The sequence below is a fragment of the Grammomys surdaster genome, unplaced genomic scaffold (genome assembly GCF_004785775.1).
Source record: "Grammomys surdaster isolate TR1022 unplaced genomic scaffold, NIH_TR_1.0 141, whole genome shotgun sequence".
NCBI classification, from domain to species: Eukaryota; Metazoa; Chordata; class Mammalia; order Rodentia; family Muridae; genus Grammomys; species Grammomys surdaster.
In genome coordinates this window covers 3,505,473-3,570,472 of record NW_021604599.1, presented here as the reverse complement: position 1 = coordinate 3,570,472, position 65,000 = coordinate 3,505,473, and the positions used below count along the sequence as shown (strand labels likewise).

At 44.0% G+C, this 65,000-nt stretch overlaps 1 protein-coding gene and 1 pseudogene across 2 annotated transcripts; one reads left to right on the top strand and one right to left on the bottom strand.

Moving 5' to 3' along the window:
- The first annotated feature begins 6,859 nt into the window (after positions 1–6,859).
- On the top strand, positions 6,860–48,374 carry Rcl1 (RNA terminal phosphate cyclase like 1). Of its 2 annotated transcripts, none has more exons than XM_028764026.1 (9): positions 6,860–7,112; positions 22,647–22,718; positions 25,018–25,193; positions 28,263–28,337; positions 28,755–28,879; positions 34,527–34,652; positions 36,858–37,014; positions 40,595–40,698; positions 47,663–48,374. In XM_028764026.1, exons 1-9 carry the CDS (start codon positions 6,977–6,979, stop codon positions 47,811–47,813), a joined length of 1,122 nt encoding a protein of 373 aa, XP_028619859.1. In that variant the 5' UTR covers positions 6,860–6,976; the 3' UTR covers positions 47,814–48,374. The 2 variants fall into 2 exon arrangements, with proteins under 2 accessions (XP_028619859.1, XP_028619860.1); XM_028764027.1 differs by lacking the exon at positions 6,860–7,112 and adding an exon at positions 20,354–20,413.
- Positions 45,362–45,692, bottom strand: LOC114618322 (annotated as a pseudogene).
- Positions 48,375–65,000: the final 16,626 nt, after the last annotated feature.

Below are 65,000 nucleotides of genomic sequence, written 5' to 3'. Positions count from 1 at the left end.
TTATTGCCGTGAAGAGACATCATGACTACCACATTTAATTGAGTCCAGCTTATAGTTCAGATAGTTAGTCCATTATCATCATGACAGGAAGCATGGCAGTGCACAGGAAGACATGGTGCTGGAGGAGCTGAGAGTTCTACATCTGAATCTGCAGGCAGCAGGAAGAGCGACAGTGGGCATGGTGTGAGCATTTGGAACCATAAAGCCTACTCCTGGTGACACACTTCCTCCAACAAGGCCACACCTACTAATAGTGCCACTCCCTATGAGACTGTGAGGGCCAGCCTCATTCAAACTACCATCAGAAAAGATACTTTGTGTGTATGTGACTTCTTTATTTTTTACATTATTGAAAATTGCTCATTGCCCCATAGCAGGTTTGTCTTGGAGAATATTCCAGGTATTAAGAGGAATACACACACACACACACACACACACACACACACACACACACACAAACACACACACACATTATATATATGTTGTAAATGCATTTTCCCCATAGGATAAAAACCAGGGCTTGCTCAGTGCTCTATCCCTGGACGATTCCACCAGCCCTATTCCATCACAGTTGTGTGAGACATTCTACATTCACATGCACCTGTTGGTTCTGCTTGGTTTAGTGTATTCTTCAAGTCTATATTTTTATTTCTTTGACATAGAGTCCATGTAGCCCAGGCCAGCCTCAAATTCACTGTGTAGCTCAAGCTGACCTTGAACTCATGGTGATCCTCTTGTCTCTGCCTCCTGAGTGTTGGAATTATAGGTAAGAATTACCAAATCAACTTCCATTTTCTTATTTGGTATAGAGAATAGAAGCTTCTGGATACAAAAGTCTCTTTGTTTTTCTAATGCTGTACCCTTTTGTTTCATACATTTTGGAGTTCTGTGATATATATGTATATGTATATGTATATGTATATGTATATGTATATGTATATGTATATGTATATGTATTGGTTTTTCGAGACAGGGTTTCTCTGTGTAGCCCTGGCTGTCCTGGAACTCACTCTGTAGACCAGGCTGGCCTCGAACTCAGAAATCTGCCTGCCTCTGCCTCCTTTAAGTGCTGGGATTAAAGGCGTGCGCCATCACTGCCCGGCTAATTATAATTGTTATATCTTTTTGATGTGTTGATCTTTTATCTTTACATATCTAATCTAATCATGGAATCCTAGCCGTGAGTAGATTGCTTGTCTTATTCTGTAAGTTTCTATGTTTAAGTAGAGAGTTCTATGAATTTGTGTAAGTGTAGACAAGTGCATGCCACAACATGTGTATGGAGGTCAGAGGTCAACCATGAGTATCAATCTTTGCCTTCTACCTTGCTTGAGACAGGATCTTTTTGTTGCTTGCCATTCTGCATTTGTGAGCTTCTGGGGAATTGCCTATCTCCACTGTAGGAGTTCTGGAAAACAGACACATGCTATTGTGCCCAGCTTAATGTATGCTCTGGGGATTGGAACTCAGATCCTCACCTTACACCACAAGAGCTTTTCCCACTGAGCCATCTTTATCAGTGCATTTTGGCTTAGCACAATTACTCAATAGAAAGCCACATGTGTCCTTTGGTTATTTATTATCTGTATATCTCTTAGTCTCCCCCTCAATTCTTACGTTAATATCTAATTGTGTTACACGGATATACATACATTCTATCATTTTAATTCTTTTGGCATTTATCTTACTGTACATTTTTTGAGTTATTTTCTTAGTGGTTGCACTTGAAATCAACATGAACATATAGCAATCTATTTCAAATTAATTATAACCTAATTTCACGAGTATGGTTTATCAGTCAGAGTTCTAGAGAATAACCAAGCTTATAGAATAAATCTTTCTTTATGTAGAAAGGGTTTTGTTTTGTTTTGTTCATGATTTACAGGCTGTAGTACAGCTAACCCAGCAATGGCAGGCTATGAATGGAAAGTCCAAGATCCAGTAGTTGCTCAGTCCGTGAGACTGGATATTGCAGCTGGTCTTCAGTATACTCTGGGATCCTGAAGACGTAGGCTCTAATGCTGGTGAAGGAACGGGCTTGCTAGCATAGTTAGAGCAAGCAGGCAAAGAGCAAAATCTTCCTCCTTTCATGCCCTTATATTAGACTTCCAGGAGAAGGTGTAGTCCAGATTATATACAGATTAAAAATCTGGATTAAAGAAGTGTCTTTCTACTTTAAAGATCCCTTTTAGAAGGAGATCGGCTCACTGCAAACTAAGCTGAAGTCCATTACAGCTGTGCACTCTGTTTTGGAGTTTTAGTTCATTACAGTCAAGTTGACAACCATCACATAAAGCTTTACTTCTACCATTTTCTTCTTCCTCTTCTCTCTGCTGTTGTTATTATTATAAACCACAGCTTTATTCATTGTATGTATATCAGTGGAGATTCATAACTATTGTTTTTTCAGTTGTCTTTTGAATATGATTACGAATAAAACCAAAATTGCAAGCAAAAATACACGAATGCCATTGGCATCACATATGCTTTTCTGTCATCTGGTTTGAAGTATCATCTACCATTCTCTCATTTCAGCCTGAAGGACTCTGCTTTCAGGTAGTGTGGCTCTCCTGGTGACAAGCTTTCTTGGCTACTTTGTTTTGTGGTAATTTTGTTGGATATAATTTTTTCCATTTAGTTTTATTTTGTGTATGGGTGTTTTGTCTGCATGTGTGTCTACTGTGTCTATGCGTCACTTGCATGCCTGATGCTCCCTGAAGTCAGAAGAGGGTGTCAGATCCCCAGGAACTGGAGTTACATACAGACGGTTATGAGCCACCATGCGGGTGTTGGGAATCAAACCTGGATCCTCCAGAAGAGCAGTCAGTGCTCTTAACCAGTGAGCATGTCTCCAGCCCTGAATACAAATTTTATTGACAGATTTTTCCCTCTTGTCACTTTTGGAAGTTTTCCAGTTTGTGTTTGGTCTTGATGGCTCCTCATGAGACACCAGCTGTTTGCTTTGGCCATAAGCTTCCTCTCTCTTGCCACTTATAAGGTTCTTTGTCTTTTCATAGTTTGATAATGTTGCATCTTGATACATATAGCTCTGAGGATGTTCTACTTAGGATTGGTTGAGCTTCTTAGAGTCACGTATTTAATCAAAATTGTAAGCTGTTGCCCACTGTTCAAATATCTGTTCTTCCCTTTTTTCTCGACTTACTCTCACAACCTCAGTTAAGTGTAGGTTATAAAATTTTAAGATAACTAATTGGTCCTTTTTGTCTTTTATCACTTCTAAAAGCATAGTACATAGGCCAGAAACATCACTATCTCCTGGGAAATTATTAGACATATAAAATTTCAGGCATCACCCAAACATACTGAAGAAACTTTGGATATGAGTCAGCCTGGGTTTTTTGCTTTGATTTATTTATTTATTTATTTATTTATTTATTTATTTATTTATTTATTTAATAAACTGTTCAGGCAAATTTTAAAGTTTGTGTGTGTGTGTGTGTGTGTGTGTGTTTGTGTGTGTGTGTTCAACATGCATGTGGAAGTCAGAGGACAGTATTGTGGAGCTCGTTCTCCCCCTCCACCTCTGTATGGGTTCCAGGGATTAAACTCAGGCTGCCAGACTTCCCTGCCCAGCTCCTGCACTTGCTGAGCCATCTTACCAGCTCTCCCTTCAAGGGGATTTGATGTATGCTGATGTTTGAGTCAATGATTTTGAAGCTTTTGGTTTTACTGATTCATCTTTCTTTTATACTTCTCGCTCTCTCTCTCTTTTTTTTTCTCGAGACAGGGTTTCTCTGTATACTCCTGGCTGTCCTGGAACTCACTCCGTAGACCAGGCTGGCCTTGAACTCAGAAATCCGCCTGCCTCTGCCTCCCAAGTGCTGGGATTAAAGGTGTGTGCCACCACCGCCCGGCTCTTTTGTACTTCTCAATTAATTGATTAAGTAATAATTCTAGTCAAGTTGTATTTTTATTAACTTGCTATGCTTTTGAGAATACAGTAAAATGTTTCTCTTCTTATTGTCATGGAAATCTGTCTTATCATCAGAAACTTCTTTGGATGCAAAGTGTCACACTCTGGGCCTGCCTTCATTGAGCACAAGGTCACTTACTCAGAAGTGATAAAAGGCTATACAGAATCAGCCCAAACATAGTTATGAGTAGTCATTGTAAGGGCTTGAGGTCATAGAAACTCACGCTAAAACTCGAGCAGAATAGTTTCAAACTGAGGCAGAAAAAAAAAAAAAAAAAGAGCTCTGGGATCCCTGAAGCCTCGAGGAGAGAAGATGAGAAATGGCAGGCTGTGTGTGGAAGTGTGGTTTTTAAGCAGCTTTGTCCATGTAGTAGTAAAAATTATTTCTATTCTGGCTCCTAAACCCAGTGGTGGCTTAGTCAAGTAGACTGTTTGTCCTTACAAGCATAGAAGTGTTCCAGAAGAGATCGCAGAATGAGGTATATTCCATTTACCATTTAGTTAGGCAGAAGACTCCAGGAACAAATTAATAAATTGTACAGAATGTAAACATGGGTGGAATTCTACAGAGCTGTGCTGTTGTAAGCTTCTATTTACTTACAGGCCAACTTGAGATCTATCTTGGTGTGAAGAGAAAATAAGATCCCATAGGCCAGGCTCTCAGTGTGGAAACTGCTGGCACTCACTCTGTAATATCATGCGAACATTCGTCGTGGCTTGCTGATTCGTTACTGCTCAGGGATGTGTAGTTATGGCTTATCTAAACTGAAACGGCATGTCTGTACCACAGTAAATGATTTTCAGTTATTTATTCTTGTGTAACAAATCACCCAACCCCGTAGCTTAAAACATTGGCACTAATCAATCTGTGGCTCTGCAATGTGGGTAGGACTTGGTGGAACAGCTCATCTGTGCCTCAGATGGCATTAGTGAAGGTGTCTCCAAAGACCAGTCAGAGGGTAGGTGATGAGTGAAATTATCTGCAGGCTTACTTGATACCCTCTTTGGCATTTGATTCTGGCTGCTGGGCCAACTAGCTCTCTTCTTTCTATGTGGATTTTGCTGCATTCCAGCTATACTGAAGATGGTCTCCCCTGACCCCCTGAAAGTTCAGAGGTCTAAAAGAATAGACAGCTAAATGGATTTTTCATTGCGATTCTGCCATTTACTGTGTTGCTTACAGCAAATTTCCCCTTCCCCTTCTAAACCTCAGTTCTCGAATTTTATAAGTCAGGACTTATTCTCAATTGCCCAGAAGATGCTGAGGCAAAAATTAGAGTGGACATAATTTATTTGAAAGCTATTTCCAGCACATATCAGAAAGAAGCTGGGAAGAGATACAGGGAAAGGAGCCAGGAAATGGTGCTTAACCAAGAGGATACCACAGTCGGAAACTGGAGCTTAAAGGACACTCCAGAGTTACCTCCCAGGATGCGTAAAGAGAGCCTGGGTATTTCCATATCAGCTCCAGTCAGTCATTGCTTGAAGACTAGGAGGATACCCCAGTACTATTGGCCTGCAAATTCTAGGTGGGCTTGAAAAACCTAGAAGCAGAGGTGAGACACTGCCGGAATAAAACTCAGCAGGTTTGCATTCAAAACAGTGAGCTCTGAATGGATGTGAGCATTCTTTATTGAATAATATTTTTTCTAAAGATTATCGGGTAATTAAACGAGATAGCATTAAAAAAGAAAATGAAAAATCCATTCCTGATGTAAAAGTATTCCTGGTGCTTCAGTATTCTTCACAACAGCACTTAGAGGAGACTCTTAAGGGTCTTGGAGCTTTTCCAATGCTGCCTGTCAGACCGCGCTTAGCTGTGTAAAGGCAGTCTGACAGAACAGCATTGTGGTAAGTGGGTTAGCCACCTCAGTGGATTTCAGGGCTGGTCCATAGTCTCGGTGCTTCCTCATTCACTGCCACCTTTTAGATGTTCCTCCGGGGTTTCCTTGTCACTCTCACCCGCTTAGGATGGCCCCTCTTTATCTTTCTCCAGCTTCCACTCCATTCTCCACTGTGCTTTCTGGGACTTAAGGTCTGATATTACAGCCCGTGAACGGCTGCAAACCTAACACTAAGATACTGCGTTCCTAAGTTGGTAGCCATTTGAGTTTTTTAATGGAGGAGTGAAACAATACAATATTTAGGAAGATTTTGGAGTGCAAGTTAGGATGACAGGAAAGGTGAAAAAGCAAGACACCCCCACCTATCCATACCCTGTGTATGCCCGAGCATGTATGTCTTGAAGTTATTGCAACTGTCCATTTTGAGTCTTGCGAGGTGACAGATCTGTCTTGACACCTAACTCAAAGAATATAAACGAAGGGGCAGACGAGAAAGGGACCAAAGCGAGGCCCCTCATTACAAAATAAACAGTGGCCTCTAGTTCAGGCAGCCTCTGACAGCTTGGCAATTTCCCAGGAGTGAAAGACGGTAGGCTACAGCTCAGAGGATTTCGGCTCAGACCCAGACCCCGCGCCAACAGGGTAAGCGCGCCAATCTTGTTCTCTTCGGTAACAGGAAAACGCGGGAGAGGCTAGCATCCTCGCCCGAGGCTGCCGTGGGTACGATGCTAAGTACCAGCCAGCTGCGGACACCCAGGCGGAGCCATTGCCTCCTTTAGCGCATAGGCCGTGAAAGTCGTGCACAGACAGACCCCCACCGTGTCTGGGCGCCAGGGTTTCCCCGCAGCGCTACGCCTTCTCTCCTGCCGCGCGCTGTTGCTGGGGCCCGGGCACCGCCCTATTTCTCTACCGGCCAATAGCGACGCGGCAGGAGCACCGCCCAGCTACAGCGCAGACCAATGGAGACGCAGAAAGGGCAACGCCCAGCTCCCCCGTGGGCCAATGGTAGTGTGTCCCGGCTCCCGGGCCGCCCCAGCCAGGCGAGGAGGCGGGCGGGCGGCCGCTGGCTCCGCCCCGCTCCCCTCTGACCCGGTGTCTAGTCGCTCTGTCTTCCTGTTCTAAACCACGTGGACGCGCCGGGGGCTGCTGTGGCCCGGGTCGCGCTCCCCGCTCCCCGGCCTCTGCGGACGGCACGCACATGGCGACCCAGGCGCACTCCCTCAGCTACGCGGGATGTAACTTCTTGCGCCAGAGGCTAGTCCTGTCCACCCTGAGCGGGCGCCCGGTCAAGATCCGCAGGATTCGGGCCAGGGACGACAACCCGGGCCTCCGAGGTGACTTGGGAGGGTGCGCGAGGAGGGGGCGAGGGTCCGGGGTCGCAGCCCGGAGTGGCCACTGGGCGCGTGGGAGGGATGGTGGTCGGGCGGCGCGGGAGACAGATCCGTCTGCGAGCTGCGCCACGCGTGGAAGGATGCCCTGCGGCTCCTGGGCACGGATAGTAAACAGCTACACGTTTTCCTGGCTAGCTTGTTGCTATGAATCGTAGGCATCGCCCACTCGCTTCCCTCTCTTGAGTCTCTTGCTTTCGCCATAAACCTCCCAGGAGAAAAAAACAGTTTATTGGACTAACAAGTAATGATTGAGTGAATGGACAGACAGACATTGGATAGAAAAGTAGTTTCCCAATCTGATCCAAATCAGGTCTCTGAAACCGCTGCCCCACTTGGACACCAGTTCTTGACGCCATTATTTATCGACAGCCCCCCCCCATCTCTTCGGGAGTGTTTTATAAAATTTTATTTTTAAATGATGCGCTATTTCTACTAGTCACCGATGTGCGCAATAGAGAAGCTTTGAAATGGGGTTTTGTTTTGGTTTTTGAACCGGGGTCTCATGTTGCCCAGGCTGGCCTCAAACTAGGTATGCAACTGAGGATGCCCTTCAACTCTTGTTCCTTCTTCCTTTACCTCCCGAGTGCTGGGATTACAGGCCTGCTACAGAACGCTCAGCCAAGATAGTTTTTATGTCGTAGACCTAGTTGTCTTGACTTAAGGAAAAGGAAGGCCAAACAATAAACTGCAGGCTTTAAAGCTCTTACTGATTGATTTATCTGTCTCATAAGGGTTGAACCGATCATTTGAACCCACGTCTCATTAAATGGCTTTGCCGCTGTTCCCCTAGAATTTAGATACATGTTCAAAAGTGTCTCCTAGATCACTCCAGATTGAGACAGTTGAATCAATTAAAACCAAAAAGGGAAAACCTGTCTGTAGCCTGAAGGTGGAGCTGGGCTGTAGTTGGCTCAGGAGACCTCCTAGTCAGTACGTTTATTTTTGCAGAGGGTTTTGTACTAGACTACTAGACCATTTCATCATCTGTCTGAATGTTTGTTTTTTATAATTTCATTGCTACCACTCTTAAAGTTTTGTCCATGGTGATGGAAATAGAAAGGTAGGAAAGAAAAAGCTAGAAGGCTTAGTAAGGTGATGAGTAAAGTGTCTTCCCGGAACTGCTGGGCTTGGCGACACAGACTTGTATTCCCAGCACTCAGTAGGCTGAGGCAGGAGGATCCCAAGTTCAAGGCCAGCTTGGACTACACAGTGAGTTTTTGTCTTAAAACAAACAAACAAACAAACAAACAAACAAAAAAAAAAACCTAGGAAGCAGAGGCAAGTGTGTGTCTCTGAGTTAGAGGTTCGCCTGGTCTACACATATGAGTTCCCACCTAGCCAAAGCTACATAATCAGACTCTGTTTCAAAAATAAAAAATAAAATCATTTAACAGAAACAAAAACTGAAAGCAAACAATCAAAAAAACCTCAGACGTTGAGGAGAGACTACTAAATAGGTTGTATTCTTTTCCCTCAAATCTCTTACCTCCACCGCCTCTGCACCCCCAGTTTTAAATCTGGTCCGTGGGAGAAGCTATTGATTGGGCTGCTTGGTTGTGTTTTCAACTCCAGATTAGCCTGGAGACTTAGCTTCTGCTATGGCCACTGCGAAAGGTTTGTGAGGTTTTTTTCCCAAATTAATTAATTAGTCAATTTTGATCAAAAGTGCTTTAACCTGGAGACCTGGGCTTTCTTTCACAAATATGTTGCCTATAAGATAGAATTCAGAGTTGGCTTGATAGGTGCCTTCCAATACAGTATTTCAATGTTTCCAGGAGCTCGCATGTGAGTTCCTGTTTCTTTCAAAAGCAGGACTTTGCCCCTGGCTTTTTTTTCCTGAAAGACTGAGGGATTATGGTACCTGGGGAGGCAGTACTAGCTGGTATTTATGGGGTGCACCACTGTAAAATGTAATTTGCTTTACCCCATGTCTCAGGGTTCTTTTGGTGTGGCACAGAACACTCTGACCAAAAGCCATCTGGGGAGGAAAGGGTTTATTTCAACTTCCAGTTTTAGTTGATCAGGACAGGAAGTCAGGGTAAGAGCTCAAACCAGAGACCAAGAAAGAAAGCTGCTTATGGGCTTGCCCTGTTTGTTTTACATACCGCGGGACTACCTGCCCAGGGAACATCATCACAGTGGGCAAGGAAATGTACTACAGGCTTGCTGTGCTATAGGCCAATCTGATGTGGATATTTTCTGAATTGAAATTTCCTCTTTTCAACTGACTCTAGTTTGTGTCAAGTTAACAGTAAAACCTAACTAACACACCTTCTCAAGGTACTTATGTAACAGAGACTGCCGTTTGAGGTTTTATGCTGGCTTAAGGGTTTACTGTTTGGTTACTTACAGAGGGACCTAGTTCCACATCTCAGCTTTAATTTACAGACTTAACATGCCTGTGAATACATAAATAGGTCAAATATGCAAAATATACACATATACATAAACACATGTATGTGGCCTTGGACGCATGATTTGGGTTCATAATTCAATCTTTGTGTGATGCTTTGTATTTGCTTGGCCCAGGGGTGTGGCCTTATTGGAGTAGGTGTGGCCTTGTTGGAGTAGGTGTGTCACTGTGGGAGTGGGCTTTAAGACCCTAGTCCTAGCTGCCTGGAAGCCAGTCTTCCACTAGGAACCATCAGATGAAGATGTAGAACTCTCAGTGCTGCCTGCCCTGTGTCTACCTAGATGCTGTCATGCTCCCTCCTTGATGATAATGGACTGAACCTCTGAACCTGTAAGCCAGCCCTACTTGAATGTTGTCCTTTATAAGACTTGCCTTGGTCATGGTGTCTGTCCACAGCAGCAAAATGCTAAGACATCTTGGTAGCATCGTCCATCTCTGTCTGCCTCTTCCTGACTCAGATTATGGAACTTGGAAAAAACTCATAGAGAATACCCAGTACAGTCTCCAGCTGGAATGCAAGGACCAGTCCCATACCCCCAATGGTGTTTCCTTAAACCTCTCAAAGGGAATGAATGTGGAGGGGGCTGCCTCAGGACCTTCAGAAGTTTATTGAGCCTCATATTGTGCAAGGCTTTGGGGAGGGGAGTCTAGATAGACATTGGTTGCATTTACACTCTGGGAACTTGTCCTCTAAACAGGAAGAACTTGAGTGGAATAACATGGTGAGTGCGATATCAAGAATATAGTGTGGTGAGCAACTCAGTGGACCCAGAGTAGAGAATAACCTGGCAGTTGTAAGGACCCATACATGCATTTGGTTGTATATACGCACCCACCCTTACACAGAAAAGAAATGTCAAAACAAAACTCATTTCTGAGCATCAGGTTTTTCTGTTGCCAAAGAGGGGTCATGGAGTACTACCTGCGCTATGGGATTTCTGTGAGGACTAATCCTTAGTGAGCAGGAGGAACAGACACAAGCTGGTTCATTAAGATTCTACTGAGCACTGGGTAAAGTTGTGCTGTCTGGTGGCCCAAGTCTTTCCCTGCTGTCATTGGAAATGTTTAAATATTTAAATTATGTTGTCCTTTGAAGTTTGCCTTTTAAGTGCTGATTTCTACATATTTGCATATTATTGGCAGTTTTGTCCCCTGGTATGTTGACTGTATTTAGAGACATTGTTTTAGATGCCAGTGGGGGAGTTGTCAAGTAAGGAGAGCCCAAGAAACTGTTAATACCCCATAATACACAGGATGGACCCCACTGTCAAGAACTTTATTCTGTATATTAGCAATAATTCTCTTCAAGTGTCAGTACTGGTGCTGAACAACTCTGTTCTAGTAGACTTGAATAACTAAAGCTTTTTTAATATAATTTTTTATTGACTCTTTGGGAATTTCACATCATTTTCCCCTATCACCCTCATTTCCCAGTCCTTCCAGATCCGCTCTCTACCCTTGTTAACCCCCCCCCAGCAAAAGACAATGAAAAAGACAAACAAAAACGTCTTACTGACCCCACTGAGCCCCTCTGTCGTTGCAGCACAGCCTTCTCTAACATACAGTGGTCCCGTCTCAAGTTCTGCTGTGCATGAATCCACTGTTTCCTGCCTCTCCGTCACCTATGTGTTCCTTGTAGTGGCATTGGAAGCTGCAGTGTGTCTGTCACACAGTGCACCCTTTTTCCCAGACAGCTTTACTTGCAAATGCACATTACAGTGAGTTGTTGATCTAGTTCAAGCCCTCTGGCATCTGCTACATCATCAATACTGGACCCTCACCAAGACTCCTCTGAGATACCTTACTGTTGCCCTGTGTCATGGAGGTCCTGTAGGTTTGGTTCTGCAGGATCAGCCCCTTCATGTGTTCCAGCAGTTCATAGATGGGGTAGATGTTGGGGTGGGCCGACTCAAAGCCTTGGATCTGGGTCTGGGTGGTAACTGAGTTAGTTGGTCATCCCACCAGCTCTCCCATGCCCACACCATTGGGGCCAGATCTTCTGTACTGCCCCTGCAAAGGGTAGGTAAAGCTTTTCTTTATACTCCAGATACTTAAGAGTAGCAGCAGGTATTATTAGAACAGCCCAAGGAGCTAGACATGGTAGTATCGTTATACTACCATGGAGAAGCCAGTCTGGGCTGCAAAGGAAGACCCTCCTTGGTTTCAGAAGTGAATGAAGACTCAGGCCATGCCCAAGTCCTGGGACTTCAGGCAAAGAAATGAATCTGTTAAATAAAACTTCCATCTTCTGTGCAGAGAGGTTTAAATAACGGGAAGGAATTGGACTCAAAAGAAAGATGATCCTGGGATGGTTCCAGTTAACTCCGTAGAGACATCTGGTATAGTGGCATGCACCTGCTATAACCCCAGCACCCAAAGTGGAGGCAGGAGGTTAGCTCAAAGGCCAGCCTGGCTTACTTAGTGAATTCTATGTCAGCTAGGCAAAGTAGTCTTAACTTGTGTCAAAACACTAAACAAAACATAAGCAACAAAAATACAATCACATGCAATTTATATTTCACTCTTGAACACAACAGCCAATTATACTGCCTCATTATATTCTCCATGTCAGAGGAAATAATATTCTGTTGTTGTTTCTGCCATTTTACTGAAGGTAAAATAGCCAGGGTAGCTGAGTGATGAAAGTCGGTGGGTTAGAGTTTATGTCATGAGGGCTCCAGCCTGAAGGGCTCATTTTTCTGTTACAGACGTTGGGTGTTCTATGTTAGCATTATAAAGCACCTGTCCCAGGTATCTCTGTCCTCTCTCCCTACCCTCCCTCCTGTGGGGTGTCTCTGTGTATCCTTGGCTGTCTTGGAACTCACTCTGTAGATCAAGCTGGCCTCAAACCCCTGATAGAGATCCAGAGCTCCACCTGTCTCTACCTCTGAGGCGATGGGATTAAGGGCGTGCAATCACCTCGCCTGGCTTATCCTGAATATCTTTACCTCTGGATTTCACCAGGGCCTAAGGAGTTCACTAGGTCTAATGTAATGTGAGTGCTAAGAGGTCTGAGTCCTAGCTGCTGTGGCAATACCTGGGAATATAGATTCTGTGACCACCCAGTCAGATCTCTGCCTCCCTGGCCCTGCAGCACTTATAAGGAAGGTGATTCAGAGTCAGCAGTGGACTGGCACCATTCTCCTTGGGACTTGAGTGACGTGAAGCCCATTGAGAAGATCTCTCTGCCTTGCTCTGAAGGCAGAGACAACTCCTTCAGTTTCTTAACAAAGAATATTTTCCTGCCTTAAACGACAGCCCCCATCCCTCCTTGTGACTCCAGTCCCTCTTCTTACCTACCTTCCTGCTGTGCACACCTCCTCCAGGAAACTAACAAATCAAAGGGAAAAGGGGAAAGTTGCTCATCCGGGCCCTCAGTACATCACCCCATTGTCTTCCTTCTCATTCTTCCTAGTCTGTCTCTGGTTCCAGTTTTGTCATTAAGAAATGTAGATGATTGAAAATACTGAGTGTAGAACATTTATATGACATTCAGCAAGGATCCCTCATGAGTGGCTAACTTTTGATACAACAGTATTTGTTGTTCATACCTTAGTCAAAAAACATGGTAATTTAAGAAAGTTTAAGAGTTTGTTGGGCTGCATTCATAATTATCCTTGGCAGCATATAACTTGTTGTAGAGTGAACAATATTTTAAGTTTTTTTTTTTTAATTTTAAAATTTAAAAAAAATTCCTGAATATGAAAATGAAATGAAAATACCACTTTTTGATCTCTTTTTAAATTTACTTTTGAAGAACATCTGGCTCATTTCTAATTTTGAACTATTCTTCTGCACAGTTGCTCGACTCCTTTGTTCTAATGTGTATGGGTGTTTTGTCTACATGAATGTCTGTATTACTTGGGTGTCTGGTCCCTCAGAGGTCAGAAGACACAGGAGACCTTCTGGAACTGGAGTTACAAATGGTTTTGGATCTTTATGTGGCTTCTGGGAATGGAACCCGTGTCCTCTGGAAGAGCAGCCAGTATTGTTAACCACTGAGCCAGCTCTCCAGCTCACTGGGCTGGTTTTTAAGAGGACCACAGTCTTCCTTTCTTTGGTTGTAAATGCTGGGTTGCATGGTAGTTGCCTCTTTCATTCTTTTGGATGGTGCCAACTCTCTCCGTGTGGGTATGAACCACTTTATGTTCTCACCAGCAGTGCACCAGTGCTTCAGTTTCTCCCCATCCCTGACAACATTTGAAATGCTTTTCATTTTAGTCATTCTGGCCCATGTTTACTATGCAGCCATTTTTCACTTTATTAATTTGCATATACCACCATATATCTAATGTTTTCTGTGAAATGTCTTCATGTCATTGCCCATTTTAAAATATGACTGCATTTATTCTTGTGATTTTTGGATGTAGCTTACAGGTAGAGCCCAGAATATTTGAGGCTCTGTTCTTTGCACTCCCTCCTTCCTCCCCCTCCCATGGTCACAGAGGGGGGGAGGGTTAGGATAGGTCTCTGTCTCAGTGAGTTTCTCTTATTCATTAATTTGACTTTTGCTTATATCTGTTATTTCATTCTCTAGTTTTGGATTTATTTTGTTTTTTTTTTTCTAGATTCTTCAGGTGTTTAGATGATGACGTCTCTTTTCTAATAACAGCCAGTGCCACACTAACCTGCCCCATTCAGTAATGCTTTAGCTGTATCCCACACATTTTGATATATTGCATTTTGGTTTTCTTTCAGTTTGATGTGATTTAAAATGTTTCCTTTGGGACTTTCTTGTTGACCCATGGATTGGTTATTCACTAGTATGTTTGACTTCCTAGTGTTTAGATTATTTCTTGCTTTCTTTGTGGTGCTGATTTTAACTTTATTATAGTATGAGGACATCACTATGATTTTAACTCTTTTAAATTTGTTTAATTTTTAAGTCTATTTTGGTATAAATTTGTGGTCACTTAGAAGAACTGTCTATTCTGCTTTTTTGTTGGTTAGAGCCTTGCCAATGATAGGTCAGTGCTAGTTGGGACACACCTTGACCAGGAATGCCTAGATGTGCAGATCCTTGGCCCTTGCTTTAAATGGCCATCTCGCTTAGAATCCTGAAGCCTTGGGTTTGCTGAATTCTTTACCTCTCTTCCCAATGTAAGTATGTGACTAGATCTCTGCTTTCCACTTTTAATTTGGCTCTTTTAAGCAGCTTATTAAGGATGGGTGACTGGATTTGACTTGGGGCACAAGTTGTAACTCCGCCCTCAAGTCCAGTAACAAAGGTATCTCAGTACTTAGAATCACAGTGCAGTGCTTACCTTACCTCATGCCAAGGGAGCTCTGGTCTGTGAGAAATGCAAAGATGGTACAGGGAGGACAGAAGGCGTTTTGAGAGACAGCATATTCCCAAAACTTGCAGTATTTTCTTGAAGTCATTCTGTTTTATGAGGACTTATTGTTGGTCTCTTACTGACTTTTCAAATTAAACACAGGTACATTCTGTATATAGAAAAAAAATTATATTTGGAGCGCAGCACCTCCTGGGTGTTTTAGCAGGGATTTCCCCTTGTCTAAGGAAGATTTCTCCATTCTTGAACTAAGGCCTCTATTTTAAAAACAAACCCTTTGTTAAATTTAGTAAATGCACCATATCTTTCAAAACAGAACGTACAGATCTGAGTTTTATCAGATGCTCTTTCACTAGTAGACTCTGTGATTTCCCCCTTTATTTAAGTGCTTAGTGCTGTAGTTAGTAGTAGTGTAGTTATTCTTTTTTAATAATTTATTTTTATTTTATGTGCATGTTATTTTGCCTGCATGTATGTCTGAGTGTCTCAGATCTTGCGGTGAACCTGTGTCCTCTAGAACATTTAACTGCTGAGCTATCTCTCTAGCCTATAACATAGATATTCTTTCTTTTTTTTTTTAATGATTTATTTTATATATATGAGTACACTGTTGCTGTCTTCAGACACCCCAGAAGAGGGCATCAGACCTCATTACAGATGGCTGTGAGCCACCATGTGGTTGCTGGGAATTGAACTCAGGACCTCTGGAAGAGCAATCAGTGCTCTTAACCACTGAGCCATCTCTCCAGCCCAACATAGATATTCTTATGTTTCATCTTCAAGGGTTTTTTGTTTGTTTGTTTGTTTTCTGTTTTTATTAGAAAAGAGACAATGACCCAATCTGACTAAGGAGCATTCTTACTGGAGTGGGTAGTTGAAAAATCCATGATGATGATGATGGTGATGGTGATGATGATGATGATGATGATGTGTATCTGTTTTCTTAGGTATTATTTGGGGGTTTTGATCTGTTTTGCTAAATTAGTTTGTACTTGAGGTTATTTTGAAAATTAATGTTCACTATTGACTTGCAGGAGCCCTCTTGTATTCTTTTTTTGTACTTTGGAATATGCAATTTGCCAATAATTGTATTTTTCTCTGAATGTTGAAAAAGTTTCCAAGGACTTCGCCACTGCTCTTCAGTATTGATCCATTTTCTTACTCTTTGGGTCTTTTTGTGTCTTTGTTTTGTGTTTTGTGTACTTTCTTAATTATAAATGTAGTAATAGAGGCTAGTGTGTTACAAAAGCTCTTACCCCTGGAGGAGGGTGGAGCCAGCGGAGTTGGTGAAGTTCTTGCAAGCGTGAGAACGTGGGTTTGGATCCTCAGCATCAGGGTTGTTGATTTCATTTCTTTCAGTTTCATATGAGAAAACCAAATTACACAGAAAATTTGCATGTATGAGCAAAATTGTAGTTTCATATTTATGTTATAAAAGTAATACTTCTTTGGGGAAACTTCTTATGATTCAGAATTTAAGCTAATTGGTGTAGATTGCACACTTAATTCCTAGACCATAACATTTCCATTTCCCAGAGGCAGTCTTCCAGACTTTCCCATAAGCACTCAGTTCATCCGTGACTTGCTTTTTTTTTCGAGTGGTAACTTTTGATTTAGGGAACCCTCCATACACTTTCATGGTTTCTGTTTCTGTTTAAGGTATTTTACTACAATCTGTAGCTTTTCCTTTCTCCTCAAGAATGTCCTGTCTCCTTAAGAATTATGCAGGTCAAGAACTTATAAAGTGTTACATAATCTCATATAAAGGATATATTTTTTCTTAGTGACTGGACGTCTCTTAACTGAGAACTGGGAGTGTTTGTAATGTCTGTCTTTAGGACTTAATGAGGAAAAGGACAGCGATGATTTACTTAATCATCTATTGTCTTGCTTTCCGGTTATTTTCTAAAGAACTCGAAACCACATTGAATATGTTCCTTTTAATCCTTCTCTTAATATACTATGAATATTCCTTTCAACTGTTATTGTTTTCTTTTCCAGTTTTTGAGGCATAATTTTACTCTGTAGCCCATGCTGGCTTAGAAGTCATTTCTTCCTGCCTCAGCCTCTTTGAGTTCTGAGATTACAGTCATATCCTGCAGTTCAGGCTTTAAAACATTCTTTTTGTTGTTGTTTTTGTTTTTGTTGTTGTTGTTGTCATCGTTGTTTTTTTGTTTTTTTTTGTGGTTTTTTTTGTTTTTTTCGAGACAGGATTTCTCTGTGTAGTCCTGGCTGTCCTGGAACTCACTCTGTAGACCAGGCTGGCCTCAAACTCAGAAATCCGCCTGCCTCTGCCTCCCAAGTGCTGGGATTAAAGGCGTGTGCCACCACTGCCCGGCGCTTTAAAACATTCTTAATGACTGAATAGTATCACAAAATTTGATATTTTGTGAATGACGTGAATTAAAGAATGATTGTGTGAAAAAGTAGTTGCATTTCATGTGATGTTTTATGCACTTAAAAACATATACACATGGTTTGTTAAGGGACAAACCTCTGACTTCATTTTGGTTCAGTTTAGAAAGGAGAAGGAATTTAGAGTCTGTTTTCTAGGTTCAACTCTCTGAAAAGCCAGTGTTACTAACGTTTGTCTTTTTCCAGGCTCTGTTTTTATCATAGCCCCCCCTTACACACACACACACACACACACACACACACACACACACACACACTCATGTTTTCTTTACATAGTCATCTCTTATTGTACCCTGGAGGTGACTCATTCTGGTTGAGCACACTGCTGTGGATATGCTAGTCCAAGTGCTATTTGTAGACATTTGAGTTAGAATAACTTGAAATTGGAGCTGTTAAGTATAGTTCATTGAAATGTACTCTTTTCAGGTGAATCTCTGAGTTTGAGGCCAGCCTGGTCTACATAGTGAATTCCATGGCATATATACAATATTATAAATATTATGATATATAATATATTATATATATAAATATATTATACATATTTATAAATCAATGTTAAATATATATGATATAAATAGATATTTTACATACATATATACATACATGCGTGTATGCATACATATACAGTGAGACCCTAAAAAAGCAAACAGGATCTGTAAATTAGCTCCTTTTTATTTTGTATTTATTTTGCTTTTTGAGACAAAGGTTGTCTGTCTAGCCCAGATTGGCTTTAAAGTCGGGTCCTCCTGGCTCAGATGGGAGGGCTGATGAGCCTCGTGTTAAAGCATAAATAGGAGCCTTCAGGATGATTCGGGAGTACTTAATACAAGCCTCAAAGGATTGACGGGCAGTACTGTAAGACGTAAACAGTGCTTAGAAGATTGTACCATGAACCTGTGTGACCTCATCATCCAGGACAAGAAATAGACTGTGTCCATGTCCATGTCCTTCCAACTTTTCAGTTGTCTGCTGTGTCTCTGGTGGCAGCCACATCTTGCCCTGAGTTACACTGTGTATTCCCAGACAATGTAGCAACACTGTGCTTGGTTTTGAAATCTTACCCCTACGTTTTTCAGCCCTCTGAAATTTTCGTCCCCAAGGAGTTCCAGGTGTGGTAGGTGAGTGGGCAAGAATCTTGTGTATCTTGGCTGAGGGTAGGGAACTGCTCTGTTGTTAGGACACTTGATCTTTTACACCAGGTGATGGAGCTGTGCCTTCACTGCTGGGAGCACTCTGGAACTGCTCTGAGGCTGGCTTTCCGTGCCAGCCTGCCATGACCCAGGATGATCCTGCCTGGAGCTTTTTTAAGGTGCCATTCTCTTCCTACTCATGTTCCTGCCAAGCAATGGCTTCTAACTGAGGTCAAGATTAAGAGCACCCGAGGATTGCAAAACAAAATGATTTTAAATTCACTCCCTCCCTTTCTCCCTCCCTCCCTTTCTCCTTCCTTCCCTCTCCTTGTGCTCTTCCTTCTCGTCCTTCCTTTTTGTAATCTATAAGACCTATGGGACTTTAGTTCTAGGCTTTATTCGTAAACGCTTCTTTGCTCCTTTAAGTAACTAGAAAGCTTGAACAAACCAAAAGTTTGCTTTTTTTTCAGAGTACTTTGCATTTACTACAAACCTAATTAGAAAGTGGCATTATAATACAAATTGTGCCTGGTTTTAGAAATAGAATGTTCTATAGAAGTAGCTAATTCTGTCCTCCAATTACTTTCAAATTTTTGTGATGTTTCCTATAGATGAACCGTGTGTGTGTGTGTGTGTGTGTGTGTGTGTGTGTGTGTGTGTGTAAAACTGAAGCTACAGATTCGTGAATAGCTGTGCTATGTATAGTTTAGCCACTCGGATGTGTACTAATAGCCTTTGTCCCACCACACCCACACCCTTCACCGCATCTCCCATCTCTCATCACACCCCTCCCCCATCCCAGTTGATTCCTGAACTGCACATATAATTGAATTCCAATTGTGCAAATGCTTTGTTTTATTCTCTACAGGGTCTCACTATGTAGTTTAGGGTGGCCTGGTGTTTGCTGTGTATTCTACACTGAACTCGAACTCTTGATCCTCCTGCCCCAATCTCCCTGGTGCTAGGATCGGTAAACATTTTTCCCATATACAAAAATACATACTGTATATAGTATGCATGTGCTTTTAAGCATGACCACATTGCTGGCTTCATCACCGTTGTGCTTTAGAGTCATCATTGGGTAAGATAAAGAAGCCTTGAACAAAGTGCTGTGCATCTGATTGATAGCTGGGATGACTTAAGCTACCAGTGGGCAGGAAGAATATATGACCTTAATATGTTGAATAAAGGTAAGATTCATATTCTGGCAGAACAGAAGAAAATTGTTTATTTCTAGAATTTTCCATTTAAAATTTTTAGACTGTCACTGACTGGTAGTAATTTTTAAAAAATGTTTTACTTATTTATTCTGTGTGTTTGCATGCGAAGGTCATGACTCCTTGTCTTCCCTCCAGCCTGTGGGCTCCAGGAGTCAGACTCAGCTCGTCAGTCTTGGTGGCAGGTGCCCTGTCTTCTGAGATATCACAGGCCTGACTGGTATAATTAAAACTGGAAAGTTAAGTTGGCATGGTGACACTCTTTTAATCCTAGCATTTGGGAGGCAGAGGCAGAAATATTTCTTGAGTTTGAGTTCAAGGTCAGCCTGGTCTACAGAACAAGTTCCAGGACAGCTAGGGCTACAAAAACAAACAAAAAAACCCAAAACTGGAAAATTAAATCACTGACCGATTGGGGTCTACTGTAGTCTACTCTGTTCTTATTGAAAAGGCGTGTTGATTGGAGACCACCCAACTGTTTGCAGAACCCTTCGTTTTGTAGATAAGTTGGGTTTTCCTACCGTAAGGGCTTGGTTTTGAGGCGGTAAATGGAGGAGAGGCAAACTGCCATGGTGCAGTTAAGGACATGGACCTTGGAAGAGAGGCAGGCTCAAATCCTGGCTCCACAATTGCTGTCATTTGAACAGGTTAGGCGAGTTGGCAGACTCTGGTTTTAGCTTTTGTTCTGTGCAGTGGGAACGGTGCCATTCATTGCCTTGTGATTATAAAGATTAAATGACAATGTATGGCTGAAAGGAAGCCTCCGGTAATGACTGTAAGTTATGTTCACCATTTTTGTCTAAGATTTAATGGTATTTTTCTGACTTTTGGGCGAATGCTCTTCGAACAGCTTGCAGAATCTGCTATGAGAGGAGTTGTGGGCCACATGAGGCAATGAGAGGTAGGCGGGAGCTGCTCAGGTGACTGGCTCTCCCTTTAGGGGTCAGTTTATGTGACTTCTGTGGTGCTAATGTATTACAGGGGTGGGACCTGTCTAGGCAGGAGAGTTGGTCTTCCTATTGTTCTTAAAGAATAGAACGTTGAAGTTAGAGGAGAGGCAGGGAGAAAGGCTCGAGGACATAGTCTTCTGTCACACTTAAGTTTCCTTCTGCCTTCTACTCTTCCCTTCATACCTACCTCTTTTAAAGGATTGCTAGTGTTTTTGAATGTTTGATCTCTTGTCTGGAACTCACTGTGTATCTAGGCTGGCTCTAGTCTCATAACAGTCCTCCTGCCTCAGCCTTCCAGATGCTGGGATTACAGGCATGAACCCACTGTGCCTAACTTTTGACAAGTTATTGCATTTTAGGTAATATCTATTTAAGCAAATTTGAGAGGATAGACCGACTGGTCAGCAGTTACATGGTGGCCCACAACTGTCTTTAGCTTTAGTTTCAAGGAATCTGACACCCTTACACCAATGCACATGAAATAAAATTAAAGAAACTATTAAAAATATTTAGTTTTTTCCTATGTGTGGGTATGTATTTGTGTGCATGTGAAGGCCAAAGGTTGACATTAAGAATTTTTCTAGATCATCTTTCACTTTATACATAGTTAGAAACAGTCTTTGTTGTAGCTTGCTTGCTCTGGTGATGATCTCCACCTTCCACACTCTGGGATTACAGGTGAGTTGTCAGCATGTATACAGATAGAATCTGAACTTCAGTACTTGCTACACCAAGTACTGCACCTCCTCAGCCACCTCCCCAGAACCTCAGGTACTCTTTTAATGAAAAACAAAACAGATAATAACAAAACCACCAAACTGAGCTAGTCAGATAGTAATAGATCAGACAGGGAGAGGGAGAAAGGGGACCCGTCATCTGTGAAACGGAAGGTAGGGTCTACTTAATATCCTCGTAGACACTCTGGAGAGAGGACAACTTCGATTTTTAAAAACTCACTGTACTTTGCGCTGTTTCTCCCTTGTTGGGCATTCTAATTACTTCTCCGTCTTAAAATACCATGACTAAAGCAACTAGAGTATTCTGGGCTTAATAGTTTCAAAGTGAAGAGTCTGTTCATGGGTGGCATGGCAACATGCATCAGACATGGCTGCTGGAGCAGAAAGCTGAGAGCTCACACTTTGGAACAAACTGGAAGCAGAGAGGGTGAACTAGAAATGGTGCAAGTCTTTAAGCCTGTAAAGCCCTTCTCCAGTGACATATTTCCTCCAACAAAGCCACACATCCTAAACCTCACCAAACTGAGCCATAGGTGTTCAAATGCTGAGAGTGTCATTCAAACTACCATGCCCTTTTATAGGTTGGTATCTTAGGGTTTTACTGCTGTGAACAGAAACCATGACCAAGGCAACTCTTACAAGGACAACATTTAATTGGGGCTGGCTTACAGGTTCAGAGGTTCAGTCCATTATCATCAAGGCAGGAACTTGGCAGCATCCAGGCAGGCATGGTGCAGGAGTAGCTGAGAGATCTACATTTTCATCTGAAGACTGCTAGCAGAATACTAACTTCCAGGCAGCTAGGGCCTAGGGTATTAAAGTCCACACTCACAGTGACACGCCTATTCCAACAAGGCCACACCTCCTAATAGTGCTACTCCCTGGGCCAAGCATATTCAAACCACAGTTGGTTAGATTTACTTGTTTGTTTTAGGACAGGGTCTCACTGTACTGCCTTGGCTAATTGGGGCTCACTGTGAAAATCAGACAGGCCTTAAAGTCAGAGATTTCCCTGTTTAGCCTCTCCAGTGCAGGGGTTAAAGCTGTGTGCTACCATGTCAAGCTTTTTGACAGATTCTATGCAGGTGAAGTTAGCATCCTATCAGATGGCTAGAGTACCATGTATATTTGTTTTTGTTGTTGGATGTGAGAGGTGAACTATTCTCATCAATGCTTTTCCACTGCTCAGAGCCTTTAGCCCATGATTGAACTGTCAGCCAGTTCCAAAGGGAACCCCAGATGTGAGACCACAAGTAAAAGTCTTCTCAGTACCAATTTAGAAATAGTGCCTTATGGAAGATGTTGTGTTTTCCCCTCACAGATTTTGAAGCAAGCTTTATAAGGCTATTGGACAAAATAACTAATGGTTCTCGAATTGAAATCAACCAAACAGGTAAGCTACTCCTCTCTGTTCCTAAAAGCATCTACATGTACTACTTAGACATTCTGCTTCTCATTTGCGTGGTATAAATACTATATTGTGTTTTTTTTTTAAAAAAAAAAAACAAAAACCACTTTACTATTTTGTGTTTATATAAGCCATCTTCATATGAATGTTCAGAGAAGACTTTCTGAAGTTAACCCAAGGCAGTGCTAAGTGGAGACTGTAATAAAAGTTTATTGTGCTGGATCATTAATATATTAGTTTCAAAAAATAAATTAAAAAAATATATTAGTTTCACACGGAAGGACCCAGTGTGTTTATGGTATGATTATATATGAACACACACACAGAGTGTGTGCCTAGCTTGCTCAAGGCCCTAGGCTTAATTCTTAGTGCTAGAAGAAAACAAATAAGGGAAATCCACTTGATTTAGAGAAGTAGATAAGTGGCTGTTTCAGACAGAAGTGAGCGCCCCACTCTGACATACTTAGCATATGCATAACTGTCTAAAGTCTGTTTCCCTGTTCAGTGTCGTTGGATTCTTACCGCAAACTTCCAGATGTCCTACATTATTGTAGGTACTGAAATCTGTTCTTTTAAAAATGTGTTTTAAGCTTATACAAATATATTCAAGAAATATATTGGCCCTTTCCTCTTCTAGACTCTTCCTTGAGCCGTGTCAGCCCAGTGGGACTGTGCTTTTGATGTCCTGCTGCAGGTTGCTTTTTGCTGTCCTGTGCTGAGCTCTCTGTATTCTGCGGGTCACAGTTTAGTACTTTATTGTGTACGTGGGTACTCCCTACATTGAATAGGATGTAGGACAGACGTCATTTGGTTGACCCCACAAACTGTATACCTGTATTCCAGAAAGGATTCTTTAGCCTTTCCTATGAGTTGACTCTCTTATGAAAGAAGGCAAATTTGGATTTATAGGTGGTACTGGACCAGGTCGATATGCTAGTCTTCTGCCTGCATTCAGCCACACCTACTGCAGAGCAGGTAGAGGGATGAAGTGCTCCTATGTCCCTTTCCAGTTGCCTTAGTGTTGTGTTAGGGTTTCAGGTGGCAGAGAGGGTGTGCCCAGCTCAGCAGTTCATGAACGGGCAGGCTTGGGGTAAGAGAAAGAATGTTAGTACACTCTTCTTCATCCTTTCATTCAGTCCAGGCTCTTGGCCTTCACAGTGAGGCTGCTCCCTCAGAGTGGGTCTCCTGAAGCTAATCCTCTGTGAACTCCTTCACAGGCACAGGCAGAGGTGTCACCATTCTTATGGTAGTTGGAAATACGATCAGTTGACAGTGATGTTTAACCATCACATGCCCCTTGTGTATGCCATTCCTTGTCCTCCTCAGGATAATGATCAAGTCACTTTCTTGTCTGGTTAATTTGTAGATGTAAGCAGAATGATAGACCCCTTTTTAGCTTCTTGACCTAAAGTTTGTTGTTGTGACTTAATACTGTTTAGAATAATAATCCATTTTCTCTTTCTGAGGAATGTTAGTAACTTTGATCAGAGTGTGATCCCGGCTGGAGTTGTTTGGATTTGGTATTTAATATAGTAAAACCTATTTATTTTATAAAATTTCTGAGAGACATTTTTCATTTGTATGTCTGAGTGTATTTCCTTCCTCTAATGGTTTCATTTCTGGTAAGTATTCCAGAGAGGGCATAAAAGACTGACCAATAGAAACACGCGTTAATCCATTTACTCTGAAGCCATCTAGGATATTTTACTTGGTTTCCTTACTATATGTAAATGCAGTGAGAATTTTTTGTTTGGATTATATGAATATGTGAAAAACTGAACTAGGATAATGATGAGTGCCCACGAACATAAAATCAGTTGAGGTATTTCGCTAATATCAAATTAAAATAGCTACCACCGATCATATAGGATATCACAAGAACCCGCGCCGTGTGGTATTGTGTTTAGAAAGTGGAGTGTGTGAGAGCCCCCATTTGAGGGGAGTGTACAGGATGCAAGCTACCGGTATGCTGAGATCGTGGTGTGCTGGGAGCCTTGTGTCTGTCTGGTGCCTCTGTGCTCCACTGTGACTGGCAGCTTAGCCAGCTTAGAGAGGAGTGTATTCGTTACTGGTATTAAATTGTACCCACCGTTTATTATTTTCCAGAGGCGTGGTGGCAGTGAGTCAGCTTTTGAGATGAATTGTAGACTCTGAGGAATGGCATTCTGTGCTCCCTGGACGCCTTGGCCAGGTTCCCCTTGGAACTCACTCCATTCCTTGTTGTCTCCACATTTTGTTCCTGCTCCATCATTTGTTGTTTTGTCTGTTTTCCTCTTGGTTTAAGGAACAACGTTATACTACCAGCCCGGCCTCCTGTATGGTGGATCTGTGGAGCATGACTGTAGTGTCCTCCGTAGCATTGGCTATTACCTGGAGGCTCTGCTTTGCCTGGCTCCGTTTATGAAACACCCATTAAAAATCGTTCTGCGAGGAGTGACCAATGATCAAGTTGACCCTTCGGTGAGTACTGAGGTCAGACCATGGTATGATTTTTCTTTTGTCTGTTGTCATAGCCCAAGTTCTTAGAAAGAAGTTTCTTATCAGCACAGTTCTGTTTTCATGTGTGTTTCTTTTTCTGTTTACCTTGAAGCTTAGAGGTTAGTTAATTCACTCCAAGACACAGATGAATCAAGTCTCGTAATCATCAACTTGGAGGTGGTGGTTAATGTCCATCAGAGTGCCTTTCTTCGTTGTGTCTATGAACCTTCAGAATAGACGCTTGCTGCCTCATCATACTTGACATGAAATCTGCCTCTGCTAGCTGCAGTGTGGGTGGAGTTACTATAAGGTCACGTGAACACCAAGGCTAGAGGGCAGCAGATGAAAGTTTTAGGAAATGATATCTCTGGGTATTGCCACAGTATAGTCTTGCCCTATCCTGGCCTTGGCCATTAATTCAAGGACTTTTCACCTAAGAGGTTTCAGACACAGTGGGCTTGAGGGCAGGGAAGGAATCTCTGAGAGTTGGTGGCTGTGGGAGACAGCAAGCTTCTCACTAAGCAGGCCACCTTTCTGTAGATTGGAGGAAAATGGTTTAATAGCCAACATGAGTTTTAATTTTGTTCACCATGGTTGTCATGTCCATGTTAACATCCTGTGGGGAGGGAAGCAGTTCCCATTTTAGGATACTTTATTGACTAGTAGAGGCTTTGTGGCCATGAAGTCCTCACTGAAGGGGCCCCCTGTCTTCTCTATAGACACAAGCCACAAAAGCTTCCCAGGGTAGCTGCAAGGTGTTGTTGCAAGTTTTTGGACTGACAAGGAGCAGTTAATGGTGACTGCTCATGCTTACCAATGGTCCCATATGGTTAATGTGTTCCTGGGTAGTCAAGAACTTATTTCTCAGATCTGGGAAACTTAGCCACATGGACTCTTCGTAGAATGCTCAGGATTTGCAGCCTTTTGCTACAGGTGAAAGATTGCTATGCAACCTGTTTAAAATTTTAGATTAGAGCTTTTTGACCCTACTCCCACATTGTCTCGAGATTCTAAAAAATGGTTGCTTACTTTAAATAGGAGAGGAGGCATCTGCACGTTTAGATTGTAGGTAGATAAAGTGTTTCATAATGGTAGGCACAGGTTTGGGGTTTTAGCACTGTGCTCCCTGTTTCATACCCATTCTATAATTGCTAATGATCATAAACACTAGCCTAAACAAGTTTTAAAAACACTTTATGTGTTAGTAACAGATAGTTGGTAAGTTCCCCAGAAATAGTGCTTTTATGTAGATTTCCTTCCTTCCTTCCTTCCTTCCTTCCTTCCTTCCTTCCTTTCTTTCTTTCTTTCTTTCTTTCTTTCTTTCTTTCTTTCTTTCTTTCTTTCTTTTTTTGGTTTTTCGAGACAGGGTTTCTCTGTGTAGCCCTGGCTGTTCTGGAACTCACTCTGTAGACCAGGCTGGCTTCGAACTCAGAAATCTGCCTGTCTCTGCCTCCCAAGTGCTGGGACTAAAGGCATGCGCCACCACTGCCTGGCGTAGATTTGCTTTTATAGTTAGGGACTGCTTTACTTTTGCCACCTACAGCTAAAATGACCTTGCTTTAACCTGACTAGCCTAGGTTAAAACTAAGGTAGTTGATCTTGGGTAGAGAGTAACTTCCTCAGCTTATGGGGTCTTTGCTCTCTGCATGAGGAATGGGTTTCATGAACTTCATGAATTAGTTCTTCCCTTAAGGAACTTTCATTCTCTTGGGGGCCCTGTGATGCATGCAGTTGAGGAGTGTGTGTCTTAGTCCAGTGAGCATTGCTGTAACGAAGTACCTGAGACTAGGTAGTTGATAAATTAAAACTTTTTTTCTCTTCTGGAAGCTAGGAAATTCAAGAAATGGTGCACATTGTAGCATGGTGAAGGGCCTGGCCTGGCAGCACAGAGAAATTGAGGCAAATCTAACCTCATATCAAGCTAATCTCAAAAATAACTAAGCCGATTTCCTGATACTGTCCATAATTTATTAATGAAGACTGCATTCGCATTACTAAGTCACCTCTAAAAGGTTCTACCAGCATTACAGTGACAAACTTCCAACATGAGAAGGCTGTCAAGATAGAGCAATTAGGGAGAGTTACTACTGGAAGGAAAACCACTCTCTGGGCTTTAGGGAAATCCTGGAGTAGATTATCATCTAGGTTTGTATAAGGACACCGTATAGTTTCCCACAAGGACAAAAATCACCCGATGACACATTTCTCAGAAATTCTCCTTTTGGATGTATTTACCTTTAATATTTAGTTACATTAGCTAATCTGTAATAGTTTGGCCAGATCCTGCCCTGGACACACCTGCCCCTGTCCGTTCTAAATGAGTTAGTTCCCGGGCCCTGTGTATCGTTTCTACTTCTGACCGCCCATTGTCTGCCCTTGGAGCCTTGTTGTAGGATCACTCAATTTAATAAGCCTGCTGGACTTGTGGCATCATGGAAGACAGTGAGGCTTGAAGCCTGTCTTAGGGAAGGAAGTTCAGATTCTGTGATCTCCCCCCATCCCCCTTGGAACCGTGCAGCTCATCAGAAGCCAAGCTTGGGACCAGGACTAGGGCTTCTGATCTCTTCTGCTCATGATGCCACTACCCATGCTTCCTGTCACCGGGCTGCCTCCCTGGGGTCTTCTGGGAGCTCTAAATACAGAAGAGATGAACTGTCAGTGCTACTGTGATTACCATCGGGGGGGGGGGGTTTCAGTGCTTCATGTATTTTGTTCCCTCTAAGGTTCCTCCCAACCCCCCACATAGACTCAGCACCTACATCAGGATTCGTAGGTAAACATTGAGGGGTTCATTTGACTTGCTCTGACCTGGAGAGATACCAACTCTTAAGTGTTAAAGAGTACACTTGCTATGTATATTGCTTAATAAAATAACACAATATTTATTGATAAATTAATAGAGTAAAAGTATTGGTGTGATACTTGTGAGAATGAGCCGAGGTCCCCATGTGTTTTCTGTGTGAGTCCAGCAGTTTCCTGAGTTTTGTCTGCCACTTGGACTCTAGCTACATGTTCAAAGTTTAATTAAAAATTCCTTGAAATAACTTACAGGTTGATGTTCTTAAAGCAACAGCACTCCCTCTACTGAAACAGTTTGGGATTGATGGAGAATCATTTGAGCTGAAGGTGAGAAGGTGTAAACTGCCGGCCGCATGTATGTAAGACATTGTTATTAATTCATTGGAAGAAATGTGATCTATTAGGAGGCTTCTTAGCCAGTACTTCAAACCTTGGACTGAGAGAGCCCTTTAACAGAAGCCAACATCGGGATCTTCCTCTGGTGGGTCTGTTATAAACACATTCTGAGTCCTTCACACCCCACCACAGCTGTTGCTTAGCCAAGGAATACAGCCACGTGGAGTCTGGCCCTTTGCCTCTCTTGTCTGAGTCATCCTGGTGTAGTTTGTGTCCAGGAGCTCATGAGACTCCACAGTGTCTTCAAAGTCTAGTGGGAATGATTTAGCCTTCCTAGGTTGGGGTGTCAGGGGAACCCACGTTTTCCGTGTCTGCTTTCTCCTGTCTCCTCCACACCACTTTGTGCAGATCTTGCGCCGGGGAATGCCTCCTGGAGGAGGTGGCGAGGTGCTTTTCTCGTGCCCCGTGAGGAAGGTCCTGAAGCCCGTCCAGCTCACAGACCCAGGAAAAATCAAGCGCATCAGAGGAATGGCGTATCCTTTGCATTAGAGTCCTTGTTCTCTTCTGGCCCCGTGCAGGTGACAGCACCACGTCTCTCCACTGTTTACACTGCAGGCAGCAGTCCCAGGAAAGTGTCAATGGTGAAATTGCACTAGATGTTTTATTATCTGTCTCACAGTGACAAGATTGACTCATTGTTCTTCACTCAATACTCCAGTGGCCACTTAATACTCCAGCTATACAGAGCATAGCTCTAGTATAACATGTAAATGCTGTAGGGGTAGGAGGAGTGGCTGGGGAGCTGGGACAGGGCTGGGCGTGGCCAGCTGTCTGGAGGATTTTTTGGAGGCTAGAATTGTAACAGTATGATCTCCTGTGAAGTGCTTCTTCCGAGTCCTTCAGGGGAAGGTCACTTTATGCATCTCAGTTAAGCTTCAGAATGTTTCAGGTTACTTCACATCCTATTTTGCAGATAGGGAAACTGAGGTATAAAATATAAAAGCTCTGTTTGTTAATAATGTCACATAGCTAATTGGTGCAAATGGGATTTAAACCTTGTCAATAATTCGGTGCCCAGCTTTTAACCTCTGCCTTTTTTTTTTTTTTAAAAAAAAAAAAACCTGTAGAAAAGCAGGGACATTTGGAGAGCCTTAAAGATAGAAGCTTGTGAAGCAGGGCAAGAAAGGAGGTGCTTCGGTGAGAAAAGTGGGTGTTGGCAGAGGAAGCTGCGCACCACAGTTCTGAGGAGCAGCTAGCGATGTGGGTGGTTAGACTCAAGTAGTCAGTGCCAGTTGATGAGCATGATGCGGTAGGGATGGAGCAGGAGCCCGTGGAAAGCTGAAGGCCATATTGAGCAACTGACTTTATTTAAAAGTCAGTGATTTTCATCTGAAGAGCAAATTTGCATGTTAGGACAACTTGGGTGATCATATAAGAACTGTTGTGATATTTTGGAAAGTATGGTTGTGGATGAAACTCGCCTAGTGGCAGCCACTTAGGGACAGAGTTATTGTGCCCTATAGCGAGGCGGGGAGTGGGGTAGTGAGAGGTCAGGTAAGAGCTGCTGAGAGGGTGGAGAGGCACTGGAGTGGTTTTAATGCATTTTCCCTGAGGCTTGTTCGTAGGGATGTTTGCTGACAGTAGCTACAGAAATCGTCAGCGTATGGTGGAATGGGGAGAGCTGAGCTCAGTGTTACACAGTGGGTGTGATGGCTCCATGGAAATAAGTCTAGAGAGGACTTCAGAATTGAGGATCTTAGCTCAAGGGGCAAGATGTGGGCTAGAAGTGACCACAGTGAAGTCAGCAGCCATGAAGGATGCAGAGAGAGGAGACGGGCACCCTGGGCAGCCATCAGAACTGGAAAGCAAAGACTAACTATGGAGGGACGTAAAGAAGCCAGCACTTCCTGGATACCCAGGCCAGCAGCACCTGCTGAGACACTAAGGGTAGGGAAAAGCTGAAGGTCTGGAAGGAGCTCTTTTACAATTAATGGAGACAGAATATGTGACCAGTTCTGGATTGTGGGGTGAAGAACAGAGAAGTAGTGAGTTAGAGTTGTTCTTTTCAGAATCTCCACAGGCAGAAGAAGGAGAAAGATAAGGGGATGTCTCAACAGGGAAAGACTGTGGAGTACACTCTGTTTCTTTTTTTTTTTTTTTTTTTTTAATTTCATGTGCAGTGGTGTTTTGCCTGCATGTATATCTGTGTGAGGGTGTCAGATCCTCTGGAACTGGAGTTACAGACAGTTGTGAGCTGTTGTATGGGTGCTAGGAATTGAACCCAGGTCCTCTAGAAGAGCTGGGCCATCCTCTCTCCAGTCCAGAATATACTTTTGAAAACATGCTGTGGCTAGACAGATGGTTTAGTCTATAAAGCACTTGCCTTGCGAACATGAAGGCCTGAGTTTGGTTCCCCAGAACCAACTTTAAAAAACCAAGTATTGTAGTGGCATGTGTGTAATTCTTATACAGGGGGAACAGATAGGAGGATACTTGGGGTTTGTTACTCTGCCTGCCAATCCTAATTGAGGCGCTCAGATTTAATGAGAGTCTGGCTAGTTGACAGTAGAACTTTGTGGATGAGGATGGAATGGGTTTTAATGAGTTGAAAAGAAGGGGAGGGAAGGAAAAGAAAAGAGAAAAAGGTCGGGCAGTGGTGGCGCAGGCCTTTAATCCCTGCACTTGGGAGGCAGAGGCAGGTGGATTTTTGAGTTCGAGGACAGCCTGGTCTACAGAGTGAGTTCCAGGATAGCCAGGGCTACACAGAGAAACCCTGTCTCGAAAAACCAAAAAAAAAAAAAAAAGAAAGAAAGAAAAGAGAAAAAGTGGGGTAGATGGTATTCCTCAGGTTATCCTCTTAGTCTCCACACGTATGAACACACATGAGCACTGTTACAGAAACACAGACAAGAAAGGTTGTTCATGATTTGACTGTTTCCATAGGTTAGTAAAAGTGAACTTAGGAGGATAGGAGTCTGAAGCAAAGTGACAGGAAAGTTTAGATCTCAGCAATGGGACTTACTGGGTCTACTGTGCACTGCTGCTCTCTGATGTGTTGGTTGACTTTAGTCACCAGGCCTGTTGATCTACTGTAACAGCCGAGTAGGAGATGTGCAGAGTGAGGCACTAGAAGGTGTAAGTAGGCCATTGGTAGATGGTGTCTCCTGTTATTCAATGTGTGTTCACATTTATAGGCACACAGTAAGGTTGGCTCAAGGTTCGTGGGGAGAGTAGAAAAGAGTGGGATGCGCTTGAAAGTTGAGATGAATTGAGGATAAAGAAAGGTGCGGGGTAGGAGAAAGGCAGGCAGAGAGGGCAGCTGTGTGCCTTCCCAGTGTCAGGTCGTGACTGAAGGTGACAAAAGTCATGGAGTCATGAGACTGAGGCTTTAGCAGAAGTTGAAATTTTTCCATGAAGGCAAGCCTGGCAGGAGAAGCAGGTGAGAAGAAGGCCTGTTTCCTCCAGGGATGGAAGCACCCGGCAGAGTGGATGGGCAGTGCAGGGTAACGGTGGAGAAATGTGGTGAGCTGCAGAGTCAGGATGAAGCAGTTGCCTAATGTGCCTCACTTAGGAAGGCAGTGGGACTCACCATTCTGGGGAAGCCAGGAGGTCAAGAGATTGGAAGCCTTAGATTGAAGGTCAGATGTAGACGTAGGTGTGAGTGATGAGAGGAACTGAGGGGTTGAATGTAGGGAGTACCCTTGGTGTTTGTGCAGTACGAGTGGTAAGATATCTGGGTGGGGACAGGCATGCAGGCTGTGAAGGGAGAACATTGTCTGTCCTGGCATTCACTGCTAATGTTCTTTGAACCTTCCCCCTGTGGAGTCTGAGGCAGAAGATACTTGTGAGGTGCCACATCCTCCCTCTTGACTGAAGCGGGGACAAAACACCCAAGCCGGCAGGGGTCTGCCTATGGAAGCACTCACTGCACCCTTGCTCACATTCCTGTCTAAAGACTAAACATTCCAGCACCAGTCAGCGGGACTGCTATTTAACAAGCCCCTCAAAGGAATGTGGGCTTTCGCCTTTGCCAGTTCCAGAATCTGAGACTAAAAGCTGACTTTGGGAAAAGCGATAGTTAATTCTGTGGTTTTTACCTTTAGGGCTGGTTCTGGCTGGATTGAGCTCATCCTTGTTTTGGAGTTGGGAGGACTGTGGTTTTAACTGGCACCCCACCCCCGCCCCAGGACTGCTTTTCCTGCTCCAGATCAATGACCAAGCAGGCAAGTCCTGGGAGGGAACTGCTGGGGGTCCGAGCCAGCAGCTGTGACTACAGTGTAGTTCTCATTCACTGACAGCCATCCACCCTCAAGAGAGAAGGAGCAGTCTTGGTTTCATGATGCTGATCCAGAGCTCACGATTCAGTGTGGAAGAATTAAGTACAGGAAACTCGGGTGGGTTGGGATTTGTAGAACAGTCTTGGCTTTTCCCTATGAGTAAAGAGGCTAATTTGAGAGTTTGAGGCTTTAGGTCTGTTCTTTCACACACTGTGTACTCTGTGTGTGTGTGTGTGTGTGTGTGCATGCGCATGCGTGCGCGCGCGCAGGTTTTTTTGTTTGCTTGTTTTTTGTAGTCAGGTCTGTTTAGCTTTGGGCAAGTGCCTCAGTTCTGCATCCCAGAGGCTCACCCTGCAAAGCTGAAGAGCCAGGACTTAGGGACCTGTCACAGGGTTGCTGTGAAGATAAAATAAGGTGAGGTGTATGTGAAAGAACTTTGGGAATCCTGAGTGTAGTCAGGTTGTCTCAGGGTGGTAACACCTCCTGAGCTGTCCAAGGGACAGTGGGTGGGTCAGGCTCCAGAAAGATGGCACCCACTCAATCTAAAGGCTGTATGACCTGGGGCTGTTTGTCTCAACGGTGTTCAAAGTACATTCTGGACAGAAGGGGTGGTGATGAAACCGGGTTCTTTGTGTATTGAAAAAAAATCCCTTTTGCTCTTTCGCCATTTCGGATTTGTCCTCTGAGTCAAGTCAAATATTTGTCGACTGATTCTCAGTACAAAAGTGCTTTGGGGTTGTGAGGGATGCAGCAGTCAATCCCTTGGCCTTATGGAGCTAGGACAACATGTGTCTGAAGGGAGACATGGTAAGTTCAAGTGAGGTGCTGCCTGGAGGGCTTCAGGTGGGAGGCGTCTGTGGACGGAGGATGCCGGGAGGCGGTCGAGGTTGAAGACTAGCTGGGTGGAGGTAGGCAGCGGGTCCAGGTCGGAGACGGACTCACTTCACAGCAGGTATGCTGTGTTCAGGGCCAGTCAAGGAGAGGAGCTGGCTGGCGTACACAGCCTTTTGTTTCTTAGTTCTAATGAAAATCGTGAGTTGTTGCTAGAAATTACTGAGCAGTTCTTTGGGAATGGGCAGCTCACACTACATTGGAGTCCGCGTGGATTTACCACATGCTCTTTTCCCATTGGCTAGTCCTATGTGTTTCTCTCTAGCTCTTGATGGTGCACTGCAGCTTGAAAGTGAAGTCAGTCTCTGTCACAAAGTTTTAATTTGGAGTTATGGGTTCCACATCCTCAGTCACCTTTTGCTAATTTCTTCCTCTTCTTCCACCATCCCGTGTTATAGAGTGCTAGGTAGCAGTTTCCACCAGAGAGTATCAAGTAGAGCCTCTCTGTCCTCACAAATGCAGTAATTAATTCTTAAGTAACATGTTTGGGAAACCTGTGGTCTTTAAATCAGCAGTCACCTAGATCTTTCATGAAAGTTTTCTGCTTCTGACCCTTTGTTGTCTTCCCGGGAGGGGGCTGGGATTGGCCCAGGGTCATCTGTTGTGGTATCTGGGATGGCCTTAGGTCAAAGAGAGGCTCCTTATAGCAGTCAGACTGCACAAAGTTGTCTCGGTTGTCACTGGGGCCCGATTGTGGCTGTGATGAGCGCTGGCATCATCACACTGCGTAGAGTGGACAGTTACAAAGAAGGCTGGTTGGGAGCCACGGCTGAGCTGTGGGACTTGGCTTTATACTTCCATTCTAGGAATCTAGATTCTTTTTCACCATGACTGTATGAAACTTTTTTATAATAATAAAAAAAATTATAGTTATAGAGTTATTAAGTTAAATAATGACAGTTGGGAGACGGGAATTGTCAGTGCCAGCATGGCACAAACTTGCTAGCTTACCGACTTGCTTTTCCCTGTTGTGGCATGCAAGCATCATAACCTCCTTAACCCTGGGCTGCAGGTACTCGGTGCGCGTGTCACCCCAGATGGCAAACCGGATTGTGGATTCTGCCAGGAGCATCCTCAACAAGTTCATACCTGACATCTATATTTACACAGATCACATGAAAGGCGTCAACTCTGGGAAGTGAGTGCATTCTGGAGCCGACTTCAGCAGCTGAGCCCAGTGAGAGTACCACACCACCCCTTCCTCATCTCACTGGTTTCCAAATTTTATCTCCCCCAAATAAAAACTCTGGATTCTGCAGTTACCTACTTGGGTTAGGAACTCGCCTTTTCTCTAAGGGGCAGCACAGCTGCTCCTCACAGCTGTTTCAGAGTCTCTCCCGACTTGAGCAAAGAGTACAGACGAGGACTGGGTGGTTGAGTGTAAGTGAGAAGTTTGGCCTTCACACCCTGCGGTGGAGAGTGATGGTGTCAGAGGTCAGAGCTAGAAAGGATGTGTATACAGAGCTGGCCCTCTGGGGATGAAAAGGTCATTGACATTTCCATGCCTTTTATTCAAGCACCAGAACATTCTTTATTTACTCACTGAGGGTAATGATGTACCCTAGGATAATTGTAAATATTAAATGTAAAAGGTGTCTGTATGCTATCTGTATCTAGCAGTCAGTACATGCTACAGAAACCGTAACTCCTAATGTTGGCCTTTTCTTCCTGCCTTCTTCCTCAGCTGTAGGTCTGGAATTAGTAGTGGGTCTGCTCTTTTCTGGAGGGCATTGCCAAGGGCTGGGAAAGGGTAGGTAGCAGCAGAGGCTGTCTGACTGTTCCAGGATAGTCTGTTCTCTGATCTCTTGCTTTTCCAGAATGGGCAGAGAAGAACAGTGCAGGCCTGAAGGCCAGGCTGCCTAGAGGCCGGGGTGCCTGCTACCAGCTGTAGAGCATCATTTTATAGTGCTGTTCACCCAGCTGCTCTGGTATAAAGTCAGATTCTGAGTAGTAGCCTTCAGTACAGATCAGTATATTGACATGATGAGCTCCAAGCTCCATGTTAAAAATTACATTATAAAACTGATGTATTACTCACATTGGTGTTTAGTTTTAAAATCCCAAGTTATGGTTTATGAATTGTTGTGAAGTCATGCCTGGGTTGTGCCCCTGTCTGACCCTGTGATGGTTCCACATGAGTAAAGATTGTTGAAATGTAGTGTCCATGCCCTGGAGCCCCGGGAGTCTCAGTTCTTGATGACCTGTATTAGCACTTAGACCAGCATGCACATTGGTCCAGCGTGGCCCATTTTGACAGCCATTACTTTAAAGAAGAAATAATAATAATGTAATCCTTTATAGGTTGGAAAGCTATGGAGGCCACGCTTTGCAAACTCCCACTGCAGGTCCTTAGTGATATGTGCATGCTGCCACCATGCTAGACACGTAGTTTCTTATGATTCAGAGGCATCTTGTGTGTTAAATTTTCTAGGTGTCTAATGGTGGGTGACGTTAGATTGTTACACATGAGTCCAATGCTCTGGAACCTTGCTTTGGCAGGTATTGTAATTGCTTTCAGGAAGTTTAGGACTGGGTAATAGAATTCTTCCACATGCTGAGTCCATATAGTGCTTCCAAAGACATCATTAGTCCAGATTTGATGGTGCACATCTAATCCCAGCCTTCTTTGGAAGCCAAGACAAGGATTGAGCCTGAGGCCAGCTGGGACTGCCTAGTGAAACTATTTTTGGTTCCTGGATGTGGAAGCTTCCTACAGGTGCTTGCCTGTTGGATGCCTAAGTCATCTGTGGTCCTGGACAAGACTATTAGGTTCTAGCTGATGGGTGTTAGAGACGCACAGAGACTACAGTGCCAGCCCATTGATTGTTTGCATTGAAGTGAATTCTTAGTTTGGTGCTGTCTCCAGACGAAAGTGCAAACATGGAATTCCTTTTTCCCTTTCCGGTTTCATAGTTTTCATTAAGGGAAATGTGGTATTTCTCAGAGTTGTAGTCAGACGGTCTCCAAGGTTGTAGCAAGTGGCTGTAGTTCAGGGTCAAATGGGAGCTGGAACGTCCATGGACTGGAATGTGTAAGGCCTGCGTTCCAAATGTATTTTTTCACTTTTCAGCTGAGCAGACATGGTTCCGGCTGCTTACTCTCAGCGTGTTCTCATTTGTAAATGAAGACAAGACTGAAGTAGCACTGATGTTATTTGCGTGTTCAGTACCTGGAAGCCTGTTGATATCATATTCTGTGATTGCTAGAAACACAGTGAGAATCTTTGCAAAGAGCAGCGAGGGAGTGGAGGCCTAACCGGAAATGCAAACTTCCTCTTGCCTTGGTTCTTTGTGTGCTCCTATGTGTGCCTTTGCTTACTGGGTGTCTGCCCTTGCATCACTAGGTCTCCAGGCTTTGGGCTGTCGCTGGTTGCAGAGACTACCAACGGTACCTTTCTGAGTGCTGAACTGGCCTCTAATCCCCAGGGCCAGGGAGCAGCTGTGCTTCCTGAAGACCTTGGCAGGAACTGTGCAAAGCTGCTGCTTGAAGAAATCTACAGGGTATGTCTCTTGGCTCTGCAGGTGCAGAGAAAGGAACAGTCAGGAAAAGATGACAATCGGATGTCTTTCCTTCTTTCCTCTGTTCTGAGCACTTAAGCTGAAGAGCTAACCTCTGTTCGTGAATCAAGTAGTTTAGAGTTAACTAGTTTAATTAGTCCATGAACAAGATCTGCTCTACTGGAACACAGAACAGGTAGGTTTTAATGGGGACAGAGGAGAGAAGGGAGTGAGGGTTCAAAATAAAACAAGCAGGTAAGGTTAAGATGGTGGCTGGCACACTGACCTGACCAAAAGGAGTGTCTCTCCCCCCCCCCCAACCCCCTGTCCCTCTCTCGTAGTGCCTCCGTCCCCCCTTTCTCTCCACCCCCCACCTCTCCCCATCTGTTTTTATTTTCTGTGTGTGTTTGCCTGCATGTATATATGTGCACCACATGCCTGTGGAAGCCAGAAGAGGGTGTCAGATCCCCTGCAGTACGTGGCTATGAGCCGGTGTGTGAGTGCAGAGATGAATCTTGAGTACTCTGCAAGAGTAGCCCGTGCACTTCACTCCAGGCCGGCTCTTTAGTCCCGGGACTACAGCTCTTAGCTGCCCCAGGTGCTGCTATGTAGAGAGAGGGACTCACCTTCAGATTTATCAAGGTAGAAATCTTGATTTGTGTGTGAATAGGGGTTTGCATTATATTCTAGAGTGTTGAAGACCATTTAGGGAAAGCCAGACTGTCATAGCATGGTGGAGGCTCTGGAAGTATGAGAACTAGGCATTGTTGGAGATAGGCTTCAGCCAGGTACCATGTTGTGTCTATAGTTCTGTGGGTAGGATGCAGCTCAGGTCACCTGCCTTCTTCATGGCCACAAGCTGTTGATGACACGTGCAGCAGGCACTTCACTTTCCCACAGTCAAGGTGACTGACAGGAAGGAGAAGATTGTGAGGAAAGAGAAGATGCTGGCAAGAGGAAAGTGTGTTCTTAAGAGAATGCACGTTATGGATAAATTCCCAGAATGAGTGCACAGGTGAAGAGCACTTAAAATTGTAGTCTGCTCCCTGATCCATGCCTGGCCTTGAAGCCAGCTCAATGCTCATGTGATGAATGTTATCCTAAGTGGCTGTGTCTAGTGTCTACCTGATTAAAGATAGGAGTCCCTCCTGATACACCTGAAGATAGCCATTGTGCATGCTGCTGGGAGCAGTGGAGACAGGAAGTGAGTCCTCCCTTAGGACACGGGCTGTCAGGAATCTTGTGTAGCCCAGGTCTGGTGCAGGGTTTTGGTACCAAGTTAGTTTATTTTTGATGACAGATCTAGCATTAGTTTTGAAAGGTAGGTGGTGGTTTGATGTCTGTGGGTAAAAGGATAAAGCCATTGATTGACCAGTTACTTCATTCATGGAATTTTATAGCATTTTCCATCTCTGTGTTGTCAGGTAAAAGGTACAATGGTAGCTGTCTGTCTGAGATTCTTGTTAGCTTGTGTAGGTCTCCATCTGACCTTGTAAACTGATGTGTCTTCTCTCCAACTATGGGGACACTTATGTCCCTTTCTAGAAGACCATGGAGAATGGCAAACATCATGGTCCAGAGGAGCTCAGTGAGAGCCCATGGGCACAGCTGGCATGTGGGTTTCCTACCAGTTAACAGGAGGAAAACATGCAGCCTGGATTACGTATTAGGTTCTTACCTTGAATTGAGGTCTTTTAAAAACTATTATTGTTCCTCAACCAGACTTAGTTTGTTTTAGTCATTAAGAAAACTTTCGAGTGTCTAGTCTTGCCGGGCAGTGGTGGCGCACGCCTTTAATCCCAGCACTTGGGAGGAAGAGGCAGGCGGATTTCTGAGTTCGAGGCCAGCCTGGTCTACTGAGTGAGTTCCAGGACAGCCTGGTCTACCGAGTGACTTTCAGGACAGCCAGAGCTATACAGAGAAACCCTGTCTCGGAAAAAAAAAAAAAAAAAGAAAAAGAAAAAAAAAAAAAGAGTGTCTAGTCTTTAATTAGTAAAAGGTTGAAAACACTTCATACTGTTTCGAGTAATTCTCTATAGGTCTGTGGTGTGACATGTAAGTACAAAACCTTCCCTTCTGAAGGTGCCATGTATATAAATTGTGAGTCTGTGACCCAGTTCCTTCTGCTCATGATTCCCGTGCACCATTGGCTCCTTCCTTCTGCTCATGGGTTCCCGTGCACAAGTGGTTCTGTCCTGCTGTTCCGTCCACTGCCCTGCTCTCTTTCTGCCTCACCTCACCTCACCTCACCCTTGGATAGGAGCCACTCTTCTTGTCTTTAGCAGGGAGATTCTTTCCACATCCTCTTCAACTTCCCTCTCATTTCCCTCCAGACGTGGACTCCATCTCTTTCTGTCCATTTGCAGAGCCCTACACTGGCTGGCTCCTCACCCTCCTGGAATAGAGCCTGGCCTCTTTCCCATTGGCTATGAGCCATTCCACTCTGCTGCCCTTGTCTTCTTTCCAAGGCCTGCTTATCCCCCCAGGCCATTTCAAGAGCCTGCTCCCCAGAGCCTTCCTCATCTGTGCCATGACTTGTAGCCCCCACTCCCTCCACGATGCTCTGTACGTGGACCCTGGCATATTTATTGCATTAAAACTGCACTCTAGTACCTAGTACAGGTCAGCTGAGGACAGTGCAATAGAGGCTTGGTGCAGGGAGCAGGGAGAAGAGAACAGCTTAGTTTTAGACAGTTGTAGGAAAATCACAGTAAGAACTGTGAGACAATTGGTTTTGCTGGTCAGATTTCCTGTTGTATGAAAAAGCAGCTTTTGTCCTAAAGTTTGATGAATAAAATGAAAAAAAAAAAGCTTTTTGTTGTTTATTAACTTTAGAGGAATAGATTTTCCTAAAGGCCTACTAAATCAGGAGTGACAGCTGAGGGGTATATGCAGCTGGGGATTGCTTTACTCTCTTTCCTGCATGCCTTTAAAACAGAAGGAGGCACCCTGTAAGCATCTCTGATTGGCTACCTGTTGTACCTGAGTCTAGCCTTGGACACCAGTAAACCACGGTCACAAACTTAAGTTTTCAGATATGTAAGATGAGTAAAAAATGTTATGCCATCCTGCTTGTACTCTGTAAAGTTGTATGTATGTTGACATTGTTATAATTACCCTAGAAAGAATAAATCAGGAATAAAGGTATCTTTAGAGACATGGTTGAAAATAAAGAATGAAAAAAGGAAGCAAACAAAACAGTTGTGCTTCAGGAGGAAAATTTTGAAGAAAATTCTGTTTTGCCTATGCTTAAAAGAAAAAAAAAGGAAAGAAAACTTGTGGTGAGGGATAATATCTTCGTAATCAGAACAAGTAGTCTGACTGTGGCACATGGCAGTGTCAGGTCACATGGGAAGAAGTAAGGAGCACCTAGGAGTTGTTTCAGAGCAAGATGGGATGAATGCGGGGAGACCTGTCAAAGCTACTGACTTTGTGTGTGTGTGTGGCTGCTCTGTGCCTTTCCAAATCGCATAGGTCTGGAGCTTCTGGTGTTTCGAGGGCTTGTGTCCTCCTCTCTCCTTGCTTATTCGTTCCCCTTTCTGGGTTGTCCGATGATTAATCATTAGTGTGTTTGTGTTTACAGGGCGGATGTGTGGACTCGACCAACCAAAGTCTAGTTCTGCTGCTCATGACCCTTGGACAGCAGGACGTTTCCAAAGTCCTGCTGGGACCACTCTCCCCCTACACGTAAGCTGCTTTCATGTGTTCTCAATCATGTATTCTGTTTGGCTTTCTGGTTGTACAGAATGACACAGATGTGCCGTGTGTAGCCTCTGACCACAGCGGTGTCCCTGCTTGTATTGATCTTTAACCAGCCAGCAGTGGCAACTGTTAACCTGATGTTTATTTCTTCACAACATGGGTTTGGGCCTTCCCTTCATCCCAGTACACCTACTGTCCCCATGTTATCTGAGCTCTGTCACATACACTGGGTAGTTCTTGTGTCTGTACTTTATGTTTTGTTTCTATTCTGGAGATAAACATGCAGCTTGAAGTCTTTTCACTCCCATGTTCCCACTGGCATTCTCTTTCTTTCTTTAATTTTTATTTATTCACTTTACATCCCGCTCGCCTGCTAGCATTCATATTGTGGCAAATGGACTCTTTTTCTAATAGTATTCCATATTAGTTGGCTGGAAGAGATACAGAGAGGCAAAATTCATAGGAATGTTTCCAGGCCTGTTGAGAGTTAGAGAGATGCATTTGGGCGGTTGGGTATTAGCAGAAATTAACTGGTAGGGTATAAAAATAAAAGCATGCACACTCCAAGAATAGTAGCTAATTGGAAGACATGAGTTATAGTGCACAACCTCAAGACACATTTCTAGTCAGGGAGAAATGGGCAGGTTTGAAAACAGGCGTGTGTGAGTGTGAGTGTGTGTGTGTGTGTGTGTGTTTGCATGTATGTATGTGCACACATGTATATGCACTTACATGCTCACAGACTTAAGCTAGCTGCTGTTTGGTCAGCTAGGGGTGGTAAATGGGAGGGGGCAGGTAGCTCTGAGACTGAACTGTCCTTTTTCGGTTATCATGGTACCGATGCTGTAGATCTGAAAGGTACAGTACTGTGATAGCTGAAGAATGGTGGTGCCATCACGTTGAGCGGCGGGGCTGGGGAGCCAGACCTTGAAGGATTCTTTTACTTTTAGAGTTGGCAGTCAGAGAGCTTTGGAACAGAAGATGAAAGGGAATACACTCTCTTAGCAGCAGGGGACACTGATAAGCAGGAAGGACCTGAAGAGCCACACATTATCCCCTGATAATGTGTGTACAGTGTTTTTACAGGACAGGAAACCTCAACTTGAGTAATTCTAATGGCACACCAACTTCAGAAGTCCACATTGCTCAAACAGAATGTCACTGGAACGCTAGGGGGGCGGTTCAAGCACAGCTCCTCAGGTGCAAGATTCCATCAGAGTTTGGAAGCAATTGGTGGTTGTGTGAGCATCTTGGGACAGTTGGCTTCTTAGCTGGTTAGTGCTGTGTCCAGCTTCTGCTCCAGGGCAGCAGAGGCCCCCTGGAGACAGTAAAAGCCACTGTTTCCAAGTGTGTGTGGTCCAGGGCTTGGGCCTTGGCAGAACAGCATGTGAACATGGACTATATGTTTTTACCCTTTTTTCTTAATTTTTTTTTTAAGTTGGTTTTGGAGAGTCTTTCACTCGACTCTGGGGCCTTGTATAATCTTTCATTGTCTGCGTCCTTTTGGGATGTGACTGTCCTTCACCACTTAATCCTTTTAGGTTTTCTTTCTTCCAGAAACCTAAATTACTGTGTCTCCTGGGAAAACAGTAGTCTGTTCCAAGTGGAGCTTTAAAAGAGTACTCCAGATGGGGGCCTTCTGTGCACTGAGATTGGGGTCTGAGACTTGGGCACGTGCCCCTTCCCCCTCTATCGCTGGCTTCTCAGGACTTTGCTGATATGTGACATCATACTACAACTTTCAGAAGTCTGCATTTCAGCTTCTGCATACCTTAGACCGTTATGCTTTTTTTTTTTTTATAAAGTGATACCTGCTTATAGTGAGTGGTTGGCTGTGTGCCAGTAGCACAGTCAACCCAGTTCTGTTTCCTGTTGCCTTTAACTAAGTTTAATAACGCCACTCTTGGAGTAGAGTTGAAGTTGCTTTTTAATGTCCCAGCTACAGAAGATGTAGGGAAGACGAGGCTGGAGGAGGAGTGGAAGGAAGAAGGGCGTCAGACATACCACTGGTCTCAAAAGCTGCCATGTAACCTGCAGGGGACCATGCCAAGTGTCTTTCCTTACTATCGGATCTTGTCCCTCAGCTTCTAGGGATAACTCCTTAGATCTAATGTGCTGGCAACCCTAACCCTGGCCCACATCCAGGTGACAGAGAAATCTGCTGGGTTGGTGGAACAGGAGGCAGGATTTTCTGTTTGTATCACCAGAAAGAAGCTAACCCATCACTGCTTCCCTCTCCTCGTTCGTCCTAGGGCATTGGAGGGGCTGTGCCTGAGCCTGTCCAGGCCTGGCCAGTGGGACTCTGTGGGCAGATGATCCATGCTTGTTGACAGTGACAGCAGGAACAACCAGCCTTTGAAAGCACATAGAGATGGTTATCTCTGCTCCCAGAATTCTCCAAAACCTCCTTGTCAGATAGAGTGGGGGCTTTCACAGCAAAGTCTTGTTTGTTTTAACAGTGAATCACTTTGTTCTGAAGGGAAAGATAGACAGACAGATATATCATTGCAGATCCAGTTGTCAAGTGAGAAATTAAGATCATTTACTCAGAAGTTACATAAAACTCCAGTTGCCCCAAGAGGCTTATAAGAAAAGCTGTTCCTTGCTTTTGGATCAGATACCCTTTTTGTCTGTCTGTCTGTCTGTCTGTCTGTCTGTCTGTCTGTCTGTCTGTCTGTCTATGTATGTATGTATCTATCTATCTATCTATCTATCTATCTATCTATCTATCTATCTATCTATCTTTTTCTTTTTAGAGACAAACTTTTTCTGTGCATTCTTGGGTGTCCTGAAACTCCCTCTGTAGACCAGGCTGGCCTTGAACTCAGATCCTCCTGGGGCTGCTTCCTGAGTGCTGGGATTAAAGGTGTGCCCCACCACAGTCCAGCCAATTTCACTTTCTTAAGAAAGCTGTTTGTTTAGGTTTAATATCCCGTGTCTTATTTCAACTTCATTTGTGCCTTTTAATGTCCCAGCTACAAAAGATGTGGGGAAGATGAGGCTGGAGGTGGAGTGGAAGAAGGGCGTTCTAAAATATCCCTCAATCCCATCTTCTGCTTCCTCAGACAGCCTGAGAAGCTGGCAGAACACTGGAGAAAGTCAAACAACCTTTGCTTTTCATAACTGTTCCAAAAACTACAAATTCCTCAAAGCTGTACATAAATAGGCCTGCACACTGGGTTCTGTCTCTCTTCCTCCCTCCTTCAAGACAGGGAGCAAGCTGAAGCCCCAGGAGTTCTGCCAGCTAGGGAGAGTGGCTTTTTTAGCACAGTTGAAAGATTCTGAGGGAAGTAGCTGAGTGAGGCCCAGCAGGAAGCTTGCCTCAGGCCTGTGTTTGTGCACCACAGCAGTGAGGGCGCTCAAGCTGTCTTCCCCTCAGCCTGCAGAGGAGTCAAAGAGCTCCTGGTGTTTTTCTCTGCTGCTGCCAGCTGGAAGCTTGGTGTGTGTGTGTGTGTGTGTGTGTGTGTGTGTGTGTGTGTGTGTATGTCCTGTTTATCTGTGGAGTTTGTGTCTTTGTCTTTATTTCCCTAAGACAAGATGTGGAAGGTGGTGGGGTAGATGGAAAAAGGAGAAGGAAAAAGAAAAAAAAGGAGGAAAAACATTCCCATGGTTAGTAAGACCAGTAAGCTGTCAGAGGGGGAACTGACTTCCCTTAATTACCAAGACTACTGAAGTCATTTCTCAGTTACCCCCAACTCCTCAGTGCAGTTCTCCTTGGTGCCTCAGTAGCAGGGAGAGTTTCACGTGTGCAGAAGGCCATCATTGTTGAGATACTTGTGTGACTTACCCAGAGGGTCCACACAGTGTGGCAGTAACTTACATAGCCACCAAGCAGAGAACACCATAGAAACTCGGTTAGACAGACAAGAATTGGATGGGTTAACTGTGAGGGAGGCTCCCTGGAAGAGTTTAGAATGGGCTTGCGTTATAAAGATGAAGCCGTGGGTTCTTATGTGGTAGGACAGCAGAGTGGATCTCCCCGGATCTCCCCTGAGCTCTGGTGCTACGGGTCGCTTAGCAGTTGGTCCCTGTCCTGTGGCATGCCTACAGCTCAGACAGAGGGTGAGTTGACTTGCCATGTTCTAGTCTCTTGGTATATGTCCCTCCTGTGAGTGGATCAAGCACAGGGGAGGCACATTCGCCCAGAGGGCGTCATCCTTAATTTCATACATAACTGACTAGGCTTGGGACCACAGGATTGGTACATTTTTTTAAACTCATAGGTATGTAGAAATATAATTTATGTGGCCATACAGTTTGCCCATTTACAGTGTACAGTTTAACACTTTTTAGTATACTCAGAGTTGAATAACCGCAGTCTAATTTTAGGACATTTTTATCACCCCGGAAAGAAACTTTGTGTCCATTTGTGGTCGCTACCCATTTGTCCCTCCCTCCCAGCTCTCTGCCTCAGAAAGAGAGAACTCATTTTCTAGAAAACAAGTCATGGAATGATATAGGTCCTTAGTGACCACTTCTCTCACTTAGCACAGTTTACAGAGCTCATCCTGTATGCAAGTGCTTTAGAGTGCTGGGAAATATCCCCTGAATAGGACGCGCTTATTATTTTGTCAGTCGGTGGACATCGGGCTGTTCTCTCTCTCTTTTTTTTTTCTTTCTACTAATTCTCATTTTATTTTAAGACATTCTAAAATTTGGGAAACATAAATAACAAACTTGGTTGCCACATTCTGTTAAATTTGAATCCCCTTGAAAATTCCCATGATTATTTGGACCAGACTCCATTGTAGACATATCCTGTCCATTTGGCATCATTCCTGGTGGTGGTTCTACAATGTTTTGCTGTCCTGAGGCTTCTCTTTGTGCAATCCAAGCTTGGGCCAAAGCAGCCCAGTCAATCTGGCTTGGATCTTGCTGGTGCTGAAATGACTGCATCCACTGTTGCTGGTTCAAGGGCCATTGCTGCCAAGGCTGTCCTCCTTGATCCCACATCCTTAAAGTTCCTGCTCTGATTCCGGAATACCTCTGTCGCCACTGTTCCTGTAATTCTCTTCCCAGCTCATCATGGGTTCTTATTGGGTTGTTCACTCTTATGAACAGCACCGCTGCGAGTGTGTATGTCTGAAGGTATTTTTGCAGGGTGTGTGCTTTCACTTCCCTTAGGCACGCATCTAGGAGTGACATGTCACACCCTGACTCCATGCTTGAGTTTAAGGGCTGGTTGTTTTCTAGGCAGCGGTGTTTTACTTTCCTGTCACAGCGTGTGAGGTGGCTCACCCGCAGCCTCCCACCACACTTGTCACTGTACTTTGAGCATGAAGTAGTTTCTTCCAGCAGACTTGCTTTTCATTTCCCTGATGGCAAATGAGACAGAGCCTCTTCCTATGTGCTTGCTGGTTATTCATATGTCTTTAAGGGGATTCTTCTTGGGTCTTTGGCCTGTCTTTTTAGTTGTTTCCCTAAATTACTTAAGAATTCTTTGTTCTCTTATTGCTCTGATTTTGGTGTGTGTTATAGCAACTATTAAACTGTTCGTTATTCAAACGGAATGGCGTTCACCCTATAGTTTACAGAGGCCTTTGAAGAGCTTGAGTTGATTTTTGTGTGTGATGGGAAAAAGTCAAAACCTCCATTCTTTGCCTGTGAATAATCAGTCATTTCCGTATGATATCGTTTGTCTAATTTATTCCCAATAAAGCTATTTTCTTGACTTTAAGTATGTGGGTTTGTTTCGTGAGCCGCAGTTCTGTTCCATTGATGTGCATATCTAGAATCAGAATGCTAAAGTCCCTCAGGTGATGTGTGTATAATTTAGGCTTAGAACTACGTGGCTGGGGTAGGGAGGCTGGCTGGCTCGGGACGCGGTGTAACACAGGTGTCTGTGTGATACTTGAGTGCAGATGAACAGAACAACAGAACGGGGTTCTTCACTTCAGCTTGTTCTGTAAGAGCCACCCAGGATAGTAGACTTCTGGTCCCTATTCCCTGACAGCACAGAATACAGAGAAGAGGAGACTGTGTGTTTACGTGTGCTCCGTGATTCTAGGCATTTCCATGAGTATACTTCTAACCTAACCCTTAGGACCCTATGTGTTTAGTGAATGTTCCAGGTGAGCCCTCTGGTTAAACTGGGGGTCACAGTAAGTGTACTAGGGCAGCAGTTCGAAACCCCTGAAACTTTGCAGTCTACCTGAAGAATTGCTGTCTCAGGAAGGGGGGATGCCATGCTTTCTGTTACAGGAAATGGTAAGAAGCAGCCTCATGAGTCTTTCACAGCGTTCACTGTGAGCTCTTCTGGTACCTTAGTTAACACTTGTCTCCTGTTAACTATGTACAGAAAGCACACAAGCACACTTCTTCCCCCTCTGCTAGGCAAGGGCGGGCTCTACCACCAAACCACATCCCCAGCTTCCCTTCCCTCCCCTTCTCTGTGGCTTTATTTAAAATTTTACAACTGTTCTTAAGAATCCTGAAGTCACTTCTGTAGGCTGTAGCAGCAGATGGAGCTCTGCATGGGGAAGTGTTCCTGGTTTCATCTTTTCTTTGACTACAGTGTCCCTAGTACCAGTAACAGTGCCTGAGTCTAACAGATCTCCAGGAAGCACTGTTGAGTAAGTGGCAGGCAGTTGCTGAAGTCCAGGATAAGAAATAGTCTTTGTTCATCTTTTTAACCCCATGGTGACTATGGAGAGAAGTGTTGTATGCACCACTCAAGATTGCCTCTATATTTGCAAGTGTAATAAGTATGTGGGACGGGAAGGCTGTGTGTCTTACACTAACCTCTAGCCTGTCTCCAGCCAAACTTACTTGCTGGGTTGTGTGTGTATGTCTGCTCTAGTCCTCTTTGGAAGCTGGCAGGCTATAAATATTAAAGCAGTTTTGATTAGACAGTTTTAATTTCATTGTTCTTAGTGTCAGGAGTTAAAATTTGGGGTTTTAAGGGGACAGAGTTTCTTTTAAAATGAATGTTTTCATTGTCTTCTTTTAGGATAGAATTTTTGCGGCATTTGAAGAGCTTTTTCCAGGTTATATTTAAAGTTGAAACCAAGCCATGTGGTGAAGAACTCAAGGGTGGGGACAAAGTGCTAATGACCTGCGTGGGTATTGGCTTCTCTAACCTCAGCAAGACCCTCAAGTGATCCTGTACAACAGCAGGCTCCACTGTGTGGAGGAAGCAGAAAGCTGCCAAGGACCAAAGGGACCGAGTGCAGACATGCCCATCCAGGACAGGACAGCCTCTTAACGTTAAAGACTTTATTTCTTTTCCATTGAAAATAATGATGTGCAAATAAAAGCTGTCTCTACCATGTGGCTTCCAGCTGTTTCTCCAGTGACGTTCCTCAGAGGCCTAGGCCATGGGCTTCCTGACTCACCTGAAGGAGGGGCCCTCAGTAAGTGGCCATGCTGCTAGACAGTGTCCTGGCAACACTTCTTCATTTTGGACTATGGTTTTGTGTAGGGGTTCATGTGACAGTGTGTGTAGAAGCCCTCTAGTCATGACAAGCCAGGAGAGTGCCAGAGGCTGGGGCATTTGTTTTATCTCTTGTCTTGTGACTGAGTTGCTTGCATGGGCGCATGCTATACTTAATCTGGTAAATTGTGTTTGTGTGGGTCTGGTGGTTGGAATGGGGAGGGCAGACATGTCATAAATGTTTTCTGTATCCCAGCTATGGCATAAAATTTTGTTTTTATTCTTCTAATTGCACTGTAGTGTAAATTATTATAAGAAAATCCAGAGTATTTTGTTCATTTGATGTTTATAGTGCAAAAACATTAGATCTAAGTTAAAGGTATAACAGCCAGAGTCTAGGAGATTTATCTACTTATAAGCTACTATTCCTGTTTCATGGATGCTTATAGAAGACATCAAAGTCCTGGGTCAGAGATGTAGAACTTTGTAGCATGGCAGGCGGTATCAACATGTTTAACCTGGTGTCTCCACTGCCAAGTCCTGCTGTGGAAGGGAGGGGCTCAGGTTGGTGCACATACAGGAAAATTTGTATCGCAGGAGAGGAACACAGGTACTGAGGACTCTTCCTTTTCATAGCAAGTCTGTTCTTTGTTTACTGGAGATACCCTGTCACCACTCACGACTGCTTACTGCAAACACCCTTCTGAGAAAGGACTTAGGCAGAGACCAACAGGAATGTGCAGTGATACCCAGGACCGACGCAGATTCCCCTGCCACTCGGTAGATTCTGTGTGTAATGGGTGGACAGGATAAGGAAACACTGTTGTTCTCCCTGTTGGACAAGATTTGGAAGTCAGGATGGCCATTTCCTCATTGTCTTCCTCAGAACCTTTTCCTTTTCACTGAAAGAGCAGTGCTGTTTGCTGCTGACTGAGGATGCAGAAGCCGGAGATCTCACCTTGAGGAACACCTGGATATTCTGGATGAGGCCCCGGGCCCAGAGCTTTCCATGCTAGTGTTCTGTCTGTACATAGCAGATGGTTTAAAACGATGCTCATTCGCCATCCCAGAGTCAGTAGGTCTGAAGTGTGGCAGGTGTGGTTAGCATCTATACCTGGCATCTCATAAGGTTGCCATCAAGGTCTTAGCCCCTCAGGCTCTCTGGGGAAAAAAAGGTACAGGTTTCAGTGTGTAGGACTGAGGCCCATGTTTTTGCTGGCTACTGCCAACAACTTTGACTGGTGGACTCGGCCAGCCTTTCTTTTCATTTGACTTCTCCGTCTTCAAGTCAACAAGGATGAATCAAATCCTTGACATCTAAACTGAATCTGACTTTTCTCTTGGGGTGCCCACTAGGGAACACATTACCTTGAAGTAATTTGTGGTACAGTACTCCCACCCGGGTACTGCTCCTGTTGTAAGGGTTAGCCAGACAAAGCACTATATAGGGGACAATATTTAGAAAATGGCACCCGGTCCAGCTTGGCCCCGGGCAGCCACCATGTTCCTGCTGCTCCTTGGCTCTGATGATGTGCAGGCCCTGGCACCCATGAGATGCATCCACAAAGCTCGTCTGAACCCCAGACAACATCTGCCATCCTCGAAGTACCAGTAGAAATGAGACTCTTAAAGCTTAATGATTATCTAAAGGATTTATATATTTAGAAATGCTTAATCAACAAGATGCCCACACAGTTAGAGTTGTTACCCAGTATCTAACCTTTTGATAGAAGTTGCTACCCAGGACAGCTTTTGACCCATCTGTGGTTCTCCATGGCTGATAGCCTCCTTCCTCTCCTCTCCTGCCCTTCCTCTTTTCTCCCCTCCCCTTTCTTTCTCTCTCAGCTCTACCTCTTCTTCCACTGCCTACTCACCAAGCTCCACTGTGAATACAATGTAGCAGAATAAGTATTTTGCTACAGCACTATCTAAATTAGTGTTTGATTGGACATATTAGAATTCTGTCTGTCATACTTGAGGCCACTGCTGTTTTAAATGAGACCTGCCCAAACAGACCTAAGTGGCCACATTGTCTTAAACCTGCCAGATTTTCTCTGATAGAGGGATATCTATCAACAAACTTTTGGAAATAGTGCTGTTGGTCAGCATCAGGGAGCAGGAAGAAGCCTGAGCAGATTTGTCGTAAGTAGCAGAGGCGACATGTCTGTCTGTAGATACACAAGTGTCCGGTAGGTTCCAGCCCTCTGCTACAGCTGCTTCTGGAGGTGGAACATTTGGGAGCAGTGGTGAAGATTGTACTGAAAAGAAGGGATAGCCGGGCAGTGGTGGTGCACACCTTTAATCCCAGCATTTGGGAGGCAGAGGCAGGCGGATTTCTGAGTTCGAGGCCAGCCTGGTCTACAGAGTGAGTTCCAGGACAGCCCGGGCTATAAAGAGAAACCCTGTCTTGAAAAACCAAAAAAAAAAAAAAAAAAAGAAGGGATGAATTCTTTTCTTCGTATTTGGACAAGATGTCAGTAAATAGTCCAAACTTTTGATGTTTCAGCTTCCTGAATACTACGATCACAGGATCGCATCCCCACAAGCATACTGTTTGTTTCAACAGCCTATCCTTGACTCCTTTTCAGTTTCCCAAAAGAAGCCATACCACTAGGCAGGAGTCATTTTCCAGCTTGCTGTCTGTTCTGTTCTTGGCTTTGCTACTCACCAGGGGTCATTTAATTAGAGCTTAGTTCTGTGTTTGAGTTCTGTTTAAACTGATCTGATTTGGGAATTTGGCTTGCTGTCTTGGCCTCTTCTGGTTTGGTTTCTGTTGCTGTGATAAGACACCATGACCAAAAGCAGCTAGGGGAGAAAAGGGTTGTTTGTTTTGACTTTACATGTCCCAGTCACAGTGCATCATGAAGGGAGAAAGTCAAGGCCAGAATATGAGCAGGGACCGGGAGGCAGAGTCTGAAGAACAGACCATGGAAGGGTGTGGCTTACTGGCTTGCTCAGCCTGGTTTCTTACGGGACTCAGAACCACCTGTGTGTGGGGGGGGTATCACTCAGTGAACTGGGCCCTTTTACAGCAATCATTAGTCTAGAAAATGCCCCACAGACTTTCCTACAGGCTATTCTGATAGATTTTTTTTTCAATTAAAGTTTCCCCTTCCCAGATGACCCTGGCCCGTGTCATGTTGACACATGACTGACCAACATGCTTCTCTTTTCAGATTACAGACCACTCTTGAGTATGGAACGTAGGTGGAAATTGACGTTTTGTCAATGTGTGCAATAGGAAGAATGTATTTAACTGGCTGAGGAGGGAATGGGGTGGGTGAATAAGTGGATTTACTGGGCCTTAGTCAGGATGTCAGAAGTTGCGGAGCTGCCTCTGTGTTGGAGACTTGTAGATTTAGTGTGGATTTAGCATGTAGTTAAAGACAGTCTGAGGAATGGAGATATAGCTCTATGGTCTGTGTGCCCAGCCCGGGTCCCCATTGTTTTTCACCCATCTAATTAGTAATGACAAGTAAGCAGGACTTAGAATTCCACATTCAAGTGGCCCTAGCCTGTCTTTCAGAAGTGACTAACAGAGAGTGTGAGTAGGCAGCCCAGGCCTTTATGTGCTGTTGTCGGCCACATCTGAGAAGTCGACAGGAGTTAGTAATCAGTGACATCTAACAGATCTAACACACCATGGCTTTACTCGAACAGAAGTCATTTTGTCAGGGTGCTGAGTGTAGGACTGCTTGTCATCTGGCTCATACCTAGCAGGACAGTCTGACCCAACCTCGAGGACAGATCCTGATCATTCTGGTTTGAAAACATCTAGGTGATTTCACAGACAGCCCAGGATATGCTTTGTTTTGTTTTTTTTTTTTCTCCCCCCAATCCCCAACCCTTTAAAGAAACTGGCATCCAAAAACCATTAAGAGTGGTTGACTTGTTAGGTTTTCTCAGCTATGATTTGGGGAAATGGTGTACTCTAATTGATGAAGGTAGACGCCATGTTAAAAATGAAGGTGTCCAGCCTAGTGATGGCACATGGTGATCTTATTTGTCTGTTCTCTGGCTTATGGGTCTGGATCACCAATGCTTGGGACAGAGTAGCAGGGTGGCTGCTGGTCTCCGACTGGGAGTAAGGGCTGTTTCTCACTGCTGTGCTGGACATCCCTAAGCTCTCGCTAGACTTCAAGGAAAGACATTAGAAGGGCCCACGCTGTGCTTTGCAGTGGCGGCCTGTCTTGCTATGTGAAGGGGACTGACAAGCAACTTTCAGGCTGTTTAGTTCCTGGAACTCCCTCCACAGACGCATGCCTCCTTCTGACTTGAGCTCTGTGGGTCACTGCTGTCCTACCCACTGTGCAATTAAAGGCATTGTGTCTAAGATTTATAAGCAATGAGAATGTTTGCAGTGATTGGGGGGTGGAGGAGGGGGCTGCAACCTGCAAAGAGCAAGAACACTGAAATACCCAGAAAGCAAGATCAGTGCTTTTGCAAGCTTGATTGTTAAAAACCTTGAAAACTGGGTGAGGGAGTGTTCACAGGCTCTGTAAGGGCACTGGCTGTCAGGAAATTAAATCTCTCAACACCAAGCAATTTAAAAAGGAAAACTATGACGTCTTAGAGATTTTGATGTGTGGTTTGATAACTCTCAGAAGGCCTAGAAAATTAAACCGAGCCCTTTGCTTTTAAATCCAAGACTCCTCAGTTCTAGTTCCTGGGGGAGGCCCTGACTCCCAAACACCCTCTTCCTGTCCTGTTTCCAGGTGTCCATCTCCTCAACCCTTTTCTTAGTGTTCAGCACGAAGCTAATTGTCTTACCTTGTTTAACTCACAGTATTAAGCACTGGGTATGTCTTATAATATTCTGTGCACTCTTTTTTTTTTTTTTTAAGGGAAGCCTTTGGTTCCTGAATTTCAGTAGAGTCTTGTTAAAACAACAGGCTTCAGAGTTAGACCTATGGCCAAATCCTAGCTTTGTCAGTACTCCTGATCTGGCTCTCCATCCTTGGGACCCTTAGTTTCTTTTGAAATTCCAAAGCATCTACCTCACTGCATACCAGTATTAAGAACATGTATTAAATATCCCGAGATCGGGATAGATAGTTTTTGGCTGTTCAGTTCTTGGTGCCGATGAAACATATTTTTTCATCCAACAGGTTAATGTCAACACGAGTCACAGGCCATATCTTTACATCCAGTCCCTGGATGTGCTCAGCTAACAGACCAGATACAAGCTATGGCACCTGCACGAAGCTTGAGGTCAAACTGCCCCCACAACAAGGCAACAGAGTTGAAAAGGAGGCCACAGGCATCCCAGTGAGGTTCTCTGTGTTCCAGCCAGTGAGGACGTGATGAAAGCCCTGGCTGACTCGGCACTGCCGGGCCTAAAGCTCCTCACTCACTCAACCACATGGAGATGCAAGGAGCAGCTATTCCCACCAAGAGAGAAAACGGCAGTGCCAATTTAGAGATTGTGTATGTCAATATTTTTTTTTCTGTAGCTAGTCTGATGCCATGTGGAACATCATGTAATACAAAAAGTCAGACAAGCCCAAGAGTCAGGCTGACTCTAATAGCCAAGGCCTACATTTGAGTAAGTTACAGGTCCTTTTCAGCCTCAGTTTGCTCATTAGGATATGAACAAAACCTACCACGAAAGGTAATGAAGTTCAAACACGAGTATGTCATGAGCCCTGGCACATAGCTAGGCCTGAGAAGTTGGATGGTAGAATAGGAGGTTCAGGGTCTTGAATCCAGAAGTACCTTGACAGGAGTATGAACATTAGTTTGAACTGTTAGGTTTTGAAGTAAGGTAGAATGCAGTAGCAAATGAGAAATCAAACAAACTGACTCAGACTTGCATATTCTACCTGAGAAGTTCACTAGGACACTCCCCAGGCTTCAGGGTTAGCTGAATCCAGGACTCAAATGTCCTCAGAGTTCACTCCTATCTCTCTGCTCTGGTTTTTCCACTGTTGTCTCCCTTCTCCTGGGTTGGACACTGTCTCAATTCTGTCCTCTAGCTGAGGTTGGTTTGGTTTTAATTCCCTTAGAATTGCATCTCTCATTGCTGAATAGAGCATTCTTAGGACTTTCTGGGTCCTGTTCTCCTCTCTGGATGGTAATGTTATTGTTACCCAATTTATGTGGACCAATGAGAAAGGAAGAGATGACTCCCAAGGGAAGACTCAAGTACTTTTTACAAAAAGACAATAGATCCTGGGGAGACAGAAGCAAGTTGATGGTTGTAAACCGCATGGTCAGACCCCCTCAATACGCTCAGAAAGATACTCCGCAACACTTCCTGCTGACCACCATTTCTCCCATCCAGAATCTTCCAGTACTACAGTCAGGAATTGGTTGGACAAAATAAAATCAGTTTAACAATTTATAACCTGCAAAAAGATTATATCTAGAAGGCTAATGCCCAGACAGGTACCGAATAAATTTCGTGACCATTTTAGCCAGTGGTAATCTTAGAGGGCAGGAGTAGCAGCAAGTGTGGAGAAGCGGCTGTGACTGGTTCAAGATGTGGAGCAGCAGCGTGTGGATTGTGGACTAGGAGAAGCTAGGACCTGGCGGGAGGAAAGCGTCCGCATACAGATGTCAGCTCATGCTCCCCAGTGGCTCTGCCTCTCTCAGCCTCAGGAAATCAATTCAAGAATGGGAGGAGTGGTGAGGGAGATATCCAGGAATATAACAATGGTGATGGTTACAGTAAAAAGCAATGAAGACATCAAGTGGGGCACTGGACGGGAACATGAGAAGTGTTACTCTTACAGTGTAAGCCCTATTTTGCTTTATAGTCAGTCGTTAACACACGCTAACTTAGAACCTAAGGGACACACCTCTCATAAATTTTTTTCTCAGCAAGTGTCTTAGTCAGGATTGCTGTTGCTATGATGAAATACCATGTCCAAAAGCAGCTTGAAAAGGAAAAGATTTATTATGTTCCCACATCACAGTCTATCAACAAAGGCAGTAAGTACATAGGAACTCAAGCATGGCAGGAACTTGGAGGCAGGAGCTGATGCAGAGGCCAAGGAGGCTTGCTCAGCCTACTTAGAGCATCCTGGATCACCAGCCCAGGGATAACACCACCCACAACGGGCTGGGCCCTCCCCCATCAATCACTAGTTAAAATGTTCTACTGCCTGCAGCTCTATTTATGGAGACATTTTCTCTCTTGAGGTTCCCTCTTAGATGACTCTTCTGTCAAGTTGATAGAAAAACTAGCCAGCAGTTAAGAACAAAATGTTGTTTCTGTCCCCATCTTCAAAGAATCAAAACAAAAGAGTGCCGAGCACCTCGTGAAGTAGCTGCTGCCTGGGAAGGAGACTCCATGGAGTCCGATGTGCTGATGGTGGCCTGGGGCGTGGCCCTGCTGGTCTGCTCTCTCTTACTGGCTGCAGCATTCTAGACTGGAACACTCGGCTTGTGTTAGGGTTTCTAGACACAGTGTATCACTTTCTGTGGTGGCGGTGGGGCCCTATGAAAACTTGCTGGACTTTCCCTGGAATGGGGTTTTAGACAGAGGCCTGGAACGCTTTGCAGCCTCTGCCCCATAAAGGAGTCACACTCATTTCTGTGAGTGATGTAAGTAAGAGATAAGAGTCATATAAGTGAATGCTCTGTGTAGCATGGCACTCCAAACTAAGAAAACTGTTGATGTCTGTGCTGGCTAGTTTGATGTTAACTTATTATACTAGAGACATCTGAGAGGAGGGAGCCTCAATGAAGAAAATGTCTCCATAAGATTGGGCTATATTTTATTAACTAGTGACGTTGTAGGTGGTGCTATTCCTGGGCTGATGATCCTGGGTTCCGTAAGAAAGCAGGCTGTGCAAGCCATGGGGAGGAAACAGGTAAGTAGCACCCCTCCCTGGCATCTGCATCAGCTCCTGCCTCCAGGTTCAAACCTTATTTGAGTTCCACTCCTGATTTCCTCCAATGATGAACACTGTGGAGCTGCAAGCCAAATAAACCCTTTCCTCCACAATTTGGTTTTGGTCATAGTGTGTCATCACAGCAATAGAAACCACAATAAAAATAATGTCACACCATGGTTTATTCTGAAGGTAGAAATTTAGGGGTTCCTGGTGTAGCAGTATTTTTTAGGAAGACATATAATCTTACATTCTTTTTTTTTTTTTTTTTTTTGAGGCAGGGTCTTACACAGCCCAGGCTGGCCTTGAACTTAGGATCTTCATGTTTCAGACTCCCTAGTTCTAGGATTATAGGTATGCATTTAACTCTCACATTCTTGACCGAAATCTTCTTGAGAAGCTGAGTAATGTGAGGGGCTTGAGGTAGAAAATCCAGCTTTTACTCCCGCTCTCCCTATAACATGGAGAATCCATACGTCTGAGTTTCAAATCAGCAGCTACCCACCCCATCAGGCCCCAAGCCTTTGTCTGGGCTTCCAGAAATTAAAAACTTCAGATGTGTGGGTAGGATGGGACTTTCTTTTTTCACTTATGTGATTATTACGAGGGCCCCAGTTTTTCTGAGAGTTGAATAGACTATTCTCATCCTAATAGTTCAGTGGGCCTCTGGAGCACACTTTGAGTCCTTGGGAGAAATACTTGGAGAAGGGGACCCTGGAGAAACGGGAGGCATCCTGAATATCTAGGTCAAGTCTGAGCCTTCAAATGCTCGAATCTTAGAAAACTCTGACTTGCCGGGCGGTGGTGGCGCACGCCTTTAGTCCCAGCACTTGGGAGGCAGAGGCAGAGGCAGAGGCAGGCAGATTTCTGAGTTCAAGGCCAGCCTGGTCTACAGAGTGAGTTCCAGGACAGCCAAGGCTATACAGAGAAACCCTATCTCGAAAAAAAAAAAAAAGAAAGAAAGAAAGAAAGAAAGAAAGAAAGAAAGAAAGAAAGAGAAAGGGAAACTCTGGAGGAAAGCTTCAGTAACAATTACCAGCTCACCTTCCAAGATGTCTCCTGCAGTTCACTAAGACTCTTTCTATCTGACTAGCTTAGGTCTCAGCACGGGTGCCTTTTATCCTGTGTGGGGAGTGTGCCAAGTTTTCTCTGTCTTCTATTAGCTTGCTGACAAGGCCAGAAAGCCATGCTGGGGGCTTGTCTCATGTGCATCTCTCTAGAGGACAAAAAGAGAAAAAAACGTATGCTTGTTTGCTGTACTTCCTGTGTATCCCCCACTCTCCTCCCTCCCATGCTCTGGGCTGGTTCTTCCAGGTCCTGTTGATAGGTGGCAATCCATCACAGACATAGACAGTTCACTTAGAAAGAAAGACAATCCCTGTGTTCTCAGAATGGCTGTCACACACTGCCCAAACACGTGGTGAAAATGTTGGAAGCGTGCCTTGCTGCTGGCCCTGACAAAGCATTTGGTTGTGATTGTGTCATGGCATCTCCTTCAGATGTCTGAGTCCTTTGGAAACTGGACTCTGAACTCAATCCCACAGGTGTTGACTACGGCCTACTCTATCAGAGTTTCCATCCAGGCCTCCAGTTTCCTTTAGAGCAAAATAAAAACAACTTGTGAGTGGGTAGGAGTGGAGTGGAAGGTAGTCTAAAGATAACTGTTCTGACACAAATAAAATTACAACACTGATGGTATGGATAGTGGTTTGAATATGGTTGACCCAGAGTGGCACTATTAGGAGGTGTGGCCTTGGGGTGGGTGTGGCCTTGTTGGAGGAAGTGTATCGCTGTGGGGGTGTGGTTTGAGACCCTCCTCCTAGTTGCCTGGAAGTCAGTCTTCTCCTGGTTCCCTTCAGAACAAGATGTAGAACTCTCAGCTCCTTCTCCAGCGCCATGCCTACCTGGACGCTCCCATGCTTCCTGCCTTGGTGATAATGGACTCAACCTCTGGACCTGTGAGCCAGCTCCAATTAAATGTTGTCCTTTGTAAGAGTTGCCTTGGTCGTGGTGTCTCTTCACAGCAATGGAAACCCTAACTAAGACCACATGTAAATCTACTGTGCCAAGCAGGCCTTCATGTTGTGGATATGTCTTGGTTTATTAACAAAACACTCCACGCTTGAAACTACAGAAGCTTATTACTTTCCAGTTTAAGTCAAACATTCAAATGAGAGATCTGTTTTGCTCCTGTCTCTTAGCATCAAATAATGCTAAGCATGTTACACAATATATGTAATATATATTATATATATTCTAACTCTTGTCTTTCACTGGGTCACACAGAAGCAGCTTGTAATCTCCCACATCCAAGATGCTCATTTTCTCAATTTCAATGAGATTCCCACCCACAGGTCAGTCAGTTGTGTTGGGATTGGAAAACACTCTCGAAGGGGCATGGCAACCAGAAGAATCCTGCAAACATTCTGCATATCTCATAAGAGTTTAGGAGATCCTTAAAGTCACCCTGAAGGTACTCTATCCTGATTTTACAGATGAAGAATTAGAAGCCATTCAACTTAAAACCTATGTAAGCTCTAATACATAGGCCAATGTGGTGGCACACACCTTTGATCCCAGCACTCGGGAAGCAGAGGCAGGTGGAGCTCAATGACTTTGAGTTTGAGGTCAGCCTAAAATAGTGAATTCCAGGCCAGCAAGAGCTATGTAGTAAGACATCTCTACTACAGCCTAAGAAACATCATCTTACAGCAAACTCCCTGATCCTCTGGTTCTTCCAATCTTTTCACTCCAAATTCCACAATGATCCCCGAGTCTTACGTTGTGTTGTAGGTGTGTCTACCTCGTAAGGTGAGGCTCTACAACTCTGTATTTTGATTAATTGTGATTTTCTGTAATTGTCTTTGCTTGTTGTAAAGCGAAGTTTCCTTGATGCAGGGTAAGGACCCCAGTTATCTGTGGTATAAGGACAAATATTTAGAATGTAGTTAGGGATTGTGTTGGTTTAATAAAATGATGGTTGTAGGTTATCCTCCAAGATCCATGACTTCATCAATAGTGGCCTAGGTTTCCAGTTCCAGGCATGGCTTCCTTCTTGTTGAGCAGGGCTTAAGTCCAATCAGAGAACTGTTTGTTCTATGCACACTCCCACTGCACTCTTAGAGTTATTGTGCCATGCTTCTTGTTGTGGGTCACAGGCATCATGGCTGGGTAGGACTGCTGTTTACTTCCCTCCTTCAGAAGCATGTGTGGTACCTTCTGGTACCATGAAAGCTAGTCCCCAGGGAGGAGGCCTTTAGGTTACTTGAATGTCAGAAACTACACCTTTAAAGTTTCCCCAGAATGACTGCCTAAATATGAACTGAACAATAGATATGCTAACATGGATGGGGGAAAGCTTTCATGAGGTCTCAGCCCTACACACACAGACACAGACACACACACACATACACACACATACACACACACACAAAACCTATAAGCAACAAGCAACTAAGGAATACTGTGAGCCAAAATAGTCTGCCCCTGGGAAGAGCAAACCATTGTTTATCCAATACCAAACGGTCAGCTCTGAAAATATACACATGAAGGTAATACACAATCTGAGAATGTTGTATTTATGTACATATGTATTTAAGAATATATATGTGTGTATGAAATTACAAAAAAAAAAGCCCTGAAATTGAAAGGGAACAAGGAGAAGGGCTTGCAGGGAGGAAAGAGAAGGGGAGAAATGATATATTATAATCTCAAACAAAACAACTCAAAACAAACAAATCATATGTGCATGGAGGCCAGGTAAGGATACACTACAACCAAATGTCAAGCTTCAGGGTATTCATTACAGTCCCTACAATCCAATAGTTAGGACTAATAATTCCTATGGTTTATTCTATAAAGAAAAGTAAAAAATACCCACAAATATAACTATATACACATATGCATGTATAGAACACACATAAACACACACACACACTGAAAAACACAAAACCTAGAATCTTCTTCTTTCATAGTCCTTGCTTCTGATAGTCCTTGTCCCCTCTGCCTGGTCCTCCCACCTCCTTATCCAAGTCATGGTTTACCTGATTCCTGTACTGGCTGGTTTTGTGTGTCAACTTGACACAAGTTAGAGTCATCAGAGAGGAAGGAGCCTCAGCTGAGGAAATGTCTCCATGAGATGCAGCTGTAAGGCATTTTTCTTTTAGTGATCAATGTGAGAGGTTCAGCTCATGGTGGGTGGTGGTGCCATCCCTGGGGCTGGTGTCCTGAGTTCCATAGGAAAGCAGGCTGAGCAGGCCGTGTGAATCCAGCCAGTAAACAGCACCCCTCCATGGCTTCTGGATCAGATCCTGCCCCAGGTTTCAGCCCTGCTTGAGTTCCTGTCCTGACCTACCCCAGTGTTAGACTGTGATCTGGAAGTGTCAGCTGAATAAACTCTTTTCTCCTCAACTTGCTTATTTGTCATGGTGTTTCATTGCAGCAATAGAAACCCTAGCTAAGACAACCCCTATTCCTTATTTAACATTTTTTCTCAGCTCTGAAATTGCTCAAGAAACCTCTCTTGGTCCCACAAACCAGGGCAGGCATTGTGCTCTCTTGCGTTTTCGTAATCCATCTGTTTTTCCTCTTCACATTTTTAAGTATGAAAATTTGTATTATAATAGCTGGGTTACAACAACTACAAGGGCCAAGACTACATGTTCTTCTCATGTTTACCGTGGTCTTTTGCACATGGTGAGCCCTTGGTGCATGTTTACCGTGGCCTTTTGTACGTGATAAGTTCTTGACCCTATGTGTCCTTGGAAAAATCAAAAGGATTGACTCATTAAGGAACAACGAAAAAAAGAGCTTTTCTCTTCGAGAGACAAGTGGTTTTTAAAATCTTTTTTTTTTTTAAAGATTTATTTATTTATTATATATGAATACACTGTAGCTGTCTTCAGACACACCAGAAGAGGGCATCAGATCTCATTACAGATGGTTGTGAGCCACCATGTGGTTGCTGGGATTTGAACTCAGGACCTCTGGAAGTACAGTCAGTGCTCTTAACCACTGAGCCATCTCTCCAGCCCGGTTTTTAAAATCTTACAAACTCTAACAGATGAAGACAAAAGCTTCAGAGACTGAAGTGATTTTAGAAATCAGGTTTCCTCTGTATAGCTGTGTCCAAACACTGGAAAGGACAGGTTCAAGGAGGAAGTGCTGGTTCATAATTCTGGAGCTCAGGCCATGATCGCTTGCACAGAACACAACAGTGGCAGAAGTGTGATGGCGGAGGCCCTTCATCTCACTGTGAACAGGAAGTGATGAGGTGATGGCTTCCTGCCTCGGAGATCTCCAGTATAACATTCAAAGGTACCTACCCCCTTCCCTCCCAGTGACCCACTTTTTCCACTTAGGCCTCACCTAACCTCCTAGAAGAGTCTCAGCTAGGGATCCAGTATCCAACGCATAAGCCTATGGAAAGTATTTCACAATATTCTACCCCTGGCCCCCAAAGGCCTGTAAACATTTCTTCTGTTTTGTGTGACAGGGTCTTATGTAGCCTAGACTGGCCTCTAAACTTGCCATGTAGTTGAGGATGGCCTTGAACTCGTGGTTTCCTACCTCTGTCTCCTAAGTGTTGGAATGACAGCTATGTACCATCATCCCCAGCCTCATGGCCATCCCTTTATGCAAAATACAGTTAGTCTATCTTTAAGGGTTCAGTCTTAATAGTTGCAACATGATCTAAAGGCTCAAATCTAACTTCCGGGATAAGATGGCAGATTAGAAACTTCCTCTGTGTGATTTGAGGAATGAAATGAGCCTGGGTGACAAATACACACTATATTTTGATGAGAGAAAGAAAACAAAAGACCAGCTGGCCTCAATTCCAAACCAAGTCTCCTGCTGGGGAAACGAAGCTGAAGGCTTCATACCAGCTGAGCCTTGGTGACATCAGGCTGCCAGGCTGGCTCCAGAAGAAACTCACAGTTCTTGCAGGTCTTAAACCAATGGGAGGATTTAGGGTGTCAGTGATGCCCTGGTGGCAGGCCTGTTTTTGATATCTCAGAGTCCTTTAACCAAGTACCATCTTGAGACTTAGATACTCTGGGGTCTGAAAAGCAAAGGTCGGTAACGAGTTAAGGAGCCTGGTGGCATGCTGCCATAGTGTCTGTGTGGTAAGCAGCTGAGAGGCAGTGTGGAGATGGAGAGAGTCAGAGGCAGGCCCACTGAGAAATGTAAGCAGCAGAGGATTCAGGCTATAGAGGGCAAATGGGTTTGTGGACCCACCTCTGTCAGAATTAAAAACCTCTGGATTGCTACAGAGACTAGAAGTTCTGAGTCTGTGCCCTCTGGAGGTACCCCCTTCTCAAATATGGCTTATTGCTGGATGGACTTGAGAGCTTGGAACTCAAGTCCAATGGATCGCTCCACTTGTACAGCTACATACCTCCTGCAAGCAGCCTTGGCATGGTCTAAGAATATGAGAGGCGCAGGCCAAGTGCCCGTGGTCCTTCCCTTCCATTGCAGTACTCTGTGTTCTGTTTGTTTTCCTGTTCTGATCTACTTAGGAGATAGCCTTTGGCTTGGATGCTTGCCACTCCTGGGTGCATAGATGGGGGTGGGGAGGGCTCCTCAATGAATGGACAACCTCCTGGCCTACAGGCTGTAAAGCTCCTTAAGGTCAGCAGTAGCTCTTGGTTTGCAAGGAAGAGAAAGTTCTACAGTGAATGTAGCCCTGACCACATAACCTAGACCCAGTTCTCAGCTATTAATATATAGGTCTAGTCTGAACAGTGGGAATAGAGAAGAGCTACAGTAGACTCCAGCCATGCCTGAGTATATAACAAGTGTGGTAGACTCGAATGTTAGCGGACCTCAAAGATGCTTTTCTGTCTTAAAAAGAACATTAAAATATTTATTTCTTTATGTGTATGCCTTCATGAGTTTATGTGTGCCACGTGCAGGCAGGAGCCAACCTAGGCCAGAAGGGGGCATCATATCCCCTGGACCTGGAATTATAGGTGGTTATGAACTATTATGTGGATGCTGGGAATCAAACCTGGGTCCTCTGTAGGAGTAGCACTTGGTTTTAACCACTGAGCCATTCTTCTAGCCCCTAAAGTTTAACGAATATAAGGTTTAGTATTATTACTTTTTTTTAAAAGATTTATTTATTTTTATTTATGAGTACACTGTAGCTGTCTTCAGACACACCAGAAGAGGGCATCGAATCTCATTATGGATGGTTGTGAGCCACTATGTGGTTGCTGGGATTTGAACTCAGGACCTCTGGAAGAGCAGTCAGTGCTCTTAACCGCTGAGCCATCTCTCCAGCCCAATATTATTACTTTTTATTCTTTTTATTATTATTTATTTATTTACATATTCTCCTCTATTTTGTAATTTGATTTTAAAATGTGTTGCTGGTTCCTTCCTTGAGGCCCTGCTCTGTTCCTCGTACTTAACACCACAGCGGCTCTCTCTGACCCACATCACCTTCACTCCATTGCTTTTCTGTTACTTTCACCTTTGTTAATTTCCCACGTCATAATTTACATTACCTAAGGGTTTTTTTTCCTTCCACTGGTGGTATAATTGGCTGCGTTTTAATTCTGTTTCTAAATCTAGGTGATCTAGTGGTGGTGTTACAGTTCTTTGTGTCTACTCTGTGAGCAATACTGAGAGTTCTCACCAGAGAAGAATGTTCCCTAAGAAGGCTCCCATATAAAATAAAGAAGAGCTAGCTGTCAGAATAGATGTGAAAATAGCAACACAGAAGCCCAAGAAATATGCAACAGGAAGCCTGACTCCTCCCAAAGTTCTTTTTTTATAACCAAATCCAAGATATTAAAATGGTTGAAATGCCAAATAACTTGGAAGTCTGGTTTTAAAAATAGTCAGTGACCTCAAAGAGAATTCAAATAATAAGATAAATAAAATAAAAGAGTCAGTTCAAGATTTTGGTGAGTAATTCAGACACTTGGGGGAGAAATTTAATAGCTCCAATGAGAAATTCAACCAAAAGTGAATTGAAAAAAAATAAGGAAAAAAAAGACAGATAGAAAGAAAACAAATGTAACTTGTGTAAATAAAAAGGCCAACAAATAAAATAAAAACTCAATGGGTGGCACTGACAATAGGTAGACCAGGTTAAAGAAAGAATATTACAGATTGAGAACAAAGTTGAGAAATTACTATATTCAGATAGCAACCATAGCTACAGCATCTAAGACCTGTGAGACAAGCCCTAGAAGCCAACCCTACGAGTGTGTGGTGTGGAGAGGGGACCAAACAAACGGAATAGAAAGTTTTGATTAAATTAAGGCAGAAAATTTCCCAAATTATAGGTAAGAGTGTACATTCAAGTACTGGAGGCATTTGTAACCTAGCCTATTTGTTAATAGGCGTGACCAGAAAGAACCTCTCCAAGTCTTACTGTAGGTAAAGAACAAGTACGGAAATTGGGATGCAAAAAAATTCCAACTTACATGTAAAAGCAAGCCTATCAGAGCAACAGTAGACTTCACCAGAGACGAGAGGAACCAGGCCTGACCTGAAGTAGTCCAAGCCCTAGAGCAAACAACTTCCAACAAGGACTTCCAGCAAAGCCCTTTAAAGGAAGCAATGTGGACAGCAAAGGACTTAATCCCAGCACTCAGGAGGGAGAGGCCACTGATCTCTATGAGTTTGGGGCCAGTCTATATGGTGAGTTCCAGGTCAACCAGGGGGTTATAGAATAAAAACCCTTCCTTCAACAACAACAATAAGATAAAATGGAAGGAAACAGAACTCCCATGATAAGCATAAGCTAAAGCAATCCATGACCACTGAACCGATGCTGCAGAAGATCCTTCAGATAACACTACATACAGAAGAGGAATTAGTATGTCTGTAAGCGTTAGAGCTTGAGAAAGAACACATTTTAGCAGAAAAATGGGTTTAAAAATGAGAAACTGATCCCGGGCAGTGGTGTTGCACGCCTTTGATCCTAGCACTTGGGAGGCAGAGGCAGGCGGATTTCTGAGTTCAAGGCCAGCCTGATCTACAGAGTGAGTTCCAGGACAGACAGCCAGGGCTACACAGAGAAACCATGTCTCAAAAAACCAAAAAAAAAAAAAAAAAAAAAA

Coding starts and splice junctions, on each gene's coding strand:
- Rcl1 (XM_028764026.1), top strand. CDS start 6,977: ATGGCGACCCAGGCGCACTCCCTCAGCTACGCGGGATGTAACTTCTTG. Junction 25,194..28,262: donor ATGATCAAGTTGACCCTTCG/GTGAGTACTGAG, acceptor AATAACTTACAG/GTTGATGTTCTTAAAGCAAC. Junction 28,880..34,526: donor AAGCGCATCAGAGGAATGGC/GTATCCTTTGCA, acceptor CCTGGGCTGCAG/GTACTCGGTGCGCGTGTCAC.